At 46.2% G+C, this 72,089-nt stretch overlaps 1 protein-coding gene across 2 annotated transcripts; it reads left to right on the top strand.

Annotated features, from left to right (window-relative positions):
- The first annotated feature begins 13,537 nt into the window (after positions 1-13,537).
- LOC135545447 (cysteinyl leukotriene receptor 1-like) lies at positions 13,538-51,412 on the top strand. Of its 2 annotated transcripts, XM_064973068.1 has the most exons (5): positions 13,538-13,830; positions 34,416-34,497; positions 36,309-36,391; positions 47,389-47,574; positions 47,757-51,412. In XM_064973068.1, exons 3-5 carry the CDS (start codon positions 36,311-36,313, stop codon positions 48,588-48,590), a joined length of 1,101 nt encoding a protein of 366 aa, XP_064829140.1. In that variant the 5' UTR covers positions 13,538-13,830; positions 34,416-34,497; positions 36,309-36,310; the 3' UTR covers positions 48,591-51,412. The 2 variants fall into 2 exon arrangements, with proteins under 2 accessions (XP_064829140.1, XP_064829139.1); XM_064973067.1 differs by lacking the exon at positions 34,416-34,497.
- The last annotated feature ends 20,677 nt before the right edge of the window (positions 51,413-72,089 follow it).

The following is a 72,089-nucleotide window of genomic DNA, read 5'->3' on the forward strand; positions in this document are numbered from 1 at the left end:
GATAAACATTGTGGATGTTGGCTCAAATTGAAATAGCCTTTCAATGTTAAGCACGCTGTAACAAATTTAGCTAATGCAAATGGTACTGAATCCCAGCCTGGAAGAGGTCATATTCAGGGATGGTAAATAAATGACGATACTGAATCCCAGCCGAGGAGAGGTCATATGATGGCGTTTAATTAGACTTTCCTTCCTTACTCGCTCATCATCATGTAAATTACATTTACAAGGATGGAATCCCAAAATGAATGTGTAAAGTAGTCAAAATAAATGTAGCTAGTTTAATATGTTCAGATAAAGGATAAGTAGTGGATTGTTTAAAATGTTGAGATAAAGAATAAGTAGTGGATTGTTTAATATGTTTAGATAAAGGATAAGTAGTGGATGATTTAATATGTTCAGATAAAGGATAAGTAGTGGATGGTTTTTGTAGGTACCTGCTTCTCTCTTCCGAGTAAACAACAGCTGATTCAAAATGGGGTTTCAAAAGGCAAAGGACTCATATTCTTGTGCTTCCTGGCAAGGAGGCGGCAAGAACACTCCTCTGTTCGCCTACTAACTAAATGAAACTCTCCTCGACCACTCGACCACGTTTCCAGTTAAGGGGGGAGAGAGAATGGAGGAGTTGAGAAGAGGACAGACTTTTGTACAATTGAGAATCTCCCATAGCTCCCGCTAGAGATCCACAGAGACCTATAACTACACACTGTCTTCCGATGGAGTAAACCATTTATACACTAATGATGTTAGTATAATAATTATCATTACTGTAATGTTGCTTTTGGTCCTGGGTGCCAGTCAGCCTGAGTGTTAAGGCTCTCTCTCCCTCCCTCAACCTCCCTGGGGTTTATAACGGTATAACATTTGTCTCTCTGTAAAACTGAGTTGTAACTGAATTACACTTTTCCTCTACAGGAAACTTTAATCTGGTTTCTCATTTCCTCTGTATATGCTACTTGGTTACCAACATCCTCTAACTACTGTAGCGAAAAAAAGTAACTCATTAAGAGAAAGAGACAAGAGGGCATTTTCTTTTAACCACTTGAATCCCGGACCAGGACAGAAGGTTGTTTTGTAACACGCCAGGCCAGAAGGTTGTGTTGCACAAGGCCAGGCCAGAAGGTTGTGTTGCACAAGGCCAGGCCAGAAGGTTGTGTTGCGCCAGGCCAGTAGGCTGTGTTGCACAAGGCCAGGCCAGAAGGCTGTGTTGCACAAGGCCAGGCCAGAAGGCTGTGTTGCACAAGGCCAGGCCAGAAGGTTGTGTTGCACAAGGCCAGGCCAGAAGGTTGTGTTGCACAAGGCCAGGCCAGAAGGTTGTGTTGCACAAGGCCAGGCCAGAAGGTTGTGTTGCACAAGGCCAGGCCAGAAGGTTGTGTTGCACAAGGCCAGGCCAAAAGGCTGTGTTGCACAAGGCCAGGCCGGAAGGTTGTGTTGCACAAGGCCAGGCCGGAAGGTTGTGTTGCACAAGGCCAGGCCGGAAGGTTGTGTTGCACAAGGCCAGGCCGGAAGGTTGTGTTGCACAAGGCCAGGCCGGAAGGTTGTGTTGCACAAGGCCAGGCCGGAAGGTTGTGTTGCACAAGGCCAGGCCGGAAGGTTGTGTTGCACAAGGCCAGGCCGGAAGGTTGTGTTGCACAAGGCCAGGCCGGAAGGTTGTGTTGCACAAGGCCAGGCCGGAAGGTTGTGTTGCACAAGGCCAGGCCGGAAGGTTGTGTTGCACAAGGCCAGGCCGGAAGGTTGTGTTGCACAAGGCCAGGCCGGAAGGTTGTGTTGCACAAGGCCAGGCCGGAAGGTTGTGTTGCACAAGGCCAGGCCGGAAGGTTGTGTTGCACAAGGCCAGGCCGGAAGGTTGTGTTGCACAAGGCCAGGCCGGAAGGTTGTGTTGCACAAGGCTAGGCCGGAAGGTTGTGTTGCACAAGGCCAGGCCGGAAGGTTGTGTTGCACAAGGCCAGGCCGGAAGGTTGTGTTGCACAAGGCCAGGCCGGAAGGTTGTGTTGCACAAGGCCAGGCCGGAAGGTTGTGTTGCACAAGGCCAGGCCGGAAGGTTGTGTTGCACAAGGCCAGGCCGGAAGGTTGTGTTGCACAAGGCCAGGCCAGAAGGTTGTGTTGCACAAGGCCAGGCCAGAAGGTTGTGTTGCACAAGGCCAGGCCAGAAGGTTGTGTTGCACAAGGCCAGAAAGTTGTGTTGTACCAGGTGTTACGCACGCCTCTATGACGAGGGAACGCAGCACCCTGCTACAACTCAACTCTCCGTGAAGTGAAAGAGGTATAGATTGTAGGTGTGAGTAAGGATGACAAAAGGCAGAGAATTTACTGTTTACTAGGAATTTATTCCTTCACACGGTAATATGGGGAATAGGGGCTGGACGGAACCAAAGCAAAGAAAGTACATCCCAAAGCCCCCTCTCATATCTTACCTGCCTACCCACTACTTACCTAACTAGCACCACCTGGTGCCCTAACCAAAATACAGGGGGTGATCCACCCAGATCTTACCTAGTTTGCCTAGACAGTGAATATACTACGAGTATATGTATGCCCGCGGGCCTCTTGCCTAAGCACACCCTTGTGCCTTCCCCTTCCCCCTTGGGAACAAATGAAACAGAATATTAAACAAAACACTTCACAACAAAACTGAGAAAAAACTTGGGCCATTAAAGAAGCTCTGACAAAGCAACAAACACAGAACATACCAAAGCTGCTACCAACAACAACTAACATAGTACATACCAACGACCAACATGCTATACCCCTCAGCCATCAACCTCCTCTCTCAGCAATGATCTATATCACAATCAATCTCTCCCCTGAACAACAGAACACTGGCTTTTATAGCTTCAGAAGGCATTGGAAATTGGAGACAGCTGCGTCCTGACGAGGGGTCAGGGTCAGCTCTCCAATTAATCATGGAGTCGACCAATCAGCTGCTGGGGGATTTCAGGAAGCCATCTCCTGAAACACACTCAAATACACAAACTACAACACAGAATCTGGGGAACGTAACACCAGGCCAGAAGGTTGTGTTGTACCCGGACCAGGCCAGAAGGTTGTGTTGTACCCGGACCAGGCCAGAAGGTTGTGTTGTACCCGGACCAGGCCAGAAGGTTGTGTTGTACCCGGTCCAGGCCAGAAGGTTGTGTTGTACCCGGACCAGACCAGAAGGTTGTGTTGTACCCGGACCAGGCCAGGAGGTTGTGTTGTACCCGGACCAGGCCAGGAGGTTGTGTTGTACCCGGGCCAGGCCAGGGGGTTGTGTTGTACCCGGACCAGGCCAGGGGGTTGTGTTGTACCCGGACCAGGCCAGAGGGTTGTGTTGTACCCGGACCAGGCCAGAAGGTTGTGTTGTACTCGGACCAGGCCAGACGGTTGTGTTGTACTTGGACCAGGCCAGAAGGTTGTGTTGTATCCGGACCAGGCCAGAAGGTAAGTAGGATAAATACCATCTGAGCACAACACCGTGTCAACAACGTCACAGTCCTACAAAGGCAAAGTGCAATAACTGCAAATCAAATTGTATTTGTCAAACACAACTGGTGTAGATCTTACTTTGAAATGATTCATTACAACCCCTTAACCAACAATGCAGTTCAAGAAAGAGCTAAGAAAATGTTTACTAAATAAGCTAATTAAAAAATGTACTTAAAAAGTAAGACAAAATAACAACTTGTCTACTGTATACATGGGGTGCAGATTAGTCAATGTGCGGGTTACATGTTAGTCAAGGTAATTTGTACATGTAGGTAGGGGTGAAGTGAGTAGCAGCAGTGTAAAAACAAAGGGGAATGGGGGGTCAATGTAAATTGTCGGGTGGCCATTTGAATTGTTCAGCAGTTCTTATGGCTTTGTGGTAGAAGCTGTTAAGGAGCCTTTTTGGACCTAGACTTGGAGCTCTGGTACCGCTTGCTGTGTAGTTGCAGAGAAAATAGTCTATGACTTAGGTGGCTGGAGTCTTTGATCATTTTTTGGGCCTTCCCTCTGACACCGCCTGGTACAGAGGTCCTGGATGGCAGTGTTAGTTCTTACTCTGCTTATTTAGAACTCAACGGACTACTGGTCAAATCTCAAACCAAGTTTATTCACCCACAGGGTCAAACAGCTGTTACTGGCCCAACACTAACCACATCAATTATATTTATACCTTCCACTGGGCAGAGTCGACTCATTGCATATCTCGACATCCAATACATCTCCGTTGCTAGGCAGAAACTTAAGTTGTGTGTGTGACAAAATGTGATGTCTGTGTGTGTTCTTTCTCCCTTCATGTGACCTGACCTGATCTGACCTCGGCCCCCATTCCTCACTAATCCACAGCTATCCACCCTTATCTGTGATCTCAACCATGTGATTTCCTTTTCCCTTATTTAGTAACTTTTAGGCTCCTGGTTCTTTTCCAACCTCAATTGGCCCCAACATATATTCCTCATACAAGTATTTCAAACTAGAACCCAACAGCAGGAAGCTTGGCCCCAGTGATATACTGGGACGTACACACTACCCTCTGTAGTACCTTACGGTTGGATGCCGAGCAGTTTCCATACCAAGCGGTGATGTAACCGGTCAGGATGCTCTCGATGGTTTTGATGTTCTTTGAAACAGGGCGGTATGACTTCTTATTCTCTGTCCCCAATGCTCTAGGCGACCAGTTTTGATAGCCTTTAGCCGCACCCTCATACTACTTCTTCTCTGTTCCGCGGGTGATGTGGAGGTAAACCCAGGCCCTGCATGTCCCCAGGCACCCTCATTTGTTGACTTCTGTGATCGAAAAAGCCTTGGTTTCATGCATGTCAACATCAGAAGCCTCCTCCCTAAGTTTGTTTTACTCACTGCTTTAGCACACTCTGCTAACCCTGATGTCCTTGCCGTGTCTGAGTCCTGGCTCAGGAAGGCCACCAAAAATTCAGAGATTTCCATACCCAACTATAACATCTTCCGTCAAGATAGAACTGCCAAAGGGGGAGGAGTTGCAGTCTACTGCAGAGATAGCCTGCAAAGTAATGTCATACTTTCCAGGTCCATATCAAAACAGTTCGAACTACTAATTTTGAAAATTACTCTCTCCAGAAATAAGTCTCTCACTGTTGCCGCCTGCTACCGACCCCCCTCAGCTCCCAGCTGTGCCCTGGACACCATTTGTGAATTGATCGCCCCCCCATCTAGCTTCAGAGTTTGTTCTTTTAGGTGACCTAAACTGGGATATGCTTAACACCCCGGCAGTCCTACAATCTAAGCTAGATGCCCTCAATCTCACACAAATCATCAAGGAACCCACCAGGTACAACCCTAACTCTGTAAACAAGGGCACCCTCATAGACGTCATCCTGACCAACTGGCCCTCCAGATACACCTCCGCTGTCTTCAACCAGGATCTCAGCGATCACTGCCCCATTGCCTGTATCCGCTACGGAGCCGCAGTTAAACGACCACCCCTCATCACTGTCAAACGCTCCCTAAAACACTTCTGTGAGCAGGCCTTCCTAATCGACCTGGCCCGGGTATCCTGGAAGGACATTGACCTCATCCCGTCAGTTGAGGATGCCTGGTCATTCTTTAAAAGTAACTTCCTCACAATTTTAGATAAGCATGCTCCGTTCAAAAAATGCAGAACCTAGAACAGATACAGCCCTTGGTTCACTCCAGACCTGACTGCCCTCGACCAGCACAAAAACATCCTGTGGCGGACTGCAATAGCATCGAATAGTCCCGCGATATGCAACTGTTCAGAGAAGTCAGGAACCAATACACGCAGTCAGTCAGGAAAGCTAAGGCCAGCTTCTTCAGGCAGAAGTTTGCATCCTGTAGCTCCAACTCCAAAAAGTTCTGGGACACTGTGAAGTCCATGAAGAACAAGAGCACCTCCTCCCAGCTGCCCAATGCACTGAGGCTAGGTAACACGGTCACCACCGATAAATCCATGATTATCGAAAACTTCAACAAGCATTTCTCAACGGCTGGCCATGCCTTCCGCCTGGCTACTCCAACCTCAGCCAACAGCTCCGCGCCCACCACAGCTTCTCGCCCAAGCCCTTCCAGGTTCTCCTTTACCCAAATCCAGATAGCAGATGTTCTGAAAGAGCTGCAAAACCTGGACCCGTACAAATCAGCTGGGCTTGACAATCTGGACCCTCTATTTCTGAAACTATCCGCCGCCATTGTCGCAACCCCTATTACCAGCCTGTTCAACCTCTCTTTCATATCGTCTGAGATCCCCAAGGATTGGAAAGCTGCCGCAGTCATCCCCCTCTTCAAAGGGGGAGACACCCTGGACCCAAACTGTTACAGACCTATATCCATCCTGCCCTGCCTATCTAAAGTCTTCGAAAGCCAAGTCAACAAACAGGTCACTGACCATCTCGAATCCCACCGTACCTTCTCCGCTGTGCAATCTGGTTTCCGAGCCGGTCACGGGTGCACCTCAGCCACACTCAAGGTACTAAACGATATCATAACTGCCATCGATAAAAGACAGTACTGTGCAGCCGTCTTCATCGACCTTGCCAAGGCTTTCGACTCTGTCAATCACCATATTCTTATCGGCAGACTCAGTAGCCTCGGTTTTTCGGATGACTGCCTTGCCTGGTTCACCAATTACTTTGCAGACAGAGTTCAGTGTGTCAAATCGGAGGGCATGCTCTCCGGTCCTCTGGCAGTCTCCATGGGGGTGCCACAGGGTTCAATTCTCGGGCCGACTCTTTTCTCTGTATATATCAATGATGTTGCTCTTGCTGCGGGCGATTCCCTGATCCACCTCTACGCAGACGACACCATTCTATATACTTCCGGCCCGTCCTTGGACACTGTGCTATCTAACCTCCAAACGAGCTTCAATGCCATACAACACTCCTTCCGTGGCCTCCAACTGCTCTTAAACGCTAGTAAAACCAAATGCATGCTTTTCAACCGATCGTTGCCTGCACCCGCATGCCCGACGAGCATCACCACCCTGGATGGTTCCGACCTTGAATATGTGGACGCCTATAAGTACCTAGGTGTCTGGCTAGACTGTAAACTCTCCTTCCAGACTCATATCAAACATCTCCAATCGAAAAGCAAATCAAGGGTTGGCTTTCTATTTTGCAACAAAGCCTCCTTCACTGGCGCCGCCAAACTTACCCTAGTAAAACTGACTATCCTACCGATCCTCGACTTCGGCGATGTCATCTACAAAATTGCCTCCAACACTCTACTCAGCAAACTGGATGCAGTACAGTGCCATCCGTTTTGTCACTAAAGCACCTTATACCATTCACCACTGCGACTTGTATGCTCTAGTCGGCTGGCCCTCGCTACATATTTGTCGCCAGACCCACTGGCTCCAGGTCATCTACAAGTCCATGCTAGGTAAAGCTCCGCCTTATCTCAGTTCACTGGTCACGATGGCAACACCCATCCGTAGCACGCGCTCCAGCAGGTGTATCTCACTGATCATCCCTAAAGCCAACACCTCATTCGGCCGCCTTTTGTTCCAGTACTCTGCTGCATGTGACTGGAATGAATTGCAAAAATCCCTGAAGTTGGAGACTTTTATCTCCCTCACCAACTTCAAACATGTGCTATCTGAGCAGCTAACCGATCGCTGCATCTGTACATAGTCTATTGGTAAATAGCCTACCCTTTTTCACCTACCTCATCCCCACATTGTTTTTATTTATTTACTTTTCTTCTCTTTTGCACACTAGTATCTCTACCAGTACATGACCATCTGATCATTTATCACTCCAGTGCTAATCTGCAAAATTGTAATTATTCGCCTACCTCCTCATGCCTTTTGCACACAATGTATATAGACTCCCCTTTTTTGTACTGTGTTATTGACGTGTTAATTGTTTACTCCATGTGTAACTCTGTGTTGTTTGTTCACACTGCTAAGCTTTATCTTGGCCAGGTCGCAGTTGCAAATGAGAACTTGTTCTCAACTAGCCTACCTGGTTAAATAAAGGTGAAATAAAAATAAAATAGAAAATGACAGGGTGAAGTTGAATCTGTTAAAGAAAAGTGTCACATAGAGTAGGCCAGAAGGCTATACTGGAAAACCTAACCCCTATCAAAATAAAAAGATGGCGGAGCCGCAAAAGTTCTTCTTCACTTTTTATTTACAAAGTGATTCCGGAACAAAAACAACAGTACTGCCATCAAACATATACCTTATGGGCCAGCTAAAAGCATTGCTATCCCATCCACAGCTCAATCCAAAATGCCTCTCCATAAACCGAGAGAGAGGCTCCTTTTGTAGGGCTAGGGCTTTTGTAGGGCTAGCCCCTCCCCTCCGATCAATTAACACTAATTAATAAAGCAATTACCTAGTCAAACCTACATTTTCCATTAACTAAACATACTAAAGGATATATATTGCAACACGTTTTTTTATGAAACAATATCCCAAGATAACATTTACAACATTACATCACTACTGACAGTGTCTTTCAATATGACCATTTACATTAATGAACAATTCGGGACAGGCACTACAAAGTCAGCCCAATTCCCTTAGCTCGGGTCCTGATCCAGCATACCCGGAAGCTACAGAGATGGAGAGAGAGAGAGGAACAGAACAAACAAACAACATGCTCATCCACAACATCGATAAGTATAATAAATATTGCTTAAAATAAATATGAACACTGACAGGTGTGAAATGTATGTACTAAGACGGAAGTTAATTTGTATGCCGACCCACATTGTTATCTTATAACGGAGCAGGGAGGAGTGATAAAAGTACCAAATGCTGCTCACGGCCAGTGACGGACTTCTACGTCACAAAAAGGAACCACCATGCTTGGTGCAGGTTCAGCCACCTCGCTTTCCGTATGTACTCCAGGTTCCGATGGTTGGTAAGGATGAGAAAACTGGTCAGTCTCCATTCCTCTAATGCCAACTTCATCTCCATAGTTTCTTTCTGCAGGAGACAGTTTTTCAGGGTAGTATGCAGATGGATACAATTTTTGTGGATTGCCTTGACATTGTGACAGGACGCCCCCCACCCACTTCTGAGGCATCCACCTCCACGACGAAGGGCAGCATAAGATCTGGGTGTTTCAGCAATGGGGTGGTGGTGATACACCCCTTGAGTAGGCGGGAGGCCTCATCGGCTGCAGAACTTGTAGTCCGTTTATGGTAGTTGGGACTGGCCATGACCTGACTGCTTCGACCTTCCTCTCCTCCAGAATCACTCACTGCAGGCTGATCCGATATCCCAAGGAGACGATGGCCTGATGAAACTGGCACTTCTCCACTTTGACGTTCAGATGGTTCTCCAGGAAGTGTCCCAGGACTACCCGGATGTGGGCGATGTGCTCCTCCAAGATGGCCGAGTAGACCAGGATGTCATCGACGTCCACCTGACACCCAAGCATGTCCCAGAGCTCCTCGAATGTCGAATGTCTGGAACACAGATGGAGCATTTGCTAATCCATAAGGCATCACCTAGTTCTCGTAAAGCCCAGACATTGTGCTGAAGGCCTTCTTCCATTCGTCGCCCTCCCAGATGTGGATCAAATTGTAGGCACTCTGCAGGTCCAGCTTAGTAAAAAAGTGGAGCTGTTCGATGGAGGCCAGACACCAACTGGAGGGAGTAGTGGTACTTGGTGGTGATGGCATTGAGACCTCTATAGTCAATACATGGGCGAAGACTCATGTGGCACGGGTCTTGGAGAAAGCCTCCCGGAGATCCTGGTAAACCTGTGGGATGTCAACCTGGAGGGCAACCACAGGACCCTCAACCAAAGTGGAACCAAAGGTAAAGGAAAGCAGTTCTTCTGACATCTGGGTGCCCAGGCAATGATCTCCATCCTTGACCAGGAGATGGTGGGGTCGTGGCGCTGGAGCCACAGGAGGCAGAGGATGACGTTGTGTATTGGTGTCTGGATGATGAGGAATGGAAGGCTTTCTTGGTACAGGGGTCCTACGGCGATAGTGCTATGATGTGTGTGATTGTCCCAGATCCCAGTGGTTGGTTATCCAGCAAGTCATCTGGAAATGGAGAGGAGAACTGGTATCATGTTATGTTCAGGGAAGAGGCAAGGGCCTGGTCAATAAACTTCCTAAGGGCACCGACCCGAGGAGACGAATGATCATGTGGCTGTACCTCGAGTGACTCCCGGGTTGGGATGTAGCAGACCCTAATGACCACAATAGGGACCAGCTGTCTCCAACGGCGTCGCTCAGCCACGGGGAGGCATGTGGCCCCTACCTGCATGGGTTCAACAAAGGATGGAGAGAGCGAAGCAGATTATCCAGAAAGATGGCCAACGCGATGAGAGCATCCAATGAGAGTGTCATCTCGGCATGCCAACTCCGTCTGTACCTCCTCGTACAATCCTCTTCTGAATAAGGTGCGGAGCGCTGGCTCATTCCATCCATTGGATGCTGCCACTGTACAGAGGGTGACCTCTGCAGCAGTCTGGTACTCCTACCATAGTTGGAGTAGGCTCTCACCCCCCTCTCTGCCACCACTGATCGAAGACTCCTCGGAATAGATCCATGAACCTCCCATGGTGAAAACCATCTGCGAGATGTCTCTGTTTGTCACGCCCTGATCTTTTTCACCTGTTCCTGTGATTGTCTCCCTCCAGGTGTCGCTTATTTTCCCCAGTGTTTTTTTTCTTGTATATGGCTTTCTCCTATAGAGCTCAATTTTTATGGAATGGTCTGCCTACCCATGTGAGAGACTCAGACTCTGTCTCAACCTTTAAGTCTGTATTGAAGACTCAGCTCTTCAGTAGGTCATATTATTGAGTGTAGTCTGGCCCAGGAGTGTGAGGGTGAATGGAAAGGCTCTGGAGCAACGAACCGCCCTTGCTGTCTGCCTGGCCGGTTCCCCTCTCTCCACTGGGATTCTCAGCCTCTAACCCTATTACAGGGGCTGAGTCATTGGTTTACTGGTTGGTGCTCTTCCATGCCATCCCTAGGAGGGGTGTGTCACTTGAGTGGGTTGAGTCACTGACGTGATCTTCCTGTCTGGGTTGGTGACCCCCCCCTTGGGTTGTGCTGTGGCGGAGATCTTTGTTTGCTATACTCGGCCTTGTCTCAGGATGGTAAGTTGGTGGTTGAAGATATTCCTCTAGTGGTGTGGGGGCTGTGCTTTGGCAAAGTGGGTGGGGTTATATCCTGCCTGATTGGCCCTGTCCGGGGGTATCATCGGATGGGGCCACAGTGTCTCCTGACCCCTCCTGTCTCAGCTTCCAGTATTTATGCTGCAGTAGTTTGTGTCGGGGGGCTTGGGTCAAGTCTGTTATATCTGGAGTACTTCTACTGTCTTATCCAGTGTCCTGTGTGAATTTAACCTCTTGAATCTAGGGGGCAGTATTTTCATTTTTGGAAAAATAACATCCCCAAAGTAAACGGCTATTTTGTAAGGACAAGATGCTGGAATATGCATATAATTGACAGCTTAGGATAGAAAATACTCTAAAGTTTCCAAAACTGTGAAAATATTGTCTGTGAGTATAACAGAACTGATATTGCAGGCGAAAGCCTGAGAAAAATCAAAACAGGAAGGGACTCTTATTTAGAAGGCTCTGCGTTCCTATGCGTCCCTAATGAGCAGTGAATGAGATATCAACCAGATTCCTTTTTCTATGGCTTCCCTAATGTGTCTAGTGTCACAATACATAGTTTCAGGCTTTTATTTTGAAAAATGAGCCTGAACGTCAACATTGCGTCAGTGGTCAGCTGAAGTCTCTCAGAGTGTTTTGTGCGTAAAGGACAAATGCGGCCATTGTTTCTCTCTATCCTACTAAGAAGCCACCAGTCCCAGTTGATATATTATCGAATAGATATTTGAAAAACACCTTGAACAACGTTTGCCATATAAACAACGTTTGCCATGTTTCTGTCGATATTATGGAGCTAATTTGGAATATTTTTTGGCGTCAAACGTGAAGAACAAACGGAGCTATTTCGCCTACAAAAATATTATTTTGGGAAAAAAGGACCATTTGCTATCTAACTGGGAGTCTCTTGAGTGGAAACATCCGAAGCTCATCAAAGTTAAACGATTTAATTTGATTGCTTTTCTGATTTTCGTAACCAGGTTGTCTGCTGCTAGCTAGTTATGATGCTATGCTAGGCTATCGATGAACTTACACAAATGCTTGTCTTGCTTTGGTTGTAAAGCATATTTTCAAAAATCTGAGATGACAGGGTGATTAACAAAAGGCTAAGCAGTGTTTCAATATATTTCACTTGTGATTTCATGAATAGGAATATTTACTAGTAATATTTATGTCCGTTGCGTTATGCTAATTAGTGTAGGTTGATGATTACGCTCCAGGACCCGGGCATGGGTAGCATAAGTATGCTCTCTCTAATTCTTTCTTTCTCTCTTTTGGAGGTCCTGAGCCCTAGGACCATGCCTCAGGACTCCTGGCATGATGACTCCTTTCTGTCCCCAGTCCACCCGGCCGTGCTGCTGCTCCAGTTTCAACTGTTCTGCCTGCGGCTATGGAACCCTGACCTGTTCACCGGACGTGCTACCTGTCCCAGACCTGCTGTTTTCAACTCTCTAGAGAGAGCAGGAGCGGTAGAGATACTCTTAATGATCGGCTATGAAAAGCCAACTGACATTTACTCCTGAGGTGCTGACTTGTTGCACCCTCAACAACTACTGCAATTATTATTATTTGACCATGCTGGTCATTTATAAAACATGTGAACATCTTGGCCATTTTCTGTTATAATCTCCATCCAGCACAGCCAGAAGAGGACTGGCCACCCCTCATAGCCTGGTTCCTCTCTAGGTTACTTCCTAGGTTTTGGCCTTTCTAGGGACATATTCTTAGCCACTGTGCTTCTACACCTGCATTGCTTATTGTTTGGGGTTTTAGGCTGGGTTTCTGTACAGCACTTTGAGATATCAGCTGATGTAAGAATGGCTATATAAATACATTTGCTTTGATTAGTTTCCTGTCTCTCTGTGCCAGTTCATCTTGTATGTTTGTCAAGTCGACCAGCGTGTTCTTCCCGTTCTCCTTTTGCTATTCTCTTTTTGATAGTCTTCACGGTTTTGACCCCTGCCAGATTCTGGACTACTTTCCCGCCTGCCTGGTCATCCTGCCTGCCCTGACCTTGATTCTGCCTACCCTTCTGTACTTTTGCCCGTCCACGACCAATCTCTTGCCTTACCCCATTGTAATAATAAATATTGTACGACTACAACCATCTGCCTCCTGTGTCTGCATTGTGTCATGATACTGTTGACTGCTGCTTCCATTTTATTTCCTTGTATTGCCACTGCTATATCATCAAATTAATTATCTAAGTGAGTCTCAGAAATGGCTAATATATGAATGTTATCTTAAATCAGCAAGTTATTGATTTCATGAACCTTATTTCAAAGGCTACATATATTAATATGGGCTATTTTCAGCCCTTTCCTGGGTAGCTTATCAGAGATAGACATAATATGGAAAAGAGCAAACAAAGCAAGGGAAAGACATATACATTCAGCAGTCCATTAATCAGTTGGTGTGTGTGTGTGTGTGTGGTGTGTGTGTGTGTGTGTGATGCAGGGGTTGAAGCTACAAACTCAGAGAGGGAGGGGAGAGAGAGAGAGAGAGAGAAGGTATGTGTAAGAGAGGGAGAGAGTAAGAAAAAGAGGGAGATTAAGATAAATAAATATTAAGAGAGCGATAGAGAGGGAGAAAGGTAAAGAGAGAGTAAGAGATAGAAAGTGTTATTGAGAGAAAGCGTCTGAGAGAGGAAGTGGAAGAGAGAGAGACCTAGGAGGTGCAGCAGAAGTTGTGTGATTGTATCAGTGTGTCCCAAAGCAACAGTACTCTGAGGCTGAAGCAGAGCAGCAGGTTCTATCATCTGTCAGGCAACAGTCTGCAGGTTACGGTAAGAAACTCTCTGTATATATGAGCAAACCTCTGGATACTGAATGGTATTCAATTAGTTACTTCATATTTACCATTGATTGAGCTGCCCTTCTTGAACGGGGCTCCCTTGTGGTCTGCTGACTTTAAACCCTTAATCTACTGTTTGATAATGTCATCCCTCAGTCACTGTTTAAACTGGAACAACTTCTTATTAGGTAAAGTGTCTGAGCAGACATTACATGTCTAAGGCCATAAATATGTCAACACCTAGGGAGCAATGCTTACTGGTTCACACTGTGTTAATAAATCAATAGGTTTGGATTTTTTAAATTTAACTAGGCTAAGTCAGTTAAGAACACATTTTTATTTACAATGACAGCCTACAGGGGACTGCCTTGTTCAGGTGCAGAACGACAGATTGTTTTACCTGGTCAGCTCAGGATTCAATCCAGCAACCTTTCAGTTACTGGCCCAACACTCTAACCACTAGGCTACCTGCCAGCCCAGGTGTTTGGCTGAGCTGCTTGTGTGAGATTAGAAACAGAAGGTGTGTGAGTCTGACCTAGGACAGACAGACATATATAGAGATAGTCAGACAGACAGACTGCTGAGTTGCAGAACTGAGATGATTTCAGATGATGATATCTGATTGGTGGTTTTACAGCAGTGTAGAAACCTATCATTTTAATGTCATATGTTGAACAATGTTGAACATCCTTTTACCCTCTGTATATAATGCTGAACTGTTATGGACTACGGAGTTTCTCTAAGCTCTCAATTTGGGACGGCATGATGACAAAGTTTCATGACAAAATGTTCACACAAGTGACTGCCGCACCAAAAATGTATTTTATGATGCTGCATAAATTATGTAATATGCCAGGGAGATATGTATACTGTAGCTAAGAAAGTAATACAAAGTGTATGTTGTGTAGTAAGCTTGTCACGCCCTGACGTTAGTATTCTTTGTTTTCTTCATTATTTTGGTTAGGTCAGGGTGTGACATGGGTGATATGTGTGTTTTTGTCTCATCTAGGGTGTTTGTACTGTCTAGTTTTTTTTTCTTCGATTTATTGGGTTGTTTCCATCTAGGTGTTTATGTAGGTCTATGGTTGCCTAGATTGGTTCTTAATTAGAGACAATGGTTTATCGTTGTCTCTGATTGGGAACCATATTTAGGCAGCCATCCTCTTTGGGTATTTTGTGGGTTATTGTCTATGTTATGTTGCACGTTAGCACATTGTTTATATAGTGGTCACGCTCGTCTTATCATTTTGTTGTTTTTGTTTAAGTGTTCTTCATGTTCTTCCTACAATAAAGCGGAATGTATTCTCACCACGCTGCGCTTTGGTCCACTCCATACGATGATCGTAATAGAATAACCCACCAACCAAGGACCAAACAGCGTGGTAACGGGCAGCAGCAGCAATCAAAGGACTTCTGGACTTGGGAGGAGATTCTGGACAGCAAAGGACTCTGGGCACAGCCAGGGGAATATCGCCGTCCCAAAGCAGAGCTGGAGGCAGCGAAAGCAGAGAGGTGCCGGTATGAGCCCGAGTGGCAGCCCCAAAAATGTATTGGGGGAGGGCACACGCTGAGTGTGGAGAAGTCAGGTAGGAGACCTGCGCCAGCTCCCGTGCTTACCATGGAGAGAGAGGGTGTTGTACCGGGCAGGCACCGTGTTACGTGGTGGAGTGCACGGTGTCCCCGGTGCGTGTGCATAGCCCGGTGCGGTACATTCCAGCTCCTCGTATTGGCCGGGGTAGAGTGGGCATCGAGCCAGGTGCCATGAAGCCGGCTCTACGCATCTGGTCTCCAGTGCGTCTCCTCGAACCGGCATACATGGCGCCAGCCTTACGCATGGTGTCCCCGGTTTGCCTGCACAGCCCAGTGCGGGCTATACCACCTCGCCGCACTGGCCTGGCTACGGGGAGCATTCAACCAGGTAAGGTTGGGCAGGCTTGGTGCTCCAGATCTCCAGTGCGCCTTCTCGGTCCAGTCTATCCGGTGCCATCTCCACGCACCAGCCCTCCAGTGGCAGCCCCCCTTCCTGTGCGTCGCCAGAGCCCAGTTCTCCCTGTTCTTCCTCCCTGCACTCACCCTGGGGTGCGTGTCCTCGGCCCAGTACCACCAGTGCTGGCACCACGCACCAGGCCTACAGTGCACCTCGTCTGTCCTGAGCCGCCAGAGTCTCCCGTCTGTCCTGAGCCACCAGAGTCTCCCGTTTGTCCTGAGCCGCCAGTGTCACCTTCTGTCCTGAGCCGCCAGAGCCGCTAGTCTGTCCTGACACGTCAGTCAGCCAGGAGCTGCCAGAGCCGTCAGTCAGCCAGGACCTGCCAGAGCCGTCAGCCAGCCAGGACCTGCCAGCGCCGTCAGCCAGCCAGGACCTGCCAGCGCCGTCAGCCAGCCAGGACCTGCCAGCGCCGTCAGCCAGCCAGGACCTGCCAGCGCCGTCAGCCAGCCAAGAGCTGCCAGGGCCATCAGCCAGCCAGGAGCTGCCAGGGCCGTCAGCCAGCCAGGAGCTGCCAGAGCCGTCAGCCAGCCAGGAGCTGCCAGAGCCGTCAGCCAGCCAGGAGCTACCCCTCAGTCCTGAGCTACCCCTCAGTCCTGAGCTACCCTTCAGTCCGGAGCTGCCCCTCAGTCCGGAGCTGCCCCTCAGTCCGGAGCTGCCCCTCAGTCCAGTGGGGCCCTTTAGTAGGGTTGCCAGTCCTAGGTTGGCGGCGAGGGTCGCCGTTCCTAGGAGGCCACAAAAGCCGACTCAGACTATGGTGGAGTGGGGTCCACGTCCAGCACCCGATCCGCCGCCGTGAAAGAGGCCCACCCTACAATAAAGAGGAATGTATTCTAACCACGCTGCAATTTGGTCCACTCCATATGACGATCGTGACAAAGCTGTTAGTAGCTCATAAGCCTCACCCTAACAATTTGGTCTATTTTCACCAACACAGTATTATAAACACATCGTTCGTGGCCGGTGTTTGATTGCTTGCCAACTTATTTTGTACAGCTTTGACAGTGCTTCTGATAGTAGTGGTGGCGCTTTGCTTGCATGTGCAAATTCAGCACACACAACATTCTATAATAGAATTGTGTTATTTGACGTGTCAAATTTAACAGCGTTCAATGTGCCTCACCATAATAATTTAATCTATTTACCCCTCTTAATTTCGCATACTGTTCTAACTTGGTGGTGCACATATAGCCTATAACCTGTTTTAGAGAAATATAATCATTGAATATTGTAAGAGCTTTCATTTTCTGCTTATATGCCCCCTTTATTGATCCTACGGTTCTGACTTGGTGTACAGGGAGAACACTGTAAGAATGGCCCATGTTCTGAATTCTGTCGCTATACATTTCAAAAGTGCTGAACAAATAGTTATTTTGACTACGTCCGTTCTCGCTTGCTCATTAATGTCTTAATCGAAATTTCAGATTGCCTCTTATCCGCTTGTCGTAGCCTTATGCCATAGTTTGTGCATCTCAATTGTCCGTAGAAACCACATTTGTTAAAGCAAGTCAGCCATATCAGCTATTTTTTTAAAGGCAGTAAATGAGGCTGAATGAAGTGTTTGGCTGCCAGACAAGGATCCACTGAAAGCCAGGTATAACAGTGGGAAGGTGTTGGGACTCTGCTGTTGGGACTTTATGTTGGCCCTAACAGTTTGTGGGCTTTGCTGGCATGCATCCCAATTTTTTTGGGGGGTGGGCGCACTAAGATATACATGCTAAAATTGCCACTGCTCTGATCCCATATCTCCACATAGTTTTGCCAGCAGGTGTGAGCACGCTGAATGTGGGTTGATGTAGTTTACAATCAGTTACCTGCTGCAGTAGATCTGAGTTCTGTGCTCAGCTCTATTTCCGCCAGTTGCTCTCGGTTTATCATACAATGCATCCAGTCTGGGGTCAGTCTGGGGTCAGGTGTATCATACAATGCATCCAGTCTGGGGTCAGTCTGGGGTCAGGTGTATCATACAATGCATCCAGTCTGGGGTCAGTCTGGGGTCAGGTGTATCATACAATGCATCCAGTCTGGGGTCAGTCTGGGGTCAGGTGTATCATACAATGCATCCAGTCTGGGGTCAGTCTGGGGTCAGGTGTATCATACAATGCATCCAGTCTGGGGTCAGATTTATCATACAACATTTACATTACATTTAAGTCATTTAGCAGACGCTCTTATCCAGAGCGACTTACAAATTGGTGAATTCACCTTCTGACATCCAGTGGAACAGCCACTTTACAATAATGCATCTAAATCATTAAGGGGGGGGGTGAGAAGGATTACTTATCCTATCCTAGGTATTCCTTGAAGAGGTGGGGTTTCAGGTGTCTCCGGAAGGTGGTGATTGACTACAATGCATCCATATGGCAGAGGGAGACAAATTCATAACGAGAGTGCAGAACAACACCACAAAATGATTTACTATAACACTACAGGTGTTCATTTAATCTTTTTGGGGCGGCAGGTAGCCTGGTGGTTAGAGCGTTGGGCCAGTAATCAAATTTTATTTGTCACATACACATGGTTAGCAGATGTTAATGCGAGTGTAGCGAAATGCTTGTGCTTCTAGTTCCGACAATGCAGTAATAACCAAAAAGTAATCTAACTATCAATTCCAAAACTACTGTCTTAAACACACAAGTGTAAGGGGATAAAGAATATGTACATAAAGATATATGAATGAGTGATGGTACAGAGCAGCATAGGCAAGATACAGTAGATGGTATCGAGTACAGTATATGCATATGAGATGAGTATGTAAACAAAGTGGCATAGGTAAAGTGGCTAGTGATACATGTATTACATAAAGATGCAGTAGATGATATAGAGTACAGTATATACGTATACATATGAGATGAATAATGTAGGGTATGTAAACATTATATTAGGTAGCATTGTTTAAAGTGGCTAGTGATATATTTTACATAATTTCCCATTATTAAAGTGGCTGGAGTCTCAGTCCCAGCTTTTTTTATCCTTTATTTTACTAGGCAAGTCAGTTAAGAACAAAATCTTATTTTCAAAGACGGCCTAGGAACAGTGGGTTAACTGTCTGTCCAGGGGCAGAACGACAGATTTTGTACCTTGTTAGCTCGGGGATTTGAACTTGCAACCTTTTGTTTACTAGTCCAATGCTCTAACCACTAGGCTACTCTGCCACCCCTTCTTCATGTTGCTGTCTGTGTGGGTGGACCAATTCAGTTTGTCTGTGATGTGTATGCCGAGGAACTTAACTTACAACCCTCTCCACTACTGTTCCATCGATGTGGATAGGGGGGTGTTCCCTCTGCTGTTTCCTGAAGTCCACAATCAACTTGTTCAGGGGCAGAACGACAGATTTTTTCCTTGTCAGCTCTGGGGGATTCGATCCAGCAACTATCTTTTTAACACCATAGTACATTGTCAAACCAAGAGAAAGTGTCATAAATCTTAATCTTACTGCCTTTGCTGTACATAGATTTTTCTATTGTGTTATTGATTGTACATTTGTTCATCCAATGTGTAACTCTGTGTTGTTGTTTTTGTCGCACTGCTTTGCTTTATCTTGGCCAGGTCGCAGTTGCAAATGAGAACCTGTTCTCAACTGGCCTACCTGGTTAAATATAGGTGTTCTCAACTGGCCTACCTGGTTAAATAAAGGTGTTCTCAACTGGCCTACCTGGTTAAATAAAGGTGTTCTCAACTGGCCTACCTGGTTAAATAAAGGTGTTCTCAACTGGCCTACCTGGTTAAATAAAGGTGTTCTCAACTGGCCTACCTGGTTAAATAAAGGTGTTCTCAACTAGCCTACCTGGTTAAATAAAGGTGTTCTCAACTGGCCACCTGGTTAAATAAAGGTGTTCTCAACTGGCCTACCTGGTTAAATAAAGGTGTTCTCAACTGGCCACCTGGTTAAATAAAGGTGTTCTCAACTGGCCTACCTGGTTAAATAAAGGTGTTCTCAACTGGCCTACCTGGTTAAATAAAGGTGTTCTCAACTAGCCTACCTGGTTAAATAAAGGTGTTCTCAACTGGCCTACCTGGTTAAATAAAGGTGTTCTCAACTGGCCTACCTGGTTAAATAAAGGTGTTTTCAACTGGCCTACCTGGTTAAATAAAGGTGTTCTCAACTGGCCTACCTGGTTAAATAAAGGTGTTCTCAACTGGCCTACCTGGTTAAATAAAGGTGTTTTCAACTGGCCTACCTGGTTAAATAAAGGTGTTCTCAACTGGCCTACCTGGTTAAATAAAGGTGTTCTCAACTTGCCTACCTGGTTAAATAAAGGTGTTCTCAACTGGCCTACCTGGTTAAATAAAGGTGTTCTCAACTGGCCTACCTGGTTAAATAAAGGTGTTCGCAACTTGCCTACCTGGTTAAATAAAGGTGTTCTCAACTGGCCTACCTGGTTAAATAAAGGTGTTCTCAACTGGCCTACCTGGTTAAATAAAGGTGTTCTCAACTGGCCTACCTAAATCAAATCAAATCAAATCAAATGTTATTTGTCACATACACATGGTTAGCAGATGTTAATGCGAGTGTAGCGAAATGCTTGTGCTTCTAGTTCCGACAATGCAGTAATAACCAACAAGTAATCTAACTAACAATTCCTAATCTACTGTTTTATACACCGTGTAAGGGGATAAAGAATATGTACATAAGGATATATGAATGAGTGATGGTACAGAGCAGCATAGGCAAGATACAGTAGATGGTATCGAGTACAGTATATACATGTGAGATGAGTATGTAAACAAAGTGGCATAGTTAAAGTGGCTAGTGATACATGTATTACATAAGGATGCAGTCGATGATATAGAGTACAGTATATACGTATGCATATGAGATGAATAATGTAGGGTAAGTAACATTATATAAAGTAGCATTGTTTAAAGTGGCTAGTGATATATTTACAACATTTCCCATCAATTCCCATTATTAAAGTGGCTGGAGTTGAGTCAGTGTCAGTGTGTAGGCAGCAGCCACTCAATGTTAGTGGTGGCTGTTTAACAGTCTGATGGCCTTGAGATAGAAGCTGTTTTTCAGTCTCTCGGTCCCAGCTTTGATGCACCTGTACTGACCTCGCCTTCTGGATGATAGCGGGGTGAACAGGCAGTGGCTCGGGTGGTAGATGTCCTTGATGATCTTTATGGCCTTCCTGTAACATCGGGTGGTGTAGGTGTCCTGGAGGGCAGGTAGTTTGCCCCCGATGATGCGTTGTGCAGACCTCACTACCCTCTGGGGAGCCTTACGGTTGAGGGCGGAGCAGTTGCCGTACCAGGCGGTGATACAGCCCGCCAGGATGCTCTCGATTGTGCATCTGTAGAAGTTTGTGAGTGCTTTTGGTGACAAGCCGAATTTCTTCAGCCTCCTGAGGTTGAAGAGGCGCTGCTGCGCCTTCTTCACGATACTGTCTGTGTGAGTGGACCAATTCAGTTTGTCTGTGATGTGTATGCCGAGGAACTTAAAACTTGCTACTCTCTCCACTACTGTTCCATCGATGTGGATAGGGGGGTGTTCCCTCTGCTGTTTCCTGAAGTCCACAATCATCTCCTTAGTTTTGTTGACGTTGAGTGTGAGGTTATTTTCCTGACACCACACTCCGAGGGCCCTCACCTCCTCCCTGTAGGCCGTCTCGTCGTTGTTGGTAATCAAGCCTACCACTGTTGTGTCGTCCGCAAACTTGATGATTGAGTTGGAGGCGTGCGTGGCCACGCAGTCGTGGGTGAACAGGGAGTACAGGAGAGGGCTCAGAACGCACCCTTGTGGGGCCCTAGTGTTGAGGATCAGCGGGGAGGAGATGTTGTTACCTACCCTCACCACCTGGGGGCGGCCCGTCAGGAAGTCCAGTACCCAGTTGCACAGGGCGGGGTCGAGACCCAGGGTCTCGAGCTTGATGACGAGCTTGGAGGGTACTATGGTGTTGAATGCTGAGCTGTAGTCGATGAACAGCATTCTCACATAGGTATTCCTCTTGTCCAGATGGGTTAGGGCAGTGTGCAGTGTGGTTGAGATTGCATCGCCTGTTGACCTATTTGAGCAGTAAGCAAATTGGAGTGGGTCTAGGGTGTCAGGTAGGGTGGAGGTGATATGGTCCTTGACTAGTCTCTCAAAGCACTTCATGATGACGGAAGTGAGTGCTACGGGGCGGTAGTCGTTTAGCTCAGTTACCTTAGCTTTCTTGGGAACTGGAACGATGGTGGCCCTCTTGAAGCATGTGGGAACAACAGACTGGTATAGGGATTGATTGAATATGTCCGTAAACACACCAGCCAGCTGGTCTGCGCATGCTCTGAGGGCGCGGCTGGGGATGACGTCTGGGCCTGCAGCCTTGCGAGGGTTAACACGTTTAAATGTTTTACTCACCTCGGCTGCAGTGAAGGAGAGACCGCATTTTTCCGTTGCAGGCAGTGTCAGTGGCACTGTATTGTCCTCAAAGCGGGCAAAAAGTTATTTAGTCTGCCTGGGAGCAAGACATCCTGGTCCGTGACTGGGCTGGATTTCTTCCTGTAGTCCGTGATTGACTGTAGACCCTGCCACATGCCTCTTGTGTCTGAGCCGTTGAATTGGGATTCTACTTTGTCTCTGTACTGACGCTTAGCTTGTTTGATAGCCTTACGGAGGGAATAGCTGCATTGTTTGTATTCAGTCATGTTACCAGACACCTTGCCCTGATTGAAAGCAGTGGTTCGCGCTTTCAGCTTCACACGAATGCTGCCATCAATCCAAGGTTTCTGGTTAGGGAATGTTTTAATCGTTGCTATGGGAACGACATCTTCAACGCACGTTCTAATGAACTCGCACACCGAATCAGCGTATTCGTCAATGTTGTTATTTGACGCAATACGAAACATGTCCCAGTCCACGTGATGGAAGCAGACTTGGAGTGTGGAGTCAGCTTGGTCGGACCAGCGTTGGACAGACCTCAGCGTGGGAGCTTCTTTTTTTAGCTTTTGTCTGTAGGCAGGTATCAGCAAAATGGAGTCGTGGTCAGCTTTTCCGAAAGGGGGGCGGGGCAGGCCCTTATATGCGTCGCGGAAGTTAGAGTAACAGTGATCCAAGGTTTTTCCGCCCCTGGTTGCGCAATCGATATGCTGATAAAATTTAGGGAGTCTTGTTTTCAGATTAGCCTTGTTAAAATCCCCAACAACAATGAATGCAGCCTCCGGATAAATGGTTTCCAGTTTGCAAAGAGTTAAATAAAGTTCGTTCAGAGCCATCGATGTGTCTGCTTGGGGGGGGGGGGATATATACGGCTGTGATTATAATCGAAGAGAATTTTCTTGGTAGGTAATGCGGTCTACATTTGATTGTGAGGAATTCGAAATCAGGTGAACAGAAAGATTTGAGTTCCTGTATGTTTCTTTCATCGCACCATGCCTCGTTAGCCATAAGGCATACACCCCCACCCCTCTTCTTACCAGAAAGGTGTTTGTTTCTGTCGGCGCGATGCGTGGAGAAACCCGTTGGCTGCACCGCATCGGATAGCGTCTCTCCAGTGAGCCATGTTTCCGTGAAGCACAGAACGTTACAGTCTCTGATGTCCCTCTGGAATGCTACCCTTGCTCGGATTTCATCAACCTTCTTGTCAAGAGACTGGACATTGGCAAGAAGAATGCTAGGAAGTGGGGCACGATGTGCCCGTCTCCGTAGTCTGACCAGAAGACCGCTCCGTTTCCCTCTTTTTCGGAGTCGTTTTTTTGGGTCGCTGCATGCGATCCATTCCGTTGTCCTGTTTGTAAGGCAGAACACAGGATCCGCGTCGCGAAAAACATATTCTTGGTCGTACTGATGGTGAGTTGACGCTGATCTTATATACAGTAGTTCTTCTCGGCTGTATGTAATGAAACCTAAGATGACCTGGGGTACTAATGTAAGAAATAACATGTAAAAAAACAAAAAAACAGCATAGTTTCCTAGGAACGCGAAGCGAGGCGGCCATCTCTGTCGGCGCCGGAAGATTGAACCTTACCTGGTTAAATAAAGGTGTTCTCAACTGGCCTACCTGGTTAAATAAAGGTGAAAATAAATAAAATAATAATAAAAGTGGCCCTTCACACGATACCATCTGGCCTCACTGGACTAGTAAATCACGTCTCTCTCTCTCTCCCTCTCTCTCTCGCTCTCTCCCTCTGTATCTCTCTCTCTCTCTCCCCAGTCTAGCTTCAGAGTTTGTTCTGTTAGGTGACCTAAACTGAGATATGCTTAACACCCCGACAGTCCTACAATCTAAGCTGGATGCCCTCAATCTCACACAAATCATCAAGGAACCCACCAGGTACAACCCTAACTCTGTAAACAAGGGCACCCTCATAGACGTTATACTGACCAACTGGCCCTCCAAATACACCTCCGCTGTCTTCAACCAGGATCTCAGCGATCACTGCCTCATTGCCTGTATCCGCTACGGAGCCGCAGTCAAACGACCACCCATCATCACTGTCAAACGCTCCCTAAAACACTTCTGCGAGCAGGCCTTTCTAATCGACCTGGCCCGGGTATCCTGGAAGGATATTGACCTCATCCCGTCAGTTGAGGATGCCTGGTAATTCTTTAAAAGTAACTTCCTTACCATCTTAGATAAGCATGCTCCATTCAAAAAATGCAGAACGAAGAACAGATATAGCCCTTGGTTCACTCCAGACCTGACTGCTCTCGACCAGCACAAAAACATCCTGTGGCGGACTGCAATAGCATCGAATAGTCACCGCGATATGCAACTGTCCAGGGAAGTCAGGAACGAATACACGCAGTCAGTCAGGAAAGCGAAGGCCAGCTTCTTTAAGCAGAAATTTGCATCCTGTAGCTCTAACTCCAAAAAGTTCTGGGACACTGTAAAGTCCATGGAGAACAAGAGCACCTCCTCCCAGCTGCCCACTGCACTGAGGCTAGATAACACGGTCACCACCGTTAAATCCATGATTATCAAAAACTTCAACAAGCACTTCTCAACGTCTGGCCATGCCTTCCTCCTGGCTACTCCAACCTCGGCCAACAGCTCCACCCCCTCCGCAGCAACTCGCCCAAGCCTCTGCAGCTTCTCCTTTACCCAAATCCAGATAGCAGATGTTCTGAAAGAGCTGCAAAACCTGGACCCGTACAAATCAGCTGGGCTTGACAATCTGGACCCTCTATTTCTGAAACTATCCGCCGCCATTGTCGCAACCCCTATTACCAGCCTGTTCAACCTCTCTTTCATATCGTCTGAGATCACCAAGGCTTGGAAAGCTGCCGCAGTCATCCCCCTCTTCAAAGGGGGAGACACCCTGGACCCGAAATTTTACAAACCTATATCCATCCTGCCCTGCCTATCTAAAGTCTTCGAAAGCCAAGTCAACAAACAGATCACTGATGTCTCGAATCCCACCGTACCTTCTCTGCTGTGCAATCTGGTTTCCGAGCCGGTCACGGGTGCTCCTCAGCCACGCTCAAGGTACTAAACGATATCATAACCGCCATCGATAAAAGACAGTACTGTGCAGCCGTCTTCATCAACCTGGCCAAGACTTTCGACTCTGTCAATCACCATATTCTTATCGGCAGACTCAGTAGCCTCGGTTTTTCGGATGACTGCCTTGCCTGGTTCACCAACTACTTTGCAGACAGAGTTCAGTGTGTCAAATCGAAGGGCATGTTTTCTGGTCCTCTGGCAGCCTCTATGGGGGTGCCACAGGGTTCAATTCTCGGGCCGACTCTTTTCTCTGTATATACAGTGCCTTGTGAAAGTATTCGGCCCCCTTGAACTTTGCGACCTTTTGCCACATTTCAGGCTTCAAACATAAAGATATAAAACTGTATTTTTTTGTGAAGAATCAACAACAAGTGGGACACAATCATGAAGTGGAACGATATTTATTGGATATTTCAAACTTTTTTAACAAATCAAAAACTGAAAAATTGGGCGTGCAAAATTATTCAGCCCCCTTAAGTTAATACTTTGTAGCGCCACCTTTTGCTGCGATTACAGCTGTAAGTAGCTTGGGGTATGTCTCTATCAGTTTTGCACATCGAGAGACTGAAATTTTTTCCCATTCCTCCTTGCAAAACAGCTCGAGCTCAGTGAGGTTGGATGGAGAGCATTTGTGAACAGCAGTTTTCAGTTCTTTCCACAGATTCTCGATTGGATTCAGGTCTGGACTTTGACTTGGCCATTCTAACACCTGGATATGTTTATTTTTTAACCATTCCATTGTAGATTTTGCTTTATGTTTTGGATCATTGTCTTGTTGGAAGACAAATCTCCGTCCCAGTCTCAGGTCTTTTGCAGACTCCATCAGGTTTTCTTCCAGAATGGTCCTGTATTTGGCTCCATCCATCCTCCCATCAATTTTAACCATCTTCCCTGTCCCTGCTGAAGAAAAGCAGGCCCAAATCATGATGCTGCCACCACCATGTTTGACAGTGGGTATGGTGTGTTCAGGATGATGAGCTGTGTTGCTTTTACGCCAAACATAACGTTTTGCATTGTTGCCAAAAAGTTCAATTTTGGTTTCATCTGACCAGAGCACCTTCTTCCACATGTTAGGTGTGTCTCCCAGGTGGCTTGTGGCAAACTTTAAACAACACTTTTTATGGATATCTTTAAGAAATGGCTTTCTTCTTGCCACTCTTCCATAAAGTCCAGATTTGTGCAATATAAGACTGATTGTTGTCCTATGGACAGAGTCTCCCACCTCAGCTGTAGATCTCTGCAGTTCATCCAGAGTGATCATGGGCCTCTTGGCTGCATCTCTGATCAGTCTTCTCCTTGTAAGAGCTGAAAGTTTAGAGGGACGGCCAGGTCTTGGTAGATTTGCAGTGGTCTGATACTCCTTCCATTTCAATATTATCGCTTGCACAGTGCTCCTTGGGATGTTTAAAGCTTGGAAAATCTTTTTGTATCCAAATCCGGCTTTAAACTTCTTCACAACAGTATCTCGGACCTGCCTGGTGTGTTCCTTGTTCTTCATGATGCTCTCTGTGCTTTTAACGGACCTCTGAGTCTATCACAGTGCAGGTGCATTTATACGGAGACTTGATTACACACAGGTGGATTGTATTTATCATCATTAGTCATTTAGGTCAACATTGGATCATTCAGAGATCCTCACTGAACTTCTGGAGAGAGTTTGCTGCACTGAAAGTAAAGGGGCTGAATAATTTTGCACGCCCAATTTTTCAGTTTTTGATCTGTTAAAAAAGTTTGAAATATCCAATAAATGTCGTTCCACTTCCTGATTGTGTCCCACTTGTTGTTGATTCTTCACAAAAAAAATGCAGTTTTAAATCTTTATGTTTGAAGCCTGAAATGTGGCAAAAGGTCGCAAAGTTCAAGGGGGCCGAATACTTTTGCAAGGCACTGTATCAATGATGTTGCTCTTGCTGCGGGCGATTCCCTGATCCACCTCTACGCAGACGACACCATTCAGTATACTTCTGGCCCTTCCTTGGACACTGTGCTATCTAACCTTCAAACGAGCTTCAATTCCTTCCATGTTCTCCAACTGCTCTTAAACGATAGTAAAACCAAATGCATGCTTTTAAACCATTCGCTGCCTGCACCCGCATGCCCGACTAGCATCACCACCCTGGATGGTTCTGACCTAGAATATGTGGACATCTATAAGTACCTAGGTGTCTGGCTAGACTGTAAACTCTCCTTCCAGACTCATATCAAACATCTCCAATCTAAAATCAAATCTAGCCTCTCTGTGTTAGTGATGACTGTTTAACAGTCTGATGGCCTTGAGATAGAAGCTGTGTTTCAGTCTCTCGGTCCCTACTTTGATGCACCTGTACTGACCTTGCATTCTGGATGATAACGGGGTGAACAGGCAGTGGCTTGTCCTTGATGATCTTTTTGTCCTTCCTGTGACATCGAGTGGTGTAGGTGTCCTGGTATTTTGCCCCCCCCCGGTAATGCGTTGTGCAGACCACACTATCCTCCGGAGAGCCTTGCGGTTGAGGGCGGTGCAGGTGCATTCTGGATGATAACGGGGTGAACAGGCAGTGGCTTTGAAATCTTTTTGTCCTTCCTGTGACATCGAGTGGTGTAGGTGTCCTGGTATTTTGCCCCCCCCCGGTAATGCGTTGTGCAGACCACACTATCCTCCGGAGAGCCTTGCGGTTGAGGGCGGTGCAGTTGCCTTCCCAGGCGGTGTTACAGCCGACAGTGTCATGATCTCTCTGGAACTTTCATTACGCACATTCCGAGTGATTGTATAAGTGTGTCCTTGGTTTACCATTGTCCTGTCGATTATTGTTACTATGTCCGTTGGTCTTGTGAGTACCTGTGCTGTGTGTTTTGGCTTTAGTGCCATTGTGGATTGTGCAGATGATTACAGGTCTCGTCCCGTGTGATAATCATTGTGCGATTATGTTATGTATTCGAGGTACTCCTAGCTCTTTTGTTTGGGTCTCAACCCTGTGTTATGAAAAGGCGTTTGTTTGGTCTTTGTCCCTGTGCCTTTACTCGGCACTCTGTAATTTGGTCAAATAAATACTCCTATTACGCATTCCTGCGCCTGTCTCCTGAATAATTTATTTATATTGACAGGCAGGATGCTCTCGATTGTGCATCTGTAAAAGTTTGTGAGGGTTTTAGGTGACAAGCCAAATTCTGGGACACTGCTGCTGCGCCTTCTTCACCATGATGACTGTGTGGGTGGACCATTTCAGTTTGTCCGTGATGTGTATGCCAAGGAACTTAAAACTTTACACCTTCTCCACTACTGTCCCGCCGATGTGTATAGGAGGTAGTGGACCCTCTGCTGTTTCCTGAAGTCCACGATCATCTCCTTTGTTTTGTTGACATTGGGTTATAGAGGTTATTTTCCTGACCCTCACCTCCTCCTGTCTCGTTGTTGGTAATCAAGCCTATCACTGTAGTGTAATCTGCAAACTTGATGATTTGAGTTGGAGGCGTGCATGGCCACGCAGTCATGGGTGAACAGGGAGTACAGGAGATGGCTGAGAACGCACCCTTGTGGGGCCCCAGTGTTGAGGATCAGTGGGGTGGAGATGTTGTTTCCTACCTTCACCACCTGGGAGTGGTCTGTCAAAAAAGCCCAGGACCCAGTTGCACATGGCGGGGTCAAGACCCAGGGACTCAAGCTTGATGAGTTTGGAGGGTACTATGGTTTTAAATACTGAGCTGTAGTCAATGAACAGCATTCTTACATAGGTATTCCTCTTGTCCAGATGGGATAGGGCAGTGTGCAGCCGATTGCATCGTCTGTGGACCTATTGGGGTGGTAATCAAATTGGAGTGGGTGGAGGGTATCAGGTAGGGTGGAGGTGATATGATCCTTGACTAGTCTCTCAAAGCACTTCATTATGACAGAAGACAGTCATTTAGTTCAGTTACGTTTGCTTTCTGGGAACAGGAACAATGGTGGCCATCTTGAAGCATGTGGGGACAACAGACCGGGATAGGGATTGATTGAAAATGTCCGTGAACACACCAGCCAGCTGGTCTGCGCATGCTCTGAGGACGCGGTTAGGGATGCCGTCTGGCCTGGCAGCCTTCAGAGGGTTAACACGTTTAATTGTTTTACTCGCGTCGGCCATGGAGAAGGAGAGCCCACAGTCTTTGGTCGCGGGCCATGTCGGTGGCACTGTATTGTCCTCAAAGCTTGCAAAGAAGTTGTTTAATTTGTCTGGGAGCAAGACGTCGGTGTCCACGACGGGCCTGGTTTCCTTTTTGTTATTTGTTAAGAAAAAGTTTCAGCTTTTCTAGTAAGATGTTAGGGGACAAGCAGACATGTCTGGAAGTCATGTGTATTGTAAGAGCCTTCACAAAAGCCCACAAGGTACTGATGGACCTCAGACATAGTCTTCATCAAGAGGTCGAGCTATACCCCTTGGGGCAACGTTACAGGGAACCAGGGCACAAATTAAATGGGGCCAAACAATCAATTGTAGTTGAACTACCAGGAGGAACAGTGTTCTGGACGACAGCTAACATTGTAGTTAAACTACCAGGAGGACCAGTGTTCTGGACTACAGCTAACATTGTAGTTAAACTACCACGATGACCAGTGTTCTGGACTATAGCTAACATTGTAGTTAAACTACCAGGAGGACCAGTGTTCTGAACTACAGCTAACATTGTAGTTAAACTACCAGGAGGACCAGTGTTCTGGACTACAGCTAACATTGTAGTTAAACTACCAGGAAGACCAGCATTCTGGACTACAGCTAACATTGTAGTTAAACTACCAGGAGGACCAGTGTTCTGGACTACAGCTAACATTGTAGTTAAACTACCAGGAGGACCAGTGTTCTGTACTACAGCTAACATTGTAGTTAAACTACCAGGAGGACCAGTGGGCTGGACTACAGCTAAAATTGTAGTTAAACTACCAGGAGGACCAGTGTTCTGACCTACAGCTAACATTGTAGTTAAACTACCAGGAGGACCAGTGTTCTGGACTACAGCTAACATTGTAGTTAAACTACCAGGAGGACCAGTGTTCTGGACTATAGCTAACATTGTCGTTAAACTACCAGGTGGACCAGTGTTCTGGACTATAGCTAACATTGTAGTTAAACTACCAGGAGGACCAGTATTCTGGACTAGAGCTAACATTGTAGTTAAACTACCAGGAGGACCAGTGTTCTGGACTATAGCTAACATTGTAGTTAAACTACCAGGAGGACCAGTATTCTGGACTAGAGCTAACATTGTATTTAAACTACCAGGAGGACCAGTATTCTGGACTAGAGCTAACATTGTAGTTAAAGTACCAGGAAGACCAGTGTTCTGGAATACAGCTAACATTGTAGTTAAACTACAAGGAGGATCAGTGTTCTGGCCTCCAGCTAACATTGTAGTTAAACTACCAGGAGGAGCAGTGTACTGGACTACAGCTAACAATGTAGTTGAACCACCAGGAGGTGTATAGTTTATATTGTTTAAATGTAGTTTATATTGTTTGAATTACTTGTATAGTTTATTTAGTGGACAGATGATCATGAATGACAACATCTATCTAGATTTATTGTACATGTCCCCTGCCTACACACATCTTAAGGTGTGTCCCAAATGGCACCCTGGAAAAAACTAATCTACTATAAAGAGAATGGGCACTCTATTTAACCTGGGGCCTGGACAAACACACACACACACACGCACAGACACACTTCCTTGTACCTGAGCAGGATGTTTGTCTATGTCTTATATTTCCCAGCTGTTTAGTGAAAAACTGTAATCTCAGAGGTGATACAAAATGAAAAGTGAGGTGTCAGGTGTTTAATTAACATAGCTACTAGCAGGATGTCTGTCAGGTGTTTAACATAGCTACTAGCAGGATATCTGTCAGGTGTTTAACATAGCTACTAGCAGGATGTCTGTCAGGTCAGGTGTTTAACAAATAGCATTCTAGTTTGCTCAGTTTGTTTTGTTGATTCTATCCAATATGTCAAGTAATTGTCTTTTTGTTTTCTCATGATTTGGTTGGGTCTAATTGTGTTGCTGTCCTAGGGCTCTGTGTGGTCTGTTTGTGTTTGTGAACAGAGCCCCAGGACCAGCTTGCTTAGGGGCCTCTTCTCCAGGTTCATCTCTCTGTAGGTGACAGCTTTGTTGTGTTTTTTGCAAAATATAACCACACACTTGTTTGTGTACATTCATTTTATGTTGTATGTTTGTCCCCCAACAACACTTTCCATCAATTTGTATTACAGACCCTTATGACAAATAGACTCAAAATATTTTTCAAAATCAACAAAATATGAGAAAAATTTGCCTTTGTTTTATTTGTTTGTCAGTTAGGGTGTGCATGGTGAATATGTGGGCTGTCATATGGTAATTTGGTAAAAAGCCAATTTGACATTTGCTCAATACATTATTTACATGAGGAAATGTACGAGTCTGCTGTTAATTATAAAGCAGAGGATTTTCCTAAGGTTCCTAACACTTGTATTTTGTCCTGTTATCAGGACTCTAATATGCAAGAGGTGGATAGTATGAGTCTCAGAAGCAGGAGTTGTGACCCATTTTTGTGACTAGGGGGACATATGGGGGAGGGAATGATGTTTCCTCCATGTAGATGTTTGTTCCACTGTGTGCTGTGGGTGTCTGGTTTTTGTCCAGTTCTGGCATTTCAATCGCCACAGACTAGTGCATGTCCCTGGGGCTGGAAATGATTGATTTCCCCCCTCCAGGATGGAGAAGCTGTCTTCATTAAAGTATGGGGATTCTAGTGGGGGGATATAGGTAGTACAGAGGAGGACATTTTTCTCTTTTGAGATCATCGCCTTTTAATTTTCTAGCCAAATGTAAAATGTTCCTGTTTTAACTAATTTCATAGAGTGAGTTAGGTCTGCTCTATACCAAATTAGCATACCCCCTGAGTCCCTTCCCTGTTTCACACTTGGTAGTTTGGTGGATGGGACTACCTGAGAGCCCAGTTTCCGTCTGGGTCATTTGTGTGTTTTATTATGTGGCTGATGGGGCTACTTAGGGATGAGTGGGATCCCCTGGGCTTGGGGTTCTTCATTTTTCTGTTCTGCTGTGATGTGGAGGCTATGGTCAGGGTTTGGATTGGGCTGTTCTGCTGGCTTCTCTGCAGGGGTGGCGAGCTCTCTAATGGGTTGTTCTGCTGGCTTCTCTGCGGGGGTGGCCAGCTCTCTAATGGGTTGTTCTGCTGGCTTCTCTGCGGGGGTGGCCAGCTCTCTAATGGGTTGTTCTGCTGGCTTCTCTGCGGGGGTGGCCAGCTCTCTAATGGGTTGTTCTGCTGGCTTCTCTGCGGGGGTGGCCAGCTCTCTAATGGGTTGTTCTGCTGGCTTCTCTGCGGGGGTGGCCAGCTCTCGAATGGGCTGTTCTGCTGGCTTCTCTGCGGGGTTGGCGAGCTCTCTAATGGGCTGTTCTGCTGGCTTCTCTGCAGGGGTGGCCAGCTCTCTAATGGGTTGTTCTGCTGGCTTCTCTGCGGGGGTGGCCAGCTCTCTAATGGGTTGTTCTGCTGGCTTCTCTGCGGGGGTGGCCAGCTCTCTAATGGGTTGTTCTGCTGGCTTCTCTGCGGGGGTGGCCAGCTCTCTAATGGGTTGTTCTGCTGGCTTCTTTGCGGGGGTGGCCAGCTCTCGAATGGGCTGTTCTGCTGGCTTCTCTGCGGGGGTGGCCAGCTCTCTAATGGGCTGTTCTGCTGGCTTCTCTGCGGGGTGGCCAGCTCTCTAATGGGCTGTTCTGCTGGCTTCTCTGCGGGGGTGGCCAGCTCTCTAATGGGTTATTCTGTCACACGTCACTGTTCTAACCTTCTCCTCAAGCACTTTCACCTACTCCTCTAGTGCTCTGTCCAGAGTGCAGACATGTCTCTCTCCAGCTCCAGCTCTCCATGTCTGGTTGAAAGGATGGTGTTAAGCTGGACGAATTGTTTTGGTGCTGACTGGAGTGTAATCACCTGCTGTTCCAGCTCCACCTGCCTTACCTCCAGCTGGATGAATGTATCCTTCATTTCAATGAGGTAGTAGTGCTCTGTGCTGGGAGGTTGACTCATCTTTGGGGTTGTATAATGAAGAGGTCTGGTCTGATATGCTCGGGATGTGTGTATCTTTCTCAATAGAGAGCATATCCTGCTGAGCTCTCTCTTTGATTATGTGAAAGTCTAGATGAAAATGTTTGGGGTTCCCCAATACCATTACTGTTCCAGAATTGTACAGGATTGTCCCATTTCTATGGCAGTCATCAAGACGTGTCTTGATTTTTCCATAAGGAGCTTATTATTTTTTACTATTTCCATGCCGCAACAACTGTTACTGTTTTTTGTTGTTTTTTTCTCCACTTTCATTTAACCAGGTAGGCTAGTTGGGAACAAGTTCTCATTTGCAACTGCGACCTGGCCAAGATAAAGCATAGCAGTGTGAACAGACAACACAGAGTTAAACATGGAGTAAACAATAAACAAGTCAATAACACAGTAGAAAAAAAGAGAGTCTATATACAATGTGTGCAAAAGGCATGAGGAGTTAGGCGAATAATTACAATTTAGCAGATTAACTCTGGAGTGATAAATGATCAGATGGTCATGTACAGGTAGAGATATTGGTGTGCAAAAGAGCAGAAAAGTAAATAAATATAAACAGTATGGGGAAGAGGTAGGTAAAATTGGGTGGGCTATTTACCGATAGACTATGTACAGCTGCAGTGATCGGTTAGCTGTTCAGATAGCAGATGTTTGAAGTTGGTGAGGGAGATAAAAGTCTCCAACTTCAGCGATTTTTGCAATTCGTTCCAGTCACAGGCAGCAGAGAACTGTAACGAAAGGCGGCCAAATGAGGTGTTGGCTTTAGGGATGATCAGTGAGATACACCTGCTGGAGCGCGTGCTACGGGTGGGTGTTGCCATCGTGACCAGTGAACTGAGATAAGGCGGAGCTTTACCTAGCATGGACTTGTAGATGACCTGGAACCAGTGGGTCAGAACAGAACAGACCTGACTCAATAATGTTACTGTCAGAACAGAACAGTACTCACTCAATAATGTTACAGTCAGAACAGAACAGTACTGACCCAATAGATGTTACTGTCAGAACAGAACAGACCTGACTCAATAGATGTTACTGTCAGAACAGAACAGTACTGACCCAATAGATGTTACTGTCAGAACAGAACAGTCCTGACTCAAAAGCTGTTCTCTTCTCCTCAGAACTGACACAATGCCAAGCGTCGTCTGGAGTGGTGTAAAGCTTACGCCATTGGACTCTGGAGCTGTGGAAATACATTCTCTGGTATGATGAATAACGCTTCACCATCTGGCAGTCTGATGGACAAATCTGTGTTTTGCAGATGCCAGGAGAACGCTACCTGCCCCAATGCATAGTGCCAACTGTAAAGTTTGGTGGGGCTGTTTTTCATGGTTTGGGCCCCTTAGTTCCAGTGAAGGGAAATATTAACACTAAAGCATACAATTACATTGTAAACAATTCTATGCTTCTGTAACGGATGTGAAACGGCTAGCTTAGTTAGCGGTGGTGCGCGCTAAATGGCGTTTCAATCGGTGACGATGGGTAACGATGCTTCGTGGGTGTCTGTTGTTGATGTGTGCAGAGGGTCACTGGTTCGCGCCCGGGTATGGGCAAGGGGACGGTCTAAAGTTATACTGTTACATTGATGCTGTTGACCCGGATCACTGGTTGCTGCGGAAAAGGAGGAGGTCAAAAGGGGGTGAGTGTAACGGATGTGAAATGGCTAGCTTAGTTAGCAGTGGTGCGCGCTAAATAGCGTTTCAATCGGTGACGTCACTTGCTCTGAGACCTTGAAGTAGTAGTTCCCCTTGCTCTGCAAGGGCCGCGGCTTTTGTGGAGCGATGGGTAACGATGCTTCGTGGGTGACTGTTGTTGATGTGTGCAGAGGGTCCCTGGTTTGAGCCCGGGTATGGGCGAGGGGACGGTTTAAAGTTATACTGTTACACTTCCAACTTTGTGGCAACAGTTTGGATTAGGCCCTTTCCTGTTTCAGCATGACAATGCCCCTGTGCACGAAGCGAGGTCCGTACAAAAAAAGTTTGTCGAGATCAGTGTGGAAGAACTTGACTGGTCTGCACAGAGCCCTGACCTCAACCCCATCAAACACCTTTTGGATGAATTGGAAGGCTGTCTGTGAACCAGGCCTTATCAGTGCCCGACCTCACTAATGCTCTTGTCGCTGAATGGAAGCAAGAGCCTGCAGCAACGTTCCGACAACTAGTGGAAAGCCTTCCCAGGACAGTGGGGGCTGTTATAGCAGCAAAGGTGGGGACCAACTCCATATTAATGATGTTGGAATGAGATAATTGATTAGCAGGTTTCCACATACTTTTGGTCTTGTGTATCTACTTCAAAATCACCAGAGCTTTTAAATATCACATTTATGTTATTTTACCAGGTAAATTGACTGAGAACACATTCTCATTTACAGCAACAACCTGGGGAATAGTTACAGGGAGATGAGGGGGATGAATGAGCCAAATGTAAACTGGGGATTATTAGGTGGCCGTGATGGTGTGAGGGGCAGATTGGGAATTTAACCAGGACACCAGGGTTAACACCCCTACTCTACTCTTACCTCTACTCTAATGATGGGATGGGGTGGGATGGGATCTTTAATGACCTTAGTGAGTCTGAACACCCATTTAACATCCCCCTACACAGGGCAGTGTCCCCAATCATTGCCTTAGGGCATTGGAATATTTTTTTAGACCAGAGGAAAGAGTGCTTCCTACTGGCCTTCCAACACCACTTCCAGCAGCATCTGGTCTCCCATTCTGGTCTCCCATTCAGGGACTGACCAGGACCAAACCTGCTTCAGAAGCAAGCCAGCAGTGGTATGCAGGGTGGTATGCAGCTGGCTCCGTTTGGTCAAAGCAAACATAAAACTACTGAATATGACTGGAAATCTGAAAGTGTTTCCTGGTTATGTCCTAGTATGGGATTCCTGTCATTGTTGAAAACCCCTCAAACTTTCTTTCATATAGTGCGGAGGCCTACCTGAACTCTGTAGAAACATGTTTTCTCATACTGTCTGTCTTCCTCTCTCTTTATGCTGTCTGTCTGTGTTACAGATATGGATCTAGAGGAGTTTGACAACGTGACTCTGAGGTACAACGCCACCAACTGTCCATCTATCGATGAATTCCGTAACCAGGTAACCATCTGTCTCCCTATCTGCCCCCCCCCATGCATAGGCCAGATGCCCACTCATTGATATGCTTCTATTCTATGGCTGTGCAATGAGAGATACCACTAGCCAATCAATCTAACAGAAGCAGCATGTTCAGAGTAACCATGGTCCATGGGTCTATACATATGTATATATGGAACTGTACAGTATTTGGAATGAGGCTGACTGTGCATCGCTTTGCATAAGTGTCTGCAAAATGACATAGCTACCATATAGTCATTACATGGAGAAAAATCAGACCTCTTATCTGAAAATGGATGACCCTCACTGAAACCCTTAACAAAGAGTTGATCTGTTTTGGAATGGGTGGCCAGTAATAAACTGGTACTGGACATCTCTGATACGTACGCCTCTTGGCGGAGGGAACGCAACACCCTGCTACAACTCAACTCTCCAAGGAGTGGAAAAGGTATGTGATCGTAGGTTTTATTAGGGTTTATTTGAACTTTATTTATACAGGTTTTTCTCATTGAGATAACATCTCTTTTCCAAGAGAGACCTGGTCCAATAGTAGCAGGGGGAACAACGTTTCAGACAAAACTATTTACATTCACTAACACAACATTAAACACAACTATAAACACACATACAGTACAACAAAAACATTTTACTTTAAAAACATGAAAGTCTTGACTAAAAACAGCTGGCCTAAAAACAAATACAATCTTCTATGATATATACATCGATCAAGTGTTTAAACTCCACCAACGAAACTAGATCATCACATTTTAAAATGTTCAGGAGAGAATTCCAGGACCACGGTGCTAAGTAACCAAAACTATTTCTACTACGACCTGTTCTAATTTTTGGTACTGTTAGAAGCAAATGAGAATGGGATCGTAATAGATATTTATTTACTGACCTGATAAAATGGCATTTTACCCAATATGGCCTTATAAATCAGTGTATACCAGTGTTTAAGACAACGCAAGGTCAATGACGACCAGCCAACAGCGCTATAGAAATCACAATGATGTGTTAGACGTTTCTGATTTGAAATTAACCTGAGGGCTGCATGATATACTGAATCAAGTGCTCTCAGGGTCGTGCTGAGGCCTGCATGTATATAACATCACTAAAATCTAAAACCAACATGAATGTACATCATACCAGCTCCTTCCTGGCCTGAAAAGAAAAACAAGCCTTGTGCCGGTAATGTACATCGTACCAGCTCCTTCCTGTCCTCCAGAGAAAAACAAGCCTTATGCCGGTAATAAAATCCTATTTTCAGCTTGAGCTCCCTTATCAAGTTCTCTACATGCACAGTGAAGCTCAGCTTATCATCAACACACACACCCAAATATTTGTACACTTTAACTGGCTCTATAGTATGTCCAGCCAATGTGGCAATGACATGATTTGTAACATGCCTGGCATGTGAAAATGCCATGCATTTTGTTTTACCTGAATTTAGAATCAGCTTTAAATCATACAGATTCTGTTGTATGATGTTAAATGCTCGTTGGGTATTTTCAAAAGCTAAAGATGAACTATTACCACTTGAATAAAGAACAGTATCATCTGCATAAAAATTAACATCCGCTGTTTCAATTAGATCCCCAATGTTGTTGATATACAAAATGAACAACAGTGGACCCAAAATAGAACCTTGCGGAACACCTGAGCACATCTCTATGGACCATCCACCATTACACATTGTGTACAATTTTATAGGTTATTTATAAGAGAGCAAGTAATTCAACAACATTTTAACTTTTGCACTAACACAGCATGGTCCACGGTGTCAAAAGCCTTTGACAAATCAATAAAAACAGATACACAATGTAACTTCTTATCAAGAGCACAGTGGATGTTATTTAAAACCTTCAATGTAGCTGAAACAGTGCTGTGGCCAGACCTAAAACCTGATTGCATTCCATTTAAGATGTTGTTTTCTCAGAAGTAGACCTTTAGCTGCCTACTAACTAATGACTCCAGTACCTTTGACAGTACAAACAATTTTGATATGGGTCGATAGTTGACAAGTAGCGAAAGATCTCCACCTTTCAGGAGAGGCCGTGCAAAAGCAGATTTCCATAACTTGGGGATTTCCTTAACATCAAGCGTGAGGTTAAAAATACATGTTAAGGGGGAGCAATTATGTCTGCAGCTAGGTGTAGGAGGCGGGGGACTAGATCATCAGGACCAGGGGATTATTTTTTATCACTTTCATTCAGGGCTTTACACACTTCTGAAACAGAGAAGGATGAAAAGGAGAACCTGGTGAAGGAGTGCACAGAGGTGTCAGGTAAGCTCATAGGGCTCAATTATACCTTTGACCTTTTCAAATAAACTGCCTGCATCTAAGAAATGCGTATTCAAGGCTTTCAGAATGGAAGTTCTCTCAGTTACAATCTGTATGTCTACCAAATATTGTTTGGAAGCTGTATATCTTTTTTGCACTCCAAACCCTTCACTACTTGCAAAAATTTAGATGGATTATTTACATTTTGTGAAATAGATTTCAGGTAGTGGTCTGCTTTCAATTTACAGATCATAGCCACACCCATATTTCGAAGACGTTTAAAAGCCATCCAATCATCTGCCAAACTAGTCCCTCTTGCTTTAGCATTTTGTTCTCTTATGATTTTTGTAAATTCCTTAGTAAACCAAGGGTTCTCTCTGCCCTTAATCCTGAATTTATTTAAAGGGGCCTATTGCATGCATCCTGGAATGTGTTGTGGAAGTAAGAAAAGGATCAGGGATTAATTCCATTCTATTCCATTCAATGCTTGATACATCATGTAAAAAACCTTGAATATCAAACCGCTTCCAGTTTCTTTTCGTAATAACACGAGGAGATTTCTTAGGAATGTTACCATCTCTCACACAGGCAATAGCACAGTGATCACTTATGTAATTTGCAAAAATACCAGAAGCATTAAAATGATGGGGAGTATTTATCACGGGATTCTTCCTGGGAAGGAAAGGCGGACCAAAATGCAGCGTGGTTATAATTCATGGTTCTTTAATAATGAAACCATACATGAATAAACTACAAAAACAAGAAACGTGAAAACCCGAAACAGTCCCTAGTGGTACAAACACTGACACAGGAGACAACCACCCACAAAACCCAACACAAACCAGGCTACCTAAATATGGTTCCCAATCAGAGACAATGACTAACACCTGCCTCTGACTGAGAACCATATCAGGCCAAACATAGAAATAGACAAACTAGACATATAACATAGAATGCCCACTCAGATCACACCCTGACCAAACAAAACATAGAAACATACAAAGGAAACTATGGTCAGTGTGTGACAGTATTGGTTAAGATCAAATCAATCAAGAGGATTTCAAAGGATATTTTATATTCAACCTCGTTACACTGTTGACAATCTGAGTAAGATTATAGGTATTGCACAGAATGTTTCATTTTTTTATTTTTTTTATTTCACCTTTATTTAACCAGGTAGGCTAGTTGAGAACAAGTTCTCATTTACAACTGCGACCTGGCCAAGATAAAGCATAGCAGTGTGAACAGACAACACAGAGTTACACATGGAGTAAACAATTAACAAGTCAATAACACAGTAGAAAAAAAGGGGAGTCTATATACAATGTGTGCAAAAGGCATGAGGAGGTAGGCAAATAATTACAATATTGCAGATTAACACTGGAGTGATAAATGATCAGATGATCATGTACAGGTAGAGATATTGGTGTGCAAAAGAGCAGAAAAGTAAATAAATAAAAACTGTGGGGATGAGGTAGGAGAAAATGGATGGGCTATTTACCAATAGATTATGTACAGCTGCAGCGATCGGTTAGCTGCTCAGATAGCTGATGTTTGAAGTTGGTGAGGGAGATAAAGGTCTCCAACTTCAGCGATTTTTGTAATTCGTTCCAGTCTCAGGCAGCAGAGTACTGGAACGAAAGGCGGCCGAATGAGGTGTTGGCTTTAGGGATGATCAGTGAGATACACCTGCTGGAGCGCGTGCTACGGATGGGTGTTGCCATCGTGACCAGTGAACTGAGATAAGGCGGAGCTTTACCTAGCATGGCCTTGTAGACGACCTGGAGCCAGTGGGTCTTGCGACGAATATGTAGCGAGGGCCAGCCGACTAGAGCATACAAGTCGCAGTGGTGGGTAGTATAAGGTGCTTTAGTGACAAAACGGATGGCACTGTGATAAACTGCATCCAGTTTGCTGAGAAGAGTGTTGGAAGCAATTTTGTAGATGACATCGCCGAAGTCGAGGATCGGTAGGATAGTCAGTTTTACTAGGGTAAGCTTGGCAGCGTGAGTGAAGGAGGCTTTGTTACGGAATAGAAAGCCGACTCTTGATTTGATTTTCGATTGGAGATGTTTGATATGGGTCTGGAAGGAGAGTTTGCAGTCTAGCCAGACACCTAGGTACTTATAGGTGTCCACATATTCAAGGTCGGAACCATCCAGTGTGGTGATGCTAGTCGGGCATGCTGGTGCAGGTAGCGATCGGTTGAAAAGCATGCATTTGGTTTTACTAGCGTTTAAGAGCAGTTGGAGGCCACGGAAGGAGTGTTGTATGGCATTGAAGCTCATTTGGAGGTTAGATAGCACAGTGTCCAATGACGGGCCGAAAGTATATAGAATGGTGTCGTCTGCGTAGAGGTGGATCAGGGAATCGCCCGCAGCATATATACAGAGAAAAGAGTCGGCCCGAGAATTGAACCCTGTGGCACCCCCATAGAGACTGCCAGAGGACCGGACAGCATGCCCTCCGATTTGACACACTGAACTCTGTCTGCAAAGTAATTGGTGAACCAGGCAAGGCAGTCATCCGAAAAACCGAGGCTACTGAGTCTGCCGATAAGAATATGGTGATTGACAGAGTCGAAAGCCTTGGCAAGGTTGATGAAGACGGCTGCACAGTACTGTCTTTTATCGATGGCGGTTATGATGTCGTTTAGTATCTTGAGTGTGGCTGAGGTGCACCCGTGACCGGCTCGGAAACCAGATTGCATAGCGGAGAAGGTACGGTGGGATTCGAGATGGTCAGTGACCTGTTTGTTGACTTGGCTTTCGAAGACCTTAGATAGGCAAGGCAGAATGGATATAGGTCTGTAACAGTTTGGGTCCAGGGTGTCTCCCCCTTTGAAGAGGGGGATGACTGCGGCAGCTTTCCAATCCTTGGGGATCTCAGACGATATGAAAGAGAGGTTGAACAGGCTGGTAATAGGGGTTGCGACAATGGCGGCGGATAGTTTCAGAAATAGAGGGTCCAGATTGTCAAGCCCAGCTGATTTATACGGGTCCAGGTTTTGCAGCTCTTTCAGAACATCTGCTATCTGGATTTGGGTAAAGGAGAACCTGGAGAGGCTTGGGCGAGGAGCTGCGGGGGGCCGGAGCTGTTGGTCGAGGTTGGAGTAGCCAGGCGGAAGGCATGGCCAGCCGTTGAGAAATGCTTGTTGAAGTTTTCAATAATCATGGATTTGTCGGTGGTGACCGTGTTCCCTAGCCTCAGTGCAGTGGGCAGCTGGGAGGAGGTGCTCTTGTTCTCCATGGACTTCACAGTGTCCCAGAACTTTTGGAGTTGGAGCTACAGGATGCAAACCTCTGCCTGAAGAAGCTGGCCTTAGCTTTCCTGACTGACTGCGTGTATTGGTTCCGGACTTCCCTGAACAGTTGCATATCGCGGGGACTGTTCGATGCTATTGCAGTCCGCCACAGGATGTTTTTGTGCTGGTCGAGGGCAGTCAGGTCTGGAGTGAACCAAGGGCTGTATCTGTTCTTAGTTCTGCATTTTTTGAACGGAGCATGCTTATCTAAAATGGTGAGGAAGTTACTCTTAAAGAATGACCAGGCATCCTCAACTGACGGGATGAAGTCAATGTCCTTCCAGGGTACCCTGGCCAGGTCGATTAGAAAGGCCTGCTCACAGAAGTGTTTTAGGGAGCGTTTGACAGTGATGATGGGTGGTCGTTTGACTGCGGCTCCGTAGCGGATACAGGCAATGAGGCAGTGGTCGCTGAGATCCTGATTGAAGACAGCGGAGGTGTTTTTGGAGGGCCAGTTGGTCAGCGCTAGATGTTAACCAGTCCTGATTCAGATCACACATCAGGACAAACTCAGAATTGACATTCTGTGATAACAATTTAAAAATACAATCCAGAGCCAACAGTAGCAGATGGAGGTCTAAACAACAAGATGAGCCAAGGTTTAGGTTCAAAGACAGATACTCTATAACAACAAGATACAACAATATTTAAAGATGAGCCAAGGTTTATGTTCAAAGACAGATACTATATAACAACAAGATACAACAATATTTACATATACAGCACCACCACCCTTAGATTTACGATCTGTACGAAACACATTGTAACCATTTTTGTCATTAATAGATTTTTTAAGCCAGGTTTCAGAAAGCATAAATACTGTACATCAGGGTCGGCAGTTTTTATCCATATATTCACAAAATCAAGCTTCGGCAGAAGACTTCTTACATTTATATGCAAAAACTTCAGGCCACTCTGACTACTTAATTCGGGTAAGAATGTCAGGACCTGGTTTAGACTGGACATTTCCAGACAATAGAAGCAGCAAGATAATGGCAAGTCTAGATTGAGTTTTATAACATATGGATTTACAGACAGCAGTTGAACGAGAATCCAGGGTCACCAGAGTCTTTAACGCCACATATTTCAGGAGATGTATGAAGTCCAGAGACATGGTTAAGTACCAAGAGAGAAAACACTGAAGTTTCCAAAACTGTTAAAATAATGTCTGTGAGTATAACAGGACTGATATGGCAGGCGAAAACCTGAGGAAAATCTATCCAGGAAGTGCTATTATATTGAAATGGCTGTTTTTCCATTGAAAGCCTATCCACCATACAAAGCCTTATGACCCAGTTCAAGAGCTCTGTGGCTTCCACTACATGTGACCAGTCTTTAGGCATTGTTTTAGGCTTTTACTCTGAAAAATGAGGGCGAAACACCACTTTCAGGACAGTGGAAATTTCCAGACATGAGTCCTGCGTGTGACCGAGAGCACGCCTTTCTTGTTTTTTCTTTTCTATCCACAAAGCTATTGTCCGGTTGAAATACGATCGATTATTTATGACATAAACAACCTGAGGATTGATTATAAACATCGTTTGACATGTTTCTACGAACTTTTAAGGTACTTTTTGATTTTTCTTCTACCTGGTTACTACATGATTCCATATGTGTTATTTGATAGTTTTGATGTCTTCACTATTATTCTACAATATAGAAAATAATAAAAATAAAGAAAAACCCTTGAATGAGTCGGTGTGTCCAAAACTATGACTGGTACTGTAAGTATTCAGACCCTTTGCTATGAGACTCAATCGAGCTCAGGAGCATCATGTTTACATTGATCATCCTTGAGATGTTTCTAAAACTTGGAGTCCACCTGTGGTAAATTCAGTTGATTGGATATGATTTGGAAAGGCACACACCTGCCTCTTAAAGGTCCAGCAGTTTACAGTGCATGTCAGTGCAAAAACAAAGACATGAGGTAAAAGGAATTGCCTGTAGAACTCCTGAGACAGGTTTGTGTCGAGGCACAAAAACATTTTTGTTACCAGGTGATTCTGTCTCTCCAGGTGTATATGTTTGTTACCAGGTGAATCTGTCTCTCCGGGTGTATCTGTTTGTTACCAGGTGTGTGTCTCTCCAGGTGTATCTGTTTGTGTATCTGTTTGTTACCAGGTGAATCTGTCTCTCCAGGTGTATCTGTTTGTTACCAGGTGTTTGTCTCTCCAGGTGTATATGTTTGTTACCAGGTGTTTGTCTCTCCAGGTGTATCTGTTTGTGTATCTGTTTGTTAGCAGGTGTTTGTCTCTCCAGGTGTATCTGTTTGTTACCAGGTGTTTGTCTCTCCAGGTGTATATGTTTGTTACCAGGTGTTTGTCTCTCCAGGTGCATCTGTTTGTTACCAGGTGTTTGTCTCTCCAGGTGTATCTGTTTGTTACCAGGTGTTTGTCTCTCCAGGTGTATATGTTTGTTACCAGGTGTTTGTCTCTCCAGGTGCATCTGTTTGTTACCAGGTGTTTGTCTCTCCAGGTGTATATGTTTGTTACCAGGTGTTTGTCTCTCCAGGTGCATCTGTTTGTTACCAGGTGTTTGTCTCTCCAGGTGTATCTGTTTGTTACCAGGTGTTTGTCTCTCCAGGTGTATCTGTTTGTTACCAGGTGTTTGTCTCTCCAGGTGTATATGTTTGTTACCAGGTGTTTGTCTCTCCAGGTGTATATGTTTGTTACCAGGTGTTTGTCTCTCCAGGTGTATCTGTTTGTTACCAGGTGTTTGTCTCTCCAGGCGTATATGTTTGTTACCAGGTGTTTGTCTCTCCAGGTGCATCTGTTTGTGTATCTGTTTGTTACCAGGTGAATCTGTCTCTCCAGGTGCATCTATTTGTGTATATTTTTGTTACCAGGTGTTTTTCTCTCCAGGTGTATCTATTTGTTACCAGGTGTTTGTCTCTCCAGGTGTATCTTTTTGTTACCAGGTGTTTTTCTCTCCAGGTGTATCTATTTGTTACCAGGTGTTTGTCTCTCCAGGTGTATCTATTTGTTACCAGGTGTTTGTCTCTCCAGGTGTATCTATTTGTTACCAGGTGTTTGTCTCTCCAGGTGTATCTGTTTGTTACCAGGTGTTTGTCTCTCCAGGTGTATCTGTTTGTTACCAGGTGTTTGTCTCTCCAGGTGTATCTGTTTGTTACCAGGTGTTTGTCTCTCCAGGTGTATCTATTTGTTACCAGGTGTTTTTCTCTTCCGGTGTATCTATTTGTTACCAGGTGTTTGTCTCTCCAGGTGCATCTGTTTGTTACCAGGTGTTTGTCTCTCCAGGTGCATCTGTTTGTTACCAGGTGTTTGTCTCTCCAGGTGTATCTGTTTGTTACCAGGTGTTTGTCTCTCCAGGTGTATCTGTTTGTTACCAGGTGTTTGTCTCTCCAGGTGTATCTGTTTGTTACCAGGTGTTTGTCTCTCCAGGTGTATCTGTTTGTTACCAGGTGTTTGTCTCTCCAGGTGTGTATCTGTTTGTTACCAGGTGTTTGTCTCTCCAGGTGTATCTGTTTGTTACCAGGTGTTTGTCTCTCCAGGTGTATCTGTTTGTTACCAGGTGTTTGTCTCTCCAGGTGTATCTGTTTGTTTCCAGGTGTTTGTCTCTCCAGGTGCATCTATTTGTTACCAGGTGTTTGTCTCTCCAGGTGTATCTGTTTGTTACCAGGTGTTTGTCTCTCCAGGTGTATCTGTTTGTTACCAGGTGTTTGTCTCTCCAGGTGTATCTGTTTGTTACCAGGTGTTTGTCTCTCCAGGTGTATCTGTTTGTTACCAGGTGTTTGTCTCTCCAGGTGTATCTGTTTGTTTCCAGGTGTTTGTCTCTCCAGGTGCATCTATTTGTTACCAGGTGTTTGTCTCTCCAGGTGTATCTGTTTGTTACCAGGTGTTTGTCTCTCCAGGTGTATATGTTTGTTAGCAGGTGTTTGTCTCTCCAGGTGCATCTGTTTGTTACCAGGTGTTTGTCTCTCAGGTGTATATGTTTGTTACAGGTGTATCTGTTTGTTACCAGGTGTTTGTCTCTCCAGGTGTATATGTTTGTTACCAGGTGTTTGTCTCTCCAGGTGCATCTATTTGTTACCAGGTGTTTGTCTCTCCAGGTGTATATGTTTGTTACCAGGTGTTTGTCTCTCCAGGTGTATGTATTTGTTACCAGGTGTTTGTCTCTCCAGGTGTATCTGTTTTGTTACCAGGTGTTTGTCTCTCCAGGTGTATATGTTTGTTACCAGGTGTTTGTCTCTCTAGGTATATATGTTTGTTACCAGGTGTTTCTGTCTCTCCAGGTGTATCTATTTGTGTATCTGTTTGTTATCAAGTGTTTGTCTCTCCAGGTTTATCTATTTGTGTATCTGTTTGTTACCAGGTGAATCTGTCTCTCCAGGTGCATCTATTTGTGTATCTGTTTGTTACCAGGTGTTTCTGTCTCTCCAGGTGCATCTATTTGTGCATCTATTTGTTACCAGGTGAATCTGTCTCTCCAGGTGCATCTATTTGTGTATCTGTTTGTTACCAGGTGTTTCTGTCTCTCCAGGTGCATCTATTTGTGTATCTGTTTGTTACCAGGTGTTTCTGTCTCTCCAGGTGCATCTATTTGTGTATCTGTTTGTTACCAGGTGTTTCTGTCTCTCCAGGTGCATCTATTTGTGTATCTGTTTGTTACCAGGTGTTTCTGTCTCTCCAGGTGCATCTATTTGTGTATCTGTTTGTTACCAGGTGTTTCTGTCTCTCCAGGTGCATCTATTTGTGCATCTATTTGTTACCAGGTGTTTCTGTCTCTCCAGGTGCATCTGTGTGTGCATCTATTTGTTACCAGGTGTTTCTGTCTCTCCAGGTGCATCTATTTGTGTATCTGTTTGTTACCAGGTGTTTCTGTCTCTCCAGGTACATCTGTTTGTGTATCTGTTTGTTACCAGGTGTTTCTGTCTCTCCAGGTACATCTGTTTGTGTATCTGTTTGTGTATCTGTTTGTTACCAGGTGTTTCTGTCTCTCCAGGTACATCTGTTTGTGTATCTGTTTGTTACCAGGTGTTTCTGTCTCTCCAGGTGTATCTGTTTGTGTATCTGTTTGTTACCAGGTGTTTCTGTCTCTCCAGGTGCATCTATTTGTGTATCTGTTTGTTACCAGGTGTTTCTGTCTCTCCAGGTACATCTGTTTGTGTTTCTGTTTGTTACCAGGTGTTTCTGTCTCTCCAGGTACATCTGTTTGTGTATCTGTTTGTGTATCTGTTTGTTACCAGTTGTTTCTGTCTCTCCAGGTGTATCTGTTTGTGTATCTGTTTGTTACCAGGTGTTTCTGTCTCTCCAGGTGTATCTGTTTGTGTATCTGTTTGTTACCAGGTGTTTCTGACTCTCCAGGTGTATCTGTTTGTTACCAGGTGTTTCTGTCTCTCCAGGTACATCTGTTTGTGTATCTGTTTGTTACCAGGTGTTTCTGTCTCTCCAGGTGTACTCTACGGTGTACTCTATCATCACCGTGTTCGGCCTGGCCGGTAATGGGTTCGCCTTGTTGGTTCTGGTTAAAACGTTCCGTCAGCGTTCTGCTTTCCACATCTACATGTTGAACCTGGCCGTGTCCGACCTGCTGTGTGTCTCCACGCTGCCGCTACGGGTCCTCTACTACGTTAATAAGGTAGGACTATTTCTATCAAAGGTGAGTTGTCGACATGCGCATTTCACTTGACTTTTACAGGTATTTTACTTTGGGGAAACTGTCTTTAAAAGGCACATTGTCAACAATGCACCTTTGAATGAATCCCGGTCTTTAAGATGCTATTAAAATAAATGATTGTTGTGGTTGACCCTCTCCCTCAGGGTCATTGGAACCTGGGAGACTTCCTGTGCAGACTTTCGTCCTATGCCCTCTACGTGAACCTCTACTGCAGCGTGTTCTTCATGACTGCCATGTCCGTCACACGCTTCCTCGCCATCGTGTTCCCCGTGCAGAACCTGCGCCTGGTCTCAGAGCGTCGCGCCCGTTTGGTGTGTGTCTGTATCTGGGTGTTCATCTGCACTGTCTCCTCCCCCTTCCTCATGACTGGTCAACACCTCCACCCAGCCACCAATAAGACCAAGTGCTTCGAGCCTCCAGAGCGCAGAACAGGGGGTGGGCTTAAGAAGCTCATCATGCTCAACTACTTATCATTGGCTGTGGGCTTCGTCCTTCCCTTCCTGGTCATCCTGCTGTGCTATGTCGGGATCATTCGGGCCCTGCTGTCACGGCAACATACTGCACAGCGCCAGAAGGGGGCGGGGTCTAAGGCTATCCGAATGATCATCATTGTGATGCTGGCGTTCCTGCTGTGCTTCATGCCGTACCACATCCAGCGCTCCGTCCACCTCAGCTTCCTGTCCCAGACTGCCACTTCCTGTTCGGAGCTGGTGTACATGCAGAAGAGTGTGGTGGTGACACTCTGTCTGGCTGCCTCCAACTCCTGCTTCGACCCCTTGCTCTACTTCTTCTCTGGAGAGGGCTTCAGACGACGCCTGTCAAGCTTCAGGTCCACTATCAGGACACAGAGACAACCGCAGAGACAGGGGGCACAGCCACCGCTGGGGAGGGGAACAAAGAGAGAGAGAGAACCGGTCCTACCCAGCACAGCAGAGACAAAGGGCACAGCCACATCTGGGGAGGGGAACAAGCTATAGGGGAGAGAGAAAGAGAGTTAATCTGTCCAGTGTCTGTGTTCTTTTGCCCATCTTAATATTTTATTTTTATTGGCCAGTCTGAGATATGGCTTTTTCTTTGCAACTCTGCCTAGAAGGCCAGCATCCCGGAGTCGCCTCTTCACTGTTGACATTGAGACTGGTGTTTTGCGGGTACTATTTAACTTCTTATGGTATAGGGGACGCTTGTGTCCCACTTGGCCAAAAGCCAGGGAAAATGCAGCACGGCAAATTCAAATAAAATTATATAAAAATCTAACATTAAATCACACATGTAAGATACTAAATTAAAGCTACACTCGTTGTGAATCCAGCCAACATGTCAGATTTTAAAAAGGCTTTTCGGCGAAAGCAGAATAAGTATTATCTGATGATAGTACAACAGTAAACAAAGAGTAGCATATTTCAACCCTGCAGGCACTACACAAAACGTAAAAATAAAATATAAAACATGCCTTACCTTTGAAGAGCTTCTTTTTTTGGCACTCCAATATGTCCCATAAACATCACAATTGGTCGTTTTGATCGATTAATTCCCATCCATATATATCCAAAATGTCCATTTATTTGGCGCATTTGATCCAGAAAAAAACAGCTTCCAAATTAGCGCAACATCACTACAAAATATTTCAAAAGTTGCCTGTAAACTTTGCCAAAACATTTCAAACTACTTTTGTAATACAACTTTAGGTATTTTTAAACGTTAATAATCGATCAAATTGAAGACGGGTCTATCTGTGTTCAATACAGGAAGACAACAAACCAAGCTACTTTTCAAGTCTTGCACAACTCTCAACAGTGTTACGCAGTTCCTAGATGGCCGTACGTCTTCATTGCACAAAGGAATAACCACAACCAAATTCCAAAGACTGGTGACATCCAGTGGAAGCGGTAGGAACTGAAAACAAGTTCCTAAGAAATATAGTTTCACAATGAGAAACTCACTGGACAGAGACCTACTCCCTGTGACGGGAGTAGTACATGGCGTTGTACGAGATCTTCAGTTTCTTGGCAATTTCTCACATGGAATAGCCTTCATTTCTCAGAACAAGAATAGACTGACAAGTTTCAGTAGAAAGGTCTTTGATTCTGGCCATTTTTTGTCTGTAATCGAAGCCAAAAATGCTGATGCTACAGATACTCAACTAGTCTAAAGAAACCCAGTTTTATTGCTTCTTTAATCAGAACAACAATTTTCAGTTGTGCTAACAGAATTGCAAAACGGTTTTCTAATGATCAATTAGCCTTTTAAAATTATACACTTGGATAAGCTAACACAACGTGCCATTGGAACACAGGAGTGATGGTTGCTGATAATGGGCCTCTGTACGCCTATGTAGATATTCCATAAAAAAATCTGCCATTTCCAGCTACAATAGTCATTTACAACATGAACAATGTCTACACTGTATTTCTGATCAATTTGATGTTTATTTTAATGGTAAAAAAAAGTGATTTTATTTCAAAAACAAGGACATTTCTAAGTGACCCCAAACTTTTGAATGGTGGTGTATTGTAACGTCTGCTTCCAACTCACATTCTGCAACACATAGATCCCCTGAAAGCAGCTCACTCTGCAACACATAGATCCCCTGAACGCAGCTCACTCTGCAACACATAGATCCCCTGAACGCAGCTCACTCTGCAACACATAGATCCCCTGAATGCAGCTCACTCTGCAACACATAGATCCCCTGAACGCAGCTCACTCTGCAACACATAGATCCCCTGAATGCAGCTCACTCTGCAACACATAGATCCCCTGGACGCAGCTCACTCTGCAACACATAGAGCCCCTGAACGCAGCTCACTCTGCAACACATAGATCCCCTGAACGCAGCTCACTCTGCAACACATAGATCCCCTGAACGCAGCTCACTCTGCAACACATAGATCCCCTAAACGCAGCTCACTCTGCAACACATAGAGCCCCTGAAAGCAGCTCACTCTGCAACACATAGATCCCCTGAACGCAGCTCACTCTGCAACACATAGATCCCCTGAACGCAGCTCACTCTGCAACACATAGATCCCCTAAACGCAGCTCACTCTGCAACACATAGAGCCCCTGAAAGCAGCTCACTCTGCAACACATAGATCCCCTGAACGCAGCTCACTCTGCAATACCTAGATCCCCTGAAAGCAGCTCACTCTCCAACACCTAGATCCCCTGAACGCAGCTCACTCACCAACACACAGATCCCCTGAACGCAGCTCACTCTCCAACCCATAGATCCCCTGAACGCAGCTCATTCTGCAGATCCCAATCACCTGAATTCTGATCACCTGTTCACACACCTGTATGTCATTATCACACACTATTTAGTTCAGTTCTTTGCACCCCATCACTGTGAGGTATTATTTGTTTTGTGACACATGGCTTTCAGAGCACTGGGTTTCCTGTGATTTACTCCCGTGTATGATAGTTTTTACCTGCCTCACTAACGATGCCTGTTGCTTATTTCCTGCCTGTACTTTAGCCTACTGGATTTCCTGTTATCAACCTATGACCTGATCTCCCGGACTACATTACTAACCTTTTCCCTGCCTGTACTGTTGCCTTTTTGGAGCCCCTGTGTATGACCTTCTGACTGCCCCTGGACCCAGCTACCTGCCTCCTCCTGTGGTCCTTTGCAATAAACACCTGCTGCGCCCTGGGCTTGAAACCAGCTCTCTGTCACCCATGGTGTTCATTACATATATATATATCAGTAATTTGGCTGCACATATTTTTAGATATCGGCCTATTGTAAATGTTATTGCGTCACTCTCTTTTTTTCAACAATAAATACAAGTACAAACAATTTTAAGCTACAGATTATTTTGACAGGTAGTAATGGACTGTCCATTGGTCAGCACAGCAGTTGATAAAACAGGACCATGTTTGAAACAAGTGGTTCTGAGCTTATGTCAATATTCCACAGCTACCAGTTCCATAAATCAGGCTCTTTATCTGAACTACTGTGTCCAACACATGTTGTTACTTACTGACCCCAGAAATATGTTATTCTGATCATTTTTCTCAATTATATGTTTTCTTTTTTAAATAAAGTTTGAAGGAAATTCCATGCATGCACTGCGTTACCAGACAAATACAGATCAATCAAAAGCCTGATGGTATTGTAAGTATAAAAGCAAAGGTTGCTTTCATTTAATACAAAAGACGCATGAAACGGTTTTAAAAGGCGTACTGGGATACTGTCTTACTGTGGTGTGAAGAATCCATCAATTTGGTTTGCACACACAGTACAAATCAAATTATTGTGTGAGCACCTCTAATAGTACTGTATGAATTAGGCTGTATGAGGAGGTTTGAAGCCTAAGTTCTACACATACTTTGAAATACAATACCAACATCACTACAGCAGTAGGTCAAAGCTGTGTGATGGAAACCCTTGGTAGAGAATAGGTGGAATAGACATTTTGGTGCTCATGGGAATTCCTATACTTCAGAGCAGTGCCTATTCTCACTTAAAATGTAGTTGTTATTTTTTAATATATGTACACTCAGCGTGTTAGGTAATACTCCTAGTACTGGACCCCCCTCTGCTCCAGAACAACCTGACTTCTTTGGGGCATGGATTCTATAAGGTGTGGTGTTCAAACGTTGCTCAATTGGTATCAAGGGACCAAACGTGTGCCAGGAAAATATTCCCCACACTATTACGCCACCGCCAACAGCATGTACCGGTGGACACCAGGCAAGATGAGGACATGTACTCATCCTGACTCTGCCATCAGCGTGATGCAAAAAGAAACTGGGATTCGTGGGACAAGGCAACATTTTTACACTCCTCAAATGTCCAGTGTTGGTAATCGTGTGCCCACTGGAGCCTCTTCTTCTTGTTTGTAGCCGAAAGGAGTGGAGCCCCATGTGGTCATCTGCTATAATAGTCCATTTATGACGAGTTGTGCATTCTGAGATGATGTTCTGCACACCACTGTTGAACTGTGCCGTTATTTGGCTGTTTGTGGCCCGTCTGATAGCTTACATAATTCTGGAGATTTGCCTCCGACCTCTCTCTTCAACGAGCTGTTTTTTTGCCCTCCAGACTGCCGCTGACTCTATGCTGTTTTTGCCCTCCTGACTGCCTCTGACTCTATGCTGTTTTTGCCCTCCAGACTGCCTCTGACTCTATGCTGTTTTTGCCCTCCAGACTGACTCTATGCTGTTTTTGCCCTCCAGACTGACTCTATGCTGTTTTTGCCCTCTGGACTGCCTCTGACTCTATGCTGTTTTTGCCCTCCGGACTGCCTCTGACTCTATGCTGTTTTTGCACTCTGGACTACCTCTGACTCTATGCTGTTTTTGCCCTCCAGACTGACTCTATGTTGTTATTGCCCACCAGACTGACTCTATGCTGTTTTTGCCCTCCAGACTGCCTCTGACTATATGCTGTTTTTGCCCTCCGGACTGCCTCTGACTCTATGCTGTTTTTCCCACCAGACTGCCGCTGACTCTATGCTGTTTTTTCCCACCGGACTGCCGCTGACTCAAATGCTGTTTTTGCCCTCCGGACTGCCTCTCACTCTATGCTGTTGTTACCCTCCGGACTGCCTCTGACTCTATGCTGTTTTTGCCCTCCAGACTGCCGCTGACTCTATGCTGTTTTTGCCCTCCAGACTGACTCTATGCTGTTTTTGCTCTCCAGACTGACTCTATGCTATTTTTGCTCTCCAGACTGACTCTATGCTGTTTTTGCCCTCCAGACTGACTCTATGCTGTTTTTGCCCTCCAGACTGACTCTATGCTGTTTTTGCCCTCCAGACTGACTCTATGCTGTTTCTGCCCACCAGACTGACTCTGACTCTATGCTGTTTTTGCCCTCCAGACTGACTCTATGCTGTTTTTGCCCTCCAGACTGACTCTATGCTGTTTTTGCCCTCCGGACTGCCTCTGACTCTATGCTGTTTTTGCCCTCCGGACTGCCTCTGACTCAATGCTGTTTTTGCCCTCCAGACTGCCTCTGACTCTTTGCTGTTTTTGCCGAACAGACTGCCTCTGACTCTATGCTGTTTCTGCCCTCCGGACTGCCTCTGACTCTATGCTGTTTTTGCCCTCCAGACTGACTCTATGCTGTTTTTGCCCTCCAGACTGCCTCTGACTCAATTCTGTTTTTGCCCTCCAGACTGCCTCTGACTCTTTGCTGTTTTTGCCGAACAGACTGCCTCTGACTCTATGCTGTTTCTGCCCTCCGGACTGCCTCTGACTCTATGCTGTTTTTGCCCTCCAGACTGACTCTATGCTGTTTTTGCCCTCCGGACTGCCTCTGACTCTATGCTGTTTTTGCCCTCCGGACTGCCGCTGTCTCTATGCTGTTTTTGCCCTCCAGACTGCCGCTGACTCTATGCTGTTTTTTCCCTCCAGACTGCCGCTGACTCTATGCTGTTTTTTCCCACTAGACTGACTCTATGCTGTTTTTGCCCTCCAGACTGACTCTGCTGTTTTTGCCCTCCTTACTGCCTCTGACTATGCTGTTTTTGCCCTCCGGACTGCCTCTGACTCTATGCTGTTTTTGCCCACCAGACTGTCTCTGACTCTATGCTGTTTTTGCCCAGCAGACTGCCTCTGACTCTATGCTGTTTTTGCCCTCCAGACTGACTCTATGCTGTTTTTGCCCTCCGGACTGCCTCTGACTCTATGCTGTTTTTGCCCACCAGACTGCCTCTGACTCTATGCTGTTTTTGCCCAGCAGACTGACTCTATGCTGTTTTTGCCCTCCAGACTGACTCTATGCTGTTTTTGCCCAGCAGACTGACTCTATGCTGTTTTTGCCCTCCGGTCTGCCGCTGACTCTATGCTGTTTTTTGTTTGTCGCACCCTTCTTGGTAAACCCTAGACGCTGTCATGCCTGAAAATCCCAAAAGGTCGGAAACTGTAACCGGCACACATGGCACCGACAATCATACCACTCTCAAAAATCGCTTAGGTCACTTAGGTTAGGTTTTTCCCATTCTAATGTTCAATCGAACAGTACCTGAATGCCTCAATGCCTGCCTGCTTTATATAGCAAGCCACGACCACGTGACTGTCTGTAGCAGCGATTTCATTATCGTGAAATGAAATCGTGAAAGGGGTGGTGTACCTAATAAACTGAGTATGTATACTGTATATAATGGAGGTATGTGTGTTTATATTTGTGTGTGTGTGTGTGTGTGTGTGTGTGTGTGTGTGTGTGTGTGTGTGTGTGTGTGTGTGTGTATGTGTGTGTGTGTGTGTGTGTGTGTGTGTGTGTGTGTGTGTGTGTGTGTGTGTGTGTGTGTGTGTGTGTGTGTGTGTGTGTGTTCTGATTAGATGTATTTATTATTGGACAGTGTCTTATACCAGTATGTGAATAAAGGTTGACCTGAACTGTCTGGTAACTATCATCATATGAATGGTTGGAGCCAGCGTATGACACACTAGTGGCCAGCGTATGACACTGCATGTAACAACCACTAACTCATAGTAGTCTACAGTGTACACACCAGTCAGCATATAGAAGTCTTTAATTACCTCAGTGGTCAGAGAACAGAGAACACGGTGAGTACAGAAGAATGGGTCGGAGGTCAAAGGTCATGGTGAGGACAGAAGAATGGGTCAGAGGTCACGGTGAGGAGAGAAGGTATAGATGGATAGAGGACGACTACAGCAGGATCATACACAGCTTAATGCTCTCACATTATTTAACATGTTTTTTAACAAAAGGATAGATTTAGATTTTTTGGGGCAGGGACATATGCAGGATGCTACCCTCCACAGCATGGCCGCTCCAGATCAAAACTCCAAACCAACAACCTGATTTTGACCAAAATTATCAGGAGCGATTGCTGCTACCAATATTTTATTTTTCAAGTTATATGGAGGGTGCTCTAGCAAACAACAAAGCAGAGACCTGAGGACACCATCCAACCTGGAACTAAGTGAGTAGTGTTTGGTCTGATGCTATTTTGAAAGCCAAGAAGAAAAAGCTAAATGAAAGTACATTACAATGATATATTTTACTTAATGGGGACTGAATGCTAAGTTAAGGCTGCCAGGCTTGCAAGGACATGCCAGATACAATTAACATTTAGCATTTAGCACTAAGGTTTGACGTAAAAGGCCTTTGGGCCCAACTAGTGTCAGGAGTATTTGAAGCGTCCTCTGAAACCCCCCTTCTGCTGTTCAAAGACCAGTCACTATCATTTTCTATAAGAAATCTGCCTCCAGAAATAAAAGCTTCTCCCAAGTGGGTGTGACACCTACTCCTGTTACCTGCTGAACTGCTGCTTGGATTCCACCTGGTGACCTGTCCACCGTCTGGCCTGGTCTGTCTCCCCCTCTCTGTTCACCGTCTGGCCTGGTCTGTCTCCCCCTGTCTGGTACAGGTACCCCACCACACTCACCCCTCTCTGTTCACCGTCTGGCCTGGCCTGTCTCCCCCTGTCTGGTACAGGTACCTCCACCACACTCACCCCTCTCTCCCTGGCCTGTCTCCCCCTGTCTGGTACAGGTACCTCCACCACAGTCCCCCCTCTCTCCCTGGCCTGTCTCCCCCTGTCTGGTACAGGTACCCCCACCACACTCCCCCCTCTCTCCCTGGTCTGTCTCCCCCTGTCTGGTGCAGGTACCTCCACCACACTCCCCCCTCTCTCCCTGACCTGTCTCCCCCTGTCTGGTACAGGTACCTCCACCACAGTCCCCCCTCACTCCCTGGCCTGTCTCCCCCTGTCTGGTACAGGTACCCCCACCACACTCCCCCCTCTCTCCCTGGTCTGTCTCCCCCTGTCTGGTACAGGTACCTCCACCACACTCCCCCCTCTCTCCCTGGCCTGTCTCCCCCTGTCTGGTACAGGTACCTCCACCACACTCACCCCTCTTTCTTTTCACCGTCTGGCCTGGCCTGTCTCCCCCTGTCTTGTACAGGTACCTCAACCACAGTCCCCCCTCTCTCTTTTCACCGTCTGGCCTGGTCTGTGTCCCCCTGTCTGGTACACATTTAACATTTACATTTAAGACATTTAGCAGACGCTCTTATCCAGAGCGACTTACAAATTGGTGAATTCACCTTCTGACATCCAGTGGAACAGCCACTTTACAATAGTGCATCTAAATCATTTAAGGGGGGGGGGGGTGAGGAAGGACTCCCCTCTCTCTGTTCCTGTCTGGCCTAGTCTGGTCTGGTACTCCACCACCACACTCCCCTCTCTCTGTTCACTGTCTGGCCTAGTCTGTCTCCCCCTGTCTGGTACAGGTACCCCCACCACACTCCCCTCTCTCTGTTCACTGTCTGGCCTAGTCTGTCTCCCCCTGTCTGGTACAGGTACCCCCACCACACTCCCCCCTCTCTCCCTGGCCTGTCTCCCCCTGTCTGGTACAGGTACCCCCACCACAGTCCCCCCTCTCTCCCTGGCCTGTCTCCCCCTGTCTGGTACAGGTACCCCCACCACACTCCCCCCTCTCTCCCTGGTCTGTCTCCCCCTGTCTGGTACAGGTACCTCCACCACACTCCCCCCTCTCTCCCTGGCCTGTCTCCCCCTGTCTGGTACCCCCACCACAGTCCCCCTCTCTCCCTGGCCTGTCTCCCCCTGTCTGGTACAGGTACCTCCACCACACTCCCCCTCTCTCCCCCTGTCTCTCCCTGGTCTGTCTCCCCCTGTCTGGTGCAGGTACCTCCACCACACTCCCCCCTCTCCCTGACCTGTCTCCCCCTGTCTGGTACAGGTACCTCCACCACAGTCCCCCTCTCTCCCTGGCCTGTCTCCCCCTGTCTGGTACAGGTACCCCCACCACACTCCCCCTCTCTCCCTGGTCTGTCTCCCCCTGTCCAGGTACCTCCACCACACTCCCCCTCTCTCCCTGGCCTGTCTCCCCCTGTCTGGTACAGGTACCTCCACCACACTCCCCCTCTCTCCCTGGCCTGTCTCCCCCTGTCTGGTACAGGTACCTCCACCACACTCTCTCCCTGGCCTGTCTCCCTGGTACCTCCACCACACTCCCCCTCTGTCCCTCTGTCCCCTGTCTGGTACAGGTACCTCCACCACACTCCCCCTCTCTCCCTGGCCTGTCTCCCTGTCTACAGGTACCTCCACCACACTCCCCCTCTCTCCCTGGCCTGTCTCCCCCTGTCTGGTACAGGTACCTCCACCACACTCCCTCCTCCCTGGCCTGTCTCCCTGGTCTGTCTCCCCCTGTCTGGTACAGGTACCTCCACCACACTCCCCCTCTCTCCCTGGCCTGTCTCCCCCTGTCTGGTACAGGTACCTCCACCACACTCCCCCTCTCTCCCTGGTCTGTCTCCCCCTGTCTGGTACAGGTACCTCCACCACACTCCCCCTCTCTCCCTGGCCTGTCTCCCCCTGTCTGGTCCACTACACACCCCCTCTCTCCCTGGTCTGGTCTGGTACAGGTACCCCCACCACACTCCCCCCTCTCCCTCTGTCTCCTGTCTGTACAGGTACCTCCACCACACTCCCCCTCTCTCCCTCTGTCTCCCCCTGTCTGGTACAGGTACCCCACCACACTCCCCCTCTCTCCCTGGCCTGTCTCCCCCTGTCCACACTCCCCCTCTCTCCTGGCCTGTCTCCCTGTCTGGTCTGTCTGGTACAGGTACCTCCACCACACTCCCCCTCTCTCCCTGGTCCCCCTGTCTGGTACAGGTACCTCCACCACACTCCCCCTCTCTCCCTGGCCTGTCTCCCCCTGTCTGGTACAGGTACCTCCACCACACTCCCCTTTCTCTCCCTGGCCTGTCTCCCCCTGTCTGGTACAGGTACCTCAACCACACTTTTCACCGTCTGGCCTGGTCTGTGTCCCCCACTCCATTTAACCCTCTCTCCCTGGACATCCTGTCTGCATCCTCTGTCTGGTACAGGTCCTCCACCACACTCCCCTCTCTCCACTGTCTGGCCTAGTCTGTCTCCCCCTGTCTGGTACAGGTACCCCCACCACACTCCCCCTCTCTCCCTGGCCTGTCTCCCCCTGTCTGGTACAGGTACCTCCACCACACTCTCTCCCTGGCCTGTCTCCCCCTGTCTGGTACTGTCTCCCTGGCCTGTCCCCCTGGTACAGGTACCCCCACCACAGTCCCCCTCCTCCCTGGTCTGTCTCCCTGTCACAGGTCCCCCTCTCTCCCTGGCCTGTCTCCCCCTGTCTGGTACAGGTACCTCCACCACACTCCCCCTCTCTCCCTCCAGGGCCTGTCTCCCCCTGTCTGGTACAGGTACCTCCACCACACTCCCCCTCTCTCCCTACAGGGCCTGTCTCCCCCTGTCTGGTACAGGTACCTCCACCACACTCCCCCTCTCTCCCTGCCTGTCTCCCCCTGTCCAGGTACCCCCACCACACTCCCCCTCTCTCCCTGGCCTGTCTCCCCCTGTCTGTCCACCACAGTCCCCCTCTCTCCCTGGCCTGTCTCCCCCTGTCTGGTACAGGTACCCCCACCACAGTCCCCCTCTCTCCCTCTGTCTCCCCCTGTCTGGTACAGGTACCTCCACCACACTCCCCCTCTCTCCCTGACCTGTCTCCCCCTGTCTGGTACAGGTACCTCCACCACACTCCCCCTCTCTCCCTGGCCTGTCTCCCCTGTCTGGTACAGGTACCTCCACCACACTCCCCCTCTCTCCCTGGCCTGTCTCCCCCTGTCTGGTACTCCACCACACTCCCCCTCTCTCCCTGGCCTGTCTCCCCCTGTCTGGTACAGGTACCTCCACCACACTCCCCCTCTCCCTGGTCTGTCTCCCCCTGTCTGGTACAGGTACCTCCACCACACCCCCCTCTGTCTGTCCCCCTGTCTGGTACAGGTACCTCCACCACACTCCCCCTCTCTCCCTGGCCTGTCTCCCCCTGTCTGGTACAGGTACCTCCACCACACTCTCTCCCTGGTCTGTCTCCCCCTGTCTGGTACAGGTACCTCCACCACACTCCCCCTCTCTCCCTGGCCTGTCTCCCTGTCTGGTACAGGTACCTCCACCACACTCCCCCTCTCTCCCTGGCCTGTCTTCCTGTCTCTGTCTGTCCCCCTGTCTACAGGTACCCCCACCACACTCCCCCTCTCTCCCTGGCCTGTCTCCCCCTGTCTGGTACAGGTAGGTCCACCACACACCCCTCTCTCCCTGGCCTGTCTCCCCCTGTCTGGTACAGGTACCTCCACCACACTCCCCCTCTCTCCCTGGCCTGTCTGTCTCCCCCTGTCTGTCTGGTACAGGTACCCCCACCACACTCCCCCTCTCTCCCTGGTCTCTCCCTCTCTCCCTGTCTGGTACAGGTACCTCCACTACACTCCCCCTCTCTCCCTCTGTCCCCTGTCTGGTACAGGTACCTCCACCACACTCACCCCTCTCTCCCCCTGGTCTGTCTTCCTCTGTCTGGTACAGGTACCTCCACCACACTCCCCCTCTCTCCCTGGTCTGTCTCCCTCTGTCTGGTACAGGTACCTCCACCACACTCCCCCCTCTCTCCCTGGTCTGTCTTCCTCTGTCTGGTACAGGTACCTCCACCACACTCACCCCTTTCTGTTAACTGTATGCCCTGGCCTGTCTCCCCCTGTCTGGACCCCCACCACACTCCCCCCACTCTCTCTCGAGCTTTTGCTCTCCTCCACCACACGCGCACTGTTGGGGTGAGTGACTCTGAACTTACAATGGCTAGCCCCAAGTCGATATTATATATATATATTTAATGATTATGTATTTTGCTATTTGCCTCATGACTCTTGCATACCTTGTTGACTACAAACCTTCTTTACACAAACTTGGGACAGACTATATTTGTTCCCGCCCTCGGGACTCTATTGGTTACACAGACTTTTGGCATCCCATCCTATTCTAACCACCTCTCGCTGGCTTTGTATTCATGTTACCTGAATAAATTGCTGTACAATATGATCTTGTTGCCATCTAATGCACATTCAGATGTCATAATTCAGCACTGAAGAACTCTCCCTGTCCTCTGCAGTGCCTTGATTGTATTACTGTGGATGATATCTGGAAATGTATATGTACACCCTGGCCCATCTCCACCAAGTCTGTCCCCAAACAATTTAATTTGCTGGTTTTAAGTATTAAACTTTCAAATAGCTCTTTGTTGACTGTTGCTGGGTGCTATCGTCCTCCAACAGCACCAGCCTGTACCCTACCGGCCCTAAGCTCTCTCCTTGCCTCATACACTAAGTCTGAATTTGTCCTGATAGGTGACCTACAGTGCCTTGCGAAAGTATTCGGCCCCCTTGAACTTTGCGACCTTTTGCCACATTTCAGGCTTCAAACATAAAGATATAAAACTGTATTTTTTTGTGAAGAATCAACAACAAGTGGGACACAATCATGAAGTGGAACGACATTTATTGGATATTTCAAACTTTTTTAACAAATCAAAAACTGAAAAATTGGGCGTGCAAAATTATTCAGCCCCTTTACTTTCAGTGCAGCAAACTCTCTCCAGAAATTCAGTGAGGATCTCTGAATGATCCAATGTTGACCTAAATGACTAATAATGATAAATACAATCCACCTGTGTGTAAATCAACTCTCCGTATAAATGCACCTGCACTGTGATAGTCTCAGAGGTCCGTTAAAAGCGCAGAGAGCATCATGAAGAACAAGGAACACACCAGGCAGGTCCGAGATACTGTTGTGAAGAAGTTTAAAGCCGGATTTGGATACAAAAAGATTTCCCAAGCTTTAAACATCCCAAGGAGCACTGTGCAAGCGATAATATTGAAATGGAAGGAGTATCAGACCACTGCAAATCTACCAAGACCTGGCCGTCCCTCTAAACTTTCAGCTCATACAAGGAGAAGACTGATAAGAGATGCAGCCAAGAGGCCCATGATCACTCTGGATGAACTGCAGAGATCTACAGCTGAGGTGGGAGACTCTGTCCATAGGACAACAATCAGTCGTATATTGCACAAATCTGGACTTTATGGAAGAGTGGCAAGAAGAAAGCCATTTCTTAAAGATATCCATAAAAAGTGTTGTTTAAAGTTTGCCACAAGCCACCTGGGAGACACACCAAACATGTGGAAGAAGGTGCTCTGGTCAGATGAAACCAAAGTTGAACTTTTTGGCAACAATGCAAAACGTTATGTTTGGCGTAAAAGCAACACAGCTCATCACCCTGACCACACCATCCCCGCTGTCAAACATGGTGGTGGCAGCATCATGGTTTGGGCCTGCTTTTCTTCAGCAGGGGCAGGGAAGATGGTTAAAATTGATGGGAAGATGGATGGAGCCAAATACAGGACCATTCTGGACGAAAACCTGATGGAGTCTGCAACAGACCTGAGACTGGGACGGAGATTTGTCTTCCAACAAGACAATGATCCAAAACATAAAGCAAAATCTACAATGGAATGGTTCAAAAATAAACATATCCAGGTGTTAGAATGACCAAGTCAAAGTCCAGACCTGAATCCAATCGAGAATCTGTGGAAAGAACTGAAAACTGCTGTTCACAAATGCTCTCCATCCAACCTCACTGAGCTCGAGCTGTTTTGCAAGGAGGAATGGGAAAAAATTTCAGTCTCTCGATGTGCAAAACTGATAGAGACATACCCCAAGCGACTTACAGCTGAAATCGCAGCAAAAGGTGGCGCTACAAAGTATTAACTTAAAGGGGCTGAATAATTTTGCACGCCCAATTTTTCAGTTTTTGATTTGTTAAAAAAGTTTGAAATATCCAATAAATGTCGTTCCACTTCATGATTGTGTCCCACTTGTTGTTGATTCTTCACAAAAAAATGCAGTTTTATATCTTTATGTTTGTAGCCTGAAATGTGGCAAAAGGTCGCAAAGTTCAAGGGGGCCGAATACTTTCGCAAGGCACTTCATCCTTGCTGTGTGTGTGTGAGAGCTTTTCTTTGACATCTGTTGGGAGAAATGACTGATTTACAGTTCAGGAGGGTTACCTAGTCACACATATGAAGTTTTGGAAAGATGTGACTATTTTAACCCTTCAAAACAGACAGTGTGACCCAATTAAAGGCACGTCCGGTTAGCACAGGAAGCTATAAATAAACTCATATCCTGATTGGGGTATGCCTTTACAGAATCCTGAGTTTTAAGTCTTTACGTTAAGAACTGAGTTATTTACGAAGGGTTGAGTGAGTGGGTGTTATTTCAGAAAATCATAGAAAATCACAGAAATCTCGCAGAGCTCCGCAGCACACTTTAAAAAGATTCGTATGAACACCCTGCAACTGGATCTGTAACTGTTGAAAAAAGCACCTATCTTTGAACATCACCAATCTGTCATTGTACGATTTCTCTTAAATGACGATAGATAAATGGCTGTTTTTTTTATTGACACCGGAGGCTCCTTGACTTGACGTGAAGTGGAAAAATAATTTCTCTATTTTCATTTTGGACCTTTAATCCCAGAGAAATAGCTATAACTCAAAAACCGTTGAGGCCTAGACGCCATCTTGTTCGGGGCCAACTGCCCATTATGCCAAACCTACGCTCACCATGTTTCGGCTTCGAAATATTTTCCGTTTTCGAGATAAGGCCCCGTCGTGATTCGTGATGTTTTGTCCAATTGCAATATGATGGATTATGCCCTATTGTGGGATTTTCCGGGATAGCGGAAAAATGACATAACTTTGATTATTTTATAAAACGAAAACCGAATGTCCGACAAAGTTCATTTGACTTCCCGGTAGGTCCGGCCCTCCCGCTCGGCCCGACGGCGTCCGCGAATTTTACAAACGTTTTCGGACGTCTAGTAAGGGACCGTACATTTGCAATATGGACTTTCTCACTAACCATACAGGAAATGTCAAAATGTTCCCTTAAGGTATGATCCGCTTCGGGAAAGTCGTATTCCTGGTCATAATGTTGGTAAATTCACGTTGCTCTAATTATCCAATAGTTCCTCCTGGCTGTATGTAATAAGACTTAAGATTTCCTGGGGTAACAGTGTAAGAAATAATACATAAAAAATCTAAATACTGCATAGTTTCCTAAGAACGCGAAGCGAGGCGGCCATCTCTGTTGGCGCGGAAGTGAGTTCATAACTGTAAATTGGACATTGCAGTTAGATTAACAATAATTTAAGCTTTCTGCTCATATGAGATATGGCTATGTCCTGGGAAATGTTCTTGTTACTTACAACCTCATGCTTATCACATTAGCCTACGTTAGCTCAACTGTCCCAACGATCCTGTAAATAATTGGTGTAATAAGACTCATAAAGCTTGAAAATGTGTGTTACTGTGAGGAAAATGCTAAAAGATGTCCCAGTATATGTATTTAGTAAAAATATTTCCAGAGCGTCTGCTAAATTACTCAAATGTAAATGTAATAATGGTATAAATATGATAAAAAGCCGAAAATAAGGTCAGGTTAAGATGAGCTTAGGCAGTCTTATACATTTCCTTTTATGAGATAATATCAGCCATTTAACATGATCAATTATGAAGCCTTTATGTGATTTATGTGCACAAATGCTTAAAAAAACACAGAATGTGATATTAGCTGATGAAGATTATCTCATAGAACAAAACGTATTTCCTTAGCCTGTATTTACCAAATAAGTCATTTTCGGCAATAATACAAAAAAACTACAAAAACTCGATTTATTACCCTATTGACTGTCGAATGAACCATGGCAGAGTTAATACCTACAAAAATATGCCATCTCTTCAGCCCTTTAGCCCTCTCCTCCCATATCCCTGGTGCAGGGAGCTGGCTGGATGTGCTGGTGCCCCCTGGTGGCTTTGGGGGGAGGTAGGCACCACCCACCGGGGGTCAGTCTCAGTCCTCTCCAGCCCTTCCCCCCAATATCCCTGGGGAAGGGGGGGGGGGGTCGGTCCACCCAGTCTCTGGAACGAGACTAGACATAGTCTCTGAGTTAGAGCAATAACATCACCTGCAAATGCACACTGAACAGGTCTAATGCACACTGAACAGGTCTAATGAACGCGTGAAACAAAGACCATTGCAAGCGTTCTAATTACCTGTAAATTCACACTGAACAGGTCTAATGCACACTGAACAGGTCTAATGAACGTGTGAAACAAAGACCATATCAAGCGTTCTAATTACCTGTAAATGCACACGGGACAAGTGTAACGAACATTTGACACTTGAAAAAAGTACGTGAAAATTATCATAACAGGTTGTTCAAATCACCTGTGAACACACACTAGACAGGTGAAAAAATCACATGTACCAAAAACGCCATTTGACACTTGTAATGATAATTTTTCACTTTATTTTTTCAAGTGTTAAAACGTGTTCCGGGTAAGACGATTTGAGCCTTCCATTATGACTATGACTAATGTTTTCTTATTGGAAACGACAGGCAGTGGTCTATCTTGGTTTAGATATAAATCTTTGGTTGCATCTCTCAACTGCAACGCTTCCTGTTCCGTCGCGTAAATGTGACGTATATTGAAAAACACGTGACGTTACTAAGAGACACAACCAGAAAGTAGTTGTACACAAAGAAGCGTAGTTCAAATATTTATCATGCATATTCATTGTAAGCAGTAGTTCCTAGTAAAAAATAACCACATTTCTCAAGATGGAATCGGAGAAAGCTTCTAATGAAGGATCTGGAAAGCAGAAGTCATTCGATAGGATTATCGAAATCTTGGTTTAAATGTTGAAAACACATCGTTTTGAAGACTGCAGAGCCTCGCAGGTGTGTATAATGATGTTTTATTGTTTATTACTGCTAACAAAACAGTTTGTGGAACCATTCCTGTATAGTCCTCGCCTTGTGGCATGGGTCATTATCCTGTTGAAAAAATCTATTTGCAGATGGATACACTGCTGCCATGAAGGGACGCACCTGAATGGCATTGATCAGATATCTTGTGGCATTCAAACGTTGCTCCACTTTTATCAAGGGGCCCAATGTGTGCCATGAAAACACACCACCAGCCTGCAATGTTGACACGTGGAATGATAGATACATGTACTCATGGTATTCTCTATACCCTAGTCCTCCCATAACAACGTGATGTACTCATGGTATCCTCCATACCCTAGTCCTCCCATCACAACATGATGGATACATGTACTCATGGTATTCTCCATACCCTAGTCCTCCCATAACAACGTGATGTACTCATGGTATTCTCCATACCCTCGTTCTCCCATCACAACATGATGGATACATGTACTCATGGTATTCTCCATACCCTAGTCCTCACATAACAACATGATGTACTCATGGTATTCTCCATACCCTAGTCCTCCCATAACAACATGATGTACTCATGGTATTCTCCATACCCTAGTCCTCCCATCACAACATGATGGATACATGTACTCATGGTATTCTCCATACCCTAGTCCTCCCATTACAATATGATGTACTCATGGTATTCTCCATACCCTAGTCCTCCCATAACAATATGATGTACTCATGGTATTCTCCATACCCTCGTCCTCCCATCACAACATGATGGATACATGTACTCATGGTATTCTCCATACCCTAGTCCTCCCATCACAACATGATGGATACATGTACTCATGGTATTCTCCATACCCTAGTCCTCCCATAACAATATGATGTACTCGTGGTATTCTCCATACCCTAGTCCTCCCATAACAATATGATGTACTCATGGTATTCTCCATACCCTAGTCCTCCCATCACAACATGATGGATACATGTACTCATGGTATTCTCCATACCCTAGTCCTCCCATCACAACATGATGGATACATGTACTCATGGTATTCTCCATACCCTAGTCCTCCCATAACAACATGATGTACTCATGGTATTCTCCATACCCTAGTCCTCCCATAACAACATGATGTACTCATGGTATTCTCTATACCCTAGTCCTCCCATCAGAGTGAACAACATGATGGATACATGTACTCATGGTATTCTCCATACCCTAGTCCTCCCATCAGAGTGAAACAGCAGGAACCAGGATTCATCAGACCAGACAATGTTTTTCCAATTCTCTGTTGTCCCGTGCTTTCATTCCTTAGCCCACTGCAACAGCAGTTTTTAGTTTTTTACTGAAAGAATTGGAACACTTTAAGGTCGTTGGTTGCCATACCCCATTAATGTCAAGGTACGATGAGTTGTGCATTATTTTATGGGACTTTGGACACCAATGTTGTACTGGACTGACTACCCTACCCCGTTCAAAGGCGCTTAAATCTTTTGTCTTGTCCATTCACTCTCAAAATGGTACACATACAGAATCCATGTCTCGTTTGTCTCCAGGCATAAACCTTCTTTAACCTGTCTCCTCCCCTTCATCTACACTGATAGAAGCGGATTTAACAGGTGACATCACAAAGGGATCATAGCTTTCACCTGGTCAGTCTGTCATGGACAGAGCAGGTGTTCTTCATGTCTTGTACACTCAGTGTAAATGGAAGTAGTTTAGCCCCCCCCCCAAAAAAAAAATATATATATATACAAGAATGATCATAAAATAATTTTTCTCTCTCAGATATAGGACAGACCCTTCAAAACTTCCTTTTTGATAATTTTTTGGACTCTGTTTTTCCATGTATGAATCTGTTATCCAATGTGTTTCTATGCGCTAATAGCAGTAAGGAAATTCAATGTTTCATCAAACATGTTTTATACCTAAAGGGTCTAAATACACCCCTGCCCCCCCCCTAGAGTCCTAAAGGGTCTAAAATAACCACCGCTCCCCTAGAGTCCTAAAGGGTCTAAATTAACCACCGCTCCCTAGAGTCCTAAAGGGTCTAAATTAACCACCGCTCCCTAGAGTCCTAAAGGGTCTTTAATAACCACCGCTCCTTAGAGTCCTAAAGGGTCTAAATTAACCACGGCCCCCCTAGATTCCTAAAGGGTCTAAATTAACCACCGCTCCCTAGAGTCCAAAAGGGTCTAAATTACCACCGCTCCCTAGAGTCCTAAAGGGTCTAAATTAACCACCGCTCCCCCTAGAGTCCTAAAGGGTCTAAATTAACCACCACTCCCTAGAGTCCTAAAGGGTCTAAATTAACCACCGCTCCCTAGAGTCCGAAAGGGTCTAAATTAACCACCGCTCCCTAGAGTCCGAAAGGGTCTAAATTAACCACTGCTTCCTAGAGTCCTGAAGGGTCTAAATTAACCACCGCTCCCCCTAGAGTCTTAAAGTGTCTAAATTAACCACCGCTCCCCCAAGAGTCCTAAAGGGTCTAAATTAACCACCGCTCCCTAGATTCCTAAAGGGTCTAAATTAACCACCGCTCCCCCTAGAGTGCTAAAGGGTCTAAATTAACTACCGCTCCCCCTAGAGTCCGAAAGGGTCTAAATTAACCACCTCTCCCTAGAGTCCTAAAGGGTCTAAATTAACCACCGCTCCCTAGATTCCTAAAGGGTCTAAATTAACCACCGCTCCCCCTAGAGTGCTAAAGGGTCTAAATTAACCACCACTCCCTAGAGTCCTAAAAGGTCTAAATTAACCACCGCTCCCTAGAGTCCTAAAGGGTCTAAATTAATCACAGATCCCTAGAGTCCGAAAGGGTCTAAATTAACCACCTCTCCCTAGAGTCCTAAAGGGTCTAAATTAACCACCGCTCCCTAGAGTCCTAAAGGGTCTAAATTAACCGCTGCCCCCCCTAGAGTCCTAAATGGTCTAAATTAACCACCGCTCCCCCGAGAGTCCTAAAGGGACTAAATTAACTACATCTCCCTAGAGGCCTAAAGGGTCTAAAATAACCACCACTCCCCCTAGAGTCCAAAAGGGTCTAAATTAACCACCGGTCCCTAGAGTCCTGAAGGGTCTAAAATAACCACCGCTCCCCCTAGAGTCCGAAAGGGTCTAAATACACCCCTGCCCCCCCTACAGTCCTAAAGGGCCTAAAATAACCACCGCTCCATAGAGTCCTAAAGGGTCTAAATTAACCACCGCTCCATAGAGTCCTAAAGGGTCTAAAATAACCACCGCTCCCCTAGAGTCCTAAAGGGTCTAAATTAAACACCGCTCCCTAGAGTCCTAAAGGGTCTAAATTAACCACCGCTCCCTAGAGTCCTAAAGGGTCTAAATTAACCACCGCTCCTTAGAGTCCTAAAGGGTCTAAATACACCCCTGCCCCCACTACAGTCCTAAAGGGTCTAAATTAACCACCGCTCACTAGAGTCCAAAAGGGTCTAAATTAACCACCGCTCCCTAGAGTCCTAAAGGGTCTAAATTAACCACCGCTCCCCATAGAGTCCTAAAGGGTCGAAATACACCCCTGCCCCCCTACAGTCCTAAAGGGTCTAAATTAACCACTGCTCCCTAGAGTCCAAACGGGTCTAAATTACCACCGCTCCCTAGAGTCCTAAAGGGTCTAAATTTACCACTGCCCCCCCCTACAGTCCTAAAGGGTCTAAATTAACCACTGCCCTCCCCTAGAGTCCTAAAGGGTCTAAATTACCACCGCTCCCTAGGGTCCTAAAGGGTCTTTAATAACCACCGCTCCCTAGATTCCTAAAGGGTCTAAATTAACAGCTGCTAACGCTAGAGTCCTAAAGGGTCTAACTTAACCACCACTCCCTAGAGTCCGAAAGGGTCTAAATTAAACACCGCTCCCTAGAGTCCTAAAGGGTCTAAATTAACCACCGCTCCCTAGAGTCCTAAAGGGTCTAAATTAACCACCGCTCCCCCTAGAGTCCTAAAGGGTCTAAAAAAAACACCGCTCCCCCAAGAGTCCTAAAGGGTCTAAATTAACCAAAACTCCGTAGAGTCCTAAAGGGTCTAAATTAACCACCGCTCCCCCTAGAGTCCAAAAGGGTCTAAATTAAACACCGCTCCCTAGATTCCAAAAGGGTCTAAATTAACCACCGCTCCCCCTAGAGTGCTAAAGGGTCTAAATTAACCACCACTCCCTAGAGTCCTAAAGGGTCTAAATTAACCACCGCTCCCTAGAGTCCTAAAAGGTCTAAATTACCACCGCTCCCTAGAGTCCTAAAGGGTCTAAATTAACCACTGCCCCCCCTAGAGTCCTAAAGGGTCTAAATTAACCACTGCCCCCCCTAGAGTCCTAAAGGGTCTAAATTAACCACTGCCCCCCCTAGAGTCCTAAAGGGTCTAAATTAACACCGCTCCCTAGGGTCCTAAAGGGTCTTTAATAACCACCGCTCCCTAGATTCCTAAAGGGTCTAAATTAACAGCCGCTAACGCTAGAGTCCTAAAGGGTCTAACTTAACCGCCAGTCCCTAGAGTCCGAAAGGGTCTAAATTAAACACCGCTCCTAGAGTCCTAAAGGGTCTAAATTAACCACCGCACCCTAGAGTCCTAAAGGGTCTAAATTAACCACCGCTCCCCCTAGATTCCTAAAGGGTCTAAATTAACCACCGCTCCCTAGAGTCCTAAAGGGTCTAAATTAATCACCGCTCCCTAGAGTCCAAAAGGGTCTAAATTAACCACCTCTCCCTAGAGTCCTAAAGGGTCTAAATTAACCACCGCTCCCTAGAGTCCTAAAGGGTCTAAATTAACCACTGCCCCCCCTAGAGTCCTAAAGGGTCTAAATTAACCACCGCTCCCCCGAGAGTCCTAAAGGGTCTAAATTAACTACATCTCCCTAGAGGCCTAAAGGGTCTAAAATAACCACCGCTCCCCCTAGAGTCGAAAAGGGTCTAAATTAACCAACACTCCCTAGAGTCCTGAAGGGTCTAAAATAACCACCGCTCCCCCTAGAGTCCGAAAGGGTCTAAATACACCCCTGCCCCCCCTACAGTCCTAAAGGGCCTAAAATAACCACCGCTCCATAGAGTCCTAAAGGGTCTAAATTAACCACCGCTCCCAAGAGTCCTAAAGGGTCTAAAATAACCACCGCTCCCCTAGAGTCCTAAAGGGTCTAAATTAAACACCGCTCCCTAGAGTCCTAAAGGGTCTAAATTATCCACCGCTCCCTAGAGTCCTAAAGGGTCTAAATTAACCACCGCTCCTTAGAGTCCTAAAGGGTCTAAATACACCCCTGACCCCACTACAGTCCTAAAGGGTCTAAATTAACCACCGCTCCCTAGAGTCCAAAAGGGTCTAAATTAACCACCGATCCCTAGAGTCCTAAAGGGTCTAAATTAACCACCGCTCCCCCTAGAGTCCTAAAGGGTCGAAATACACCCCTGCCCCCCTACAGTCCTAAAGGGTCTAAATAGACCACTGCTCCCTAGAGTCCAAACGGGTCTAAATTACCACCGCTCCCTAGAGTCCTAAAGGGTCTAAATTAACCACTGCCCCCCCTACAATCCTAAAGGGTCTAAATTAACCACCGCTCCCAAGAGTCCAAAAGGGTCTAAATTACCACCGCTCCCTAGGGTCCTACAGGGTCTTTAATAACCACCGCTCCCTAGATTCCTAATGGGTCTAAATGAACCACCGCTCCCGCTAAATTCCTAAAGGGTCTAAATTAACCACCACTCCCTAGAGTCCGAAAGGGTCTAAATTAACCACCACTCCCTAGAGTCCTAAAGGGTCTAAATTAACCACCGCTCCCCCTAGAGTCCAAAAGGGTCTAAATTAACCACCGCTTCCTAGAGTCCTAAAGGTTCTTTAATAACCAACGCTCCCTAGATTCCTAAAGGGTCTAAATTAACCACCGCTCCCCCTAGAGTCCAAAAGGGTCTAAATTAACCACCGCTCCCCCTAGAGTCCTAAAGGGTCTAAATTAACCACCTCTCCCCCTAGAGTCCTAAAGTGTCTAACTTAACCACCACTCCCTAGAGTCCGAAAGGGTCTAAATTAAACACCGCTCCCTAGAGTCCTAAAGGGTCTAAATTAACCACCGCTCCCTAGAGTCCTAAAGGGTCTAAATTAACCACCGCTCCCCCTAGAGTCCAAAAGGGTCTAAATTAACCACCGCTCCCCCTAGAGTGCTAAAGGGTCTAAATTAACCACCGCTCCCTAGAGTCCTAAAGGGTCTAAATTACCACCGCTCCCTAGAGTCCTAAAGGGTTTAAATTAACCACTGCCCCCCCCTAGAGTCCTAAAGGGTCTAAATTAAACACCGCTCCCTAGAGTCCTAAAGGGTCTAAATTAACCACCGCACCTTAGAGTCCTAAAGGGTCTAAATTAACCACCGCTCCCCCTAGATTCCTAAAGGGTCTAAATTAACCACCGCTCCCAAGAGTCCTTAAAGGGTCTAAATTAACCACCACTCCGTAGAGTCCTAAAGGGTCTAAATTAACCACAGCTCCCCCTAGAGTCCAAAAGGGTCTAAATTAACCACCACTCCCTAGAGTCCTAAAGGGTCTAAAATAACCACCGCTCCCCCTAGAGTCCTAAAGGGTCTAAATTAACCACTGCCCCCCTAGAGTCCTAAAGGGTCTAAATTAACCACTGCCCCCCCCCTAGAGTCCTAAAGGGTCTAAATTAACCACTGCCCCCCCTAGAGTCCTAAAGGGTCTAAATTACCACCGCTCCCTAGGGTCCTAAAGGGTCTTTAATAACCACCGCTCCCTAGATTCCTAAAGGGTCTAAATGAACAGCCGCTGACGCTAGATTCCTAAAGGGTCTAACTTAACCACCACTCCCTAGAGTCCGAAAGGGTCTAAATTAAACACCGCTCCCTAGAGTCCTAAAGGGTCTAAATTAACCA

The sequence above is a fragment of the Oncorhynchus masou genome, chromosome 9 (assembly GCF_036934945.1).
Source record: "Oncorhynchus masou masou isolate Uvic2021 chromosome 9, UVic_Omas_1.1, whole genome shotgun sequence".
NCBI lineage: Eukaryota > Metazoa > Chordata > Actinopteri > Salmoniformes > Salmonidae > Oncorhynchus > Oncorhynchus masou.

What these genes read in the sequence shown, in the direction of transcription:
- LOC135545447 (XM_064973068.1), top strand. Translation starts at nt 36,311, where the DNA reads ATGGATCTAGAGGAGTTTGACAACGTGACTCTGAGGTACAACGCCACC. An exon ending in TCGATGAATTCCGTAACCAG is followed by an intron (nt 36,392 to 47,388) that starts GTAACCATCTGT and finishes CTGTCTCTCCAG; the next exon opens with GTGTACTCTACGGTGTACTC. An exon ending in TCCTCTACTACGTTAATAAG is followed by an intron (nt 47,575 to 47,756) that starts GTAGGACTATTT and finishes CCTCTCCCTCAG; the next exon opens with GGTCATTGGAACCTGGGAGA.